Below are 66,214 nucleotides of genomic sequence, written 5' to 3' on the forward strand. Positions count from 1 at the left end.
CTGCAGTAGGCAGGGAGCTACTACAAGGAGCTGGAGGGCACTGTTGGAGGCTAGGTAACACTGTGGGGAGTTGGAGAACACTGTGTGAGTTTTGGGGGCACAATTGGGGCTGAAGGGCACTGCAGTCCATTATGGAAAGTTGGGGGACACTAGGGCAGCTGGGAAGAACTGTGAGAGATTATAGGATCTGCAGCTGGCTGGAGACCCAGTGGAACGGAAGCCTCAGCCCAGTCACTGGCCATGGCCCAGTTTTTCAGAATCAATGTAGATTAAACAGATATATTTCTAGACAAGATGACTAGAAACAAATAAAAAACCAAGGTATTTTTGTACTTGATCGAAGTACTCACTCTTGGAATATCTGGTTTGGGTTCTATTTCAATGTCATCATCTACTGACACAGATAAGTAAGTCAACTTTCATCCATGTAATATATTTCAATTGATTATGATATAAATTACTATCATAGTTAATGTTTTAATTGACTTTTAATTCAGTTGTTTTGAAAGGCAATCCATTTCTGCACTGTCATCTCCTCTAAATTGCATAGTGAGAGTTTTTACTTGTTTAAAACCTCACCTGTGAAACTATATGTTTTTAAGAGACTGTCACTATCTATTAAGGTTTTTGCTAGCTGACCTCCCAATCACTTATATTCACTATGCACTGCTGTACCCTGATAATTTATTCTTCTGGAAGTCCAAGCCTGTGTGAGCATCATGTCACATGGGGGGTTATTTACTAAAGTGGAGAGTGCAAAATCTAGTTCAAGTCTGTAGAGAAACCAATCATCTTCCAGGTTTTATTGCCAAAGCTTTATCGAGAAAGCTGAAGCCAGAAGCTGATTGGCTACCATTAGCAGCTGCACCAGATTCTGAGTGCTCCAGTTTTAGTAAATCTCCCCCATGGTATCATTGCTTACATGGGTTTTAGAATTTAGCCCCCTCCGTCATATTACTGTATTTGGGCCTTGTGAATGTGCACCGGGAACGTAAGTAGAAATGTGTTGGGGAGTAGTAAGACATGATGCTACTATATTGTATCTGTTTAATATTTGCGTTTATATCCATTTTAAAGATAAAGTCTACAAAAACAAAGATGAAATACATATATGGGGACTATTTTACTTCCCAAAGATTTTGTATTTTCTGTTTATGCTGACCTAAAGGCTGACTCCACCTTTCTCGTTTCACCCATATTTAGGTTCCGTGAAGAGCCACTGGGACATGTTGGATATATTCAATAAGCACCCCCTGTAAGAGGGTGCTGTTAGCATCTGCCATTGCCCAGATGAGCATGGTTACTGCCTGAGAAGTGTCAGAGCAAAATGTGAGGCAGCTCACTGCAGATCGCCCACCCATTTTCTGTTAGCTGCCAGAAGTAAATACAGCAATTACATGATTGCTGCCTAACTTTGGCGCAAACGTGAATCTGCAAACCCTTTGGCTAAGAAAAACATAGGGAAAGGTTCCTGTGAAGGAGGATCAGCTTAGCTTTCTTGTAACCCCTGGGAACTACCTAGTTTGGGGAAGAACCCTTGCATCATCCTGCATTCTTTGCATTATGGATTTGCACATACTATGTTGCCACCACCCTATCCAGAAGGTCCTCTGAAAGGTTAGGGCTATCAGGCTAGAACACTGACTATTTGAGGATTTTAAATGTAGGATTAGCATCCTAATTAAGTGTAATGCTTTCAGGACATACTTGTTAGTTCCTCTACCCCTGCTGCAACTACCCTTGCTATAATTATTGACAATTACAGCCTGTCAAAATGACAGCCAAGAATTGCTATGTATTACATAGCAAAATGCATCTACTCCTGTGTAAAATTACACTTGCTGCAAGTGTCATTGTGCAATGTAGTGTAACAATGTGTTTTTACATTGTATTTACTATTTCATTCATATGTTGACCTTTAATCTGTACATGACATTAGTTGAAGAAACCTTTAAAGAAAAAAAATATTTAAAAAAAAATGTACTACTTTTGATTTCCTTATTAACCCTTAGTTAACCCTACTGAGCATTAATTAACTCATCCCTCGCCTTCTACCTTTAGTAATATTATTTTTGGTGATCATTTTTTATCGCTATTCTTTTAACCATAATAGTTTAATTTTTTTAGCATTTTCAATTGTTTTGCTTGTTTTATGTTTCAATATCACATAATAAAAAAGTGCAAAATTATTGTTGCCATTTGCACATTTTCATTTTCAAATTTGTTCCACAAGAAACAATATATGTATTAATTATTCTCACGTAATGACAAAACAAATAAACAGGCCCATAGTATAATGACATCATCATTTATTACTTTTACATTTATGTATCCACAATTGTTAAATATGGATTTGGGTATTCCCACATCCCCCTCTAAAGCTGCTTTGAGCTCCACTGTGCATGGCAGCAGAATAGAGGGGGTTATTTACTAATACTGCAAGGTGCAAAATCTGGTGCAGCTCTGCATAGAAACCAATCAGCTCCCAGGTTTTATTGCCAAAACTTAATTGAACAAGCTGAAGTTAGAAGTTGACTGGTTACCATGCACAGCTGCACCATATTCTGAGTGCTCCAATTTTAGTAAATCCCCCCCCCCCCCTCCCCCACTGTCAGGCTAGATCTGAGCATGCATAGGGTTTTTTGTGTACAGCTCACCCATAGCATAAGAGTAAGAGAAAACATATACACATGAGAAAATGAAGAACGCACCACAAAATCTAAATTAATGATGTGTGGTTTAACATTTACATGTAGCTATACTGTAATACTTCTATTCATAAAATTAACTAATATGTTTTTTAGCATAGGTGCAACAAAATGAAACAAAAACTGCAATATGCTTTGTTTTGTTATTCTAATAGATATTAAATGTATTCCAAAATATATACTGTACACATGTGATGTGATACACTATGTAGCCAAAAGCTTGTGTAAACCTAACCATCACACCTATAGAAGCTTGTTGGACACCCCATTTCAAAGCCGTCGCTATTAATATGGAGTGTGCTGTCTTAGTAGGTATAATAGCCTTCAATTTTTGGGAATTTTGAAGTGTGTTGGTAGGAATTTGTGGTTAAGTGGATTAGTGAGGGCAGGTACTAAAGTTCTTCACAATTAGGATTCCAATTCATCCGAAAGGTGTTCAACAGGGTCGAGGCTCATACACACCAAGCTCATCAATTTACCATGTCTTTATGGAAGTGGCTTTGTGCACAGGGGCAAGGTCAGCAAATGGATTTCTCCAAGTTTTGCTACAAATTTTGAAAATTGTGCCAAATGTATGCTGTAGCATTAACAGAACCCTTCACTGGAAGCATCTGAACTCAATAATTTGAAAGGGTGTCCACATGCTTTTGGCCATATAGTGTATGCCTTAGTTCTCCTTGATGGAATCTTTTCTCCAGCAGTTATCAGCGCCTTCTACCATACAAGGACTGTATTCCATTGATGTCATCTTGAGCCAGGCGGAAATTGTCCGTGTTCACATAGCGATACGTTGGAAACATCAAAGCTCTGGGATCATCAGAGTGATCAAGACCCAAAGAATGACCAAATTCATGTGCAGCGACCAGAAATAAATTGAAATCTACAAGGAAAGGTCATTTTCTTGGTTAAATATACTTTACATTTATTAAAAGCTATAGAAAAGTGTTTTTTAGAAAGTCTCAAATACTGCAAATAAAAAAACTGCATTACTTTTCTGTGAAAATATAAAGGCAAATAGGCCGTTTACTTTGCAAGGGAATATGCACTTTGCAAGGGAATTTTTCCACAGAGCTTAGTGAATGTGGTGAAGTTTCATTTTACAATGAATACCAAATCATGTGCAAGGAAAATAAAAAAACAGAATTTGTGATTGGATGATGGAAGTTAACAGAACTTCACCTCATTCGCTAAGCTCAGTTCCCTTGCAAAATAAACATGTTGCCTATTTGCCTTTAGTAAATCAATCGCTGAAGTAGGCCATAGATGATGCGATTTTCTTTTCTGCAATTCCCCCATCTACACTTAATCCTTCCTGCAGAGCTTTTGTGTTCTAACAGTGTGGGGCGCGGGGAGCCATCCCTGCCAAAAGAACACAGTGATTATTGTTAGCAGCTGTAGCCGCTGGCAATAATCGCATGTTAAAATCCAATATGTTGGTTGCACCCAAGTTGATCGATGGAACGACTTGGGTACAATCAGCCTGCCCGTAGAGGGTTCAAATCTCTGCCTGTCTCTGATAAATCGGCCAGATTCAAACCATCAATGGTTGGCTTTAGTATTCATTTATCAAGGTGTGTGAGAACCTTTTATTCTCAAAACTTATTATCACGCACGGGGTTGACTTACTAAAAGGGTAGAGCATATTCACTTTGCAAGGAAATTTTGACTTCACGTGCATGGAAAGGAAAAAAAAAAACAGTACTTTTGCTTGCATGTAATTGGATAATGGAAGTCAGCAAAGCTTCATGTCATTCACTGAGCTAAGGAAAAACTCCCTTGCAAAGGAAAAGTCACATTTGCTAAACAGTCTGTTTGGCCTTAGAAAATCAATCACATTGTGACTTGTACTATACATTATTTTGATCATCTGTATACATATATGACATTGGCTAATTAACCAAAGGGATCACATCTCATCATCAATGATAATGCAAATGTTTAACATTAGGGCTGTGTATGGAGTTTAAATCAGAACAATTTAGGTTGACGTTAGGTCCACTTTAAAGCAATGCTTCCAGAAATTGCCTGAAAAATTAATCCTCACAAAAAAAGTGGAATTAAGGGAAAATACAATTTTTGCCATGACAAGCGCTAAATCTAAATGCCATAAACAAACCAGAAGAGGGACTGATTTTTGTACAATCTGATCTGAGAATGTGTGGATACCAGGCAGTAGACATTACATTAGATAGCTCCTTATGAAGGCTAATGCAGTGACTTAATGTGCTCCATGAAGTGTAGCATAACATGCACTAAAATAATGGATCTGAATAACTACAAATAAACGGCAGGTGACTATAATATCACCATTGCTGGTAGATATATATATATATATATATATATATATATATACAGTGAGGAACAGAAGTATTTGAACACCCTGCGATTTTGCAAGTTCTCCCACTTAGAAATCATGGAGGGGTCTGACATTCACATTGTAGGTGCATTCCCACTCTGAGAGACAGAATTAAAAAAAAAATCAGGAAATCACATTGTATGATTTTTAAAGAATTTATTTGTCTTGCACTGCTGAACATAAGTATTTGAACACCTAAGAAACAGCAAGAATTCTGGCTCTCAAAGACCTGTTACTATGCCTTTAAAAAGTCCACCTCTACTCCACTCATTAATCTAACTTAGTAGCACCTGTCTGAGCTCTTTAAAGACACCTGTCCACCCCATAGTCAGTCAGACACCAACTACTACCATGGGCAAGACCAAAGAGCTGTCAAAAGACACCAGAGACAAAATTGTGGACCTCCACAAGGCTGGAAAGGGCTACGGGGCAATTGCCAAGCAGCTTGGTAAAAATAGATCAACTGTTGAAGCAATTGTTAGAAAATGGAAGAGGCTAAAGACGACTGTCAGTCTTCCTCGAACTGGGGCTCCATGCAAGATCTCACCTCGTGGGTATCACTGATGATAAGAAAGGTGAGGAATCAGCCCAGAACTACAAGGGAGGAGCTGGTCAATGACATGAAGAGAGCTGGGACCACAGTTTCAAAGGTCACTGTCGGTAGAACACTACGCCGTCATGGTTTCAAATCATGCATTGCACGGAAGGTTCCCCTGCTCAAGTCATCACATGTCCAGGCCCGTCTGAAGTTTGCCAATGACCATCTGGATGATCCAGAGGAGGCATGGGAGAAAGTCATGTGGTCAGATGAGACCAAAGTAGAACTTTTTTTTTTGGTCTAAACTTCACTCGTTGTGTTTGGAGGAAAAAGAAGGATGAGTTGCATCCCAAGAACACCATCCCTACTGTGAAGCATGGGGGTGGTAACATCATGCTTTGGGGGTGCTTTTCTGCGAAGGGGACAGGGCGACTGCACTGTATTAAGGAGAGGATGAATGGGGCCATTTATTGTGAGATTTTGAGCAACAACCTCCTTCCCTCAGTCAGAGCATTGAAGATGGGTCGTGGCTAGGTCTTCCAACATGACAATGACCCAAAGCACACAGCCAGGATAACCAAGGAGTGGCTCCGTAAGAAGCATATCAAGGTTCTGAAGTGGGCTAGCCAGTCTCCAGACCTAAATCCAATAGAACATCTTTGGAGGGAGCTGAAACTCCATGTTGCTCAGCGACAGCCCCGAAACCTGACAGATCTAGAGGAGATATGTGTGGAGGAGGGGCCAAAATCCCTGTTGCAGTGTGTGCAAACCTGGTCAAGAACTACAGGAAATGTTTGACCTCTGTAATTGCAAACAAAGGCTTCTGTACCAAATATTAACACTGATTTTCTCAGGTGTTCAAATACTTATGTTCAGCAGTGCAAGACAAATAAATTCTTTACAAATCATACAATGTGATTTCCTGAATTTTTTTTTTAAATTTTGTCTCTCAGAGTGGGAATGCACCTACAATGTGAATTTCAGACCTCTCCATGATTTCTAAGTGGGAGAACTTGCAAACTCGCAGGGTGTTCAAATACTTCTGTTCCTCACTATATATTATGGCTTGAACCTCATGCAGATTTCATTCAGAATGCAGGCTACACAGTAATAATGGAATGTTCCATTCCATTATACTATTCACAGTAAACAAAACTGATTGACCTGGGGAAAAACATTGTCCCTGGTGAGTGGTTACTATAATCGAAAAATTTTAAAGTAATAATTAGAAATATTTTCAAATCCATACAAAAGGGATGCAACAACACAAAGGAAAATACCTGCTCTGGTATTTGTCCATCTTTCATCTTCATCAAAATGGGCATCACCACCTATTCCTTCTGCTGGAGCGTAGGCATGAGCCAGTACCCCATTAGGACCATCAAAAGGAGACTGATCGCCGTGCGCTGCAAAACAGGTAAGATTATTACATCAAAGTGGAACTTTAGCCATAACAACTTGATAAAAAATAATGTTCTTTAGCAAGGAACAAACATTCCACATTAATAATTATGCTACCAAAATTAGTGTGTTCTCTAAATTGCCTTCGGCATTATTCCTCCTTCTTCCTACTGGAGGCCGCCATTTTGCTGATGACCAGAGTACCCCCAGCAGTAAATCTTTTGGCTGTTAGCAGATCGAGCTCTACATTTTAGGCATGGTGTCAAAAAATAGAGAGCAACTGAGCATGTGCAGAGCAGGGTGAGATAGTACACTATAGTATAGGCAGTTATTTTGTAATATTTCACATACCTGCATAAGAAGCCGCCTGAAGTGATCTAGCAGGCATTAATCTTCTGACTAATGTTCACTTTAATACTGGAGTAACTGTATAACTGCAAGTCATAAATCAGTATTTCCATGGATTTTTAGAAGTTAGTAGAAGTTTATGAAGTTTTTTTTAGAAGTTAATAGAAGTTAGATTTGTATTCCTTGTGCAATTGCCATAATAATAATAATAATAATGAAAATGAAATATTTAGCAATGGATGTTGCAAGAGATTGACTGTACTGTGGGGCTGTGCCCAAACTGCATGGGTTAACTGCCTGTTTCCTCTAGGGAAGGGCACCTATAGTCACCTAATCCTTCAATCCTCCTCAAAATTGCGTTCCCCCATATCCAGTGGTGGACTGTTCCTGACATCCTCATGTCCAGTGCTGGTCTTTGAGTGTGATGACGTCATGAAAGGACCGCTGGTCTGTCGGGGGGTTGGGGGGGGGGGGGCTGGAGCCAAAGGGATCAGTCTTGCACTGGTAGGATCGGAGGATTAGGTGAGTTAACCTATGCAGTGTGGGCACAGCCCCACTGCATGCTTAAAGAAATTGCCCGGACTTCTGCTTTAAGAGCTATAAAAAAAAGTAGGTGGTGTATTCTGCCTGAATCCTTCTGAAACTGATACATCCATTTGAATTAGGCTGACCCTTTAAACCTAGAGGTACTATTCATACCTTTAAAATTAAAATTTATGGTATCACCTTCACTGACTATGTACAAAAACCCTTATCACATATGATAACACTTTCACCCCAGAAGTGTAATAACCTGTGAATAATAATATGCTAACTATAAATATATTCTCAATAATATATTAATCAAATAGTGCAAGAAAAGTGTCAAAAGTACAAAATAAATAATGTCCTTCAAAAATTATAGTCACTCAGTAAAAAATTATAGTCACTCAGTTAAAAATATTCAAAGAAAAATCTTCATGTTGAAAACTTCCAAATGACTCCTGAGGCCAATAGAATACCTCAAAAGAAAAGAAAATTTACATAGTGCATTATCCTTATCAACTTGAGTATTACACACTGAATAAACAGATGTGATTTAAATGCAAAAAACCACCCGTGATCACTGATAGTGAAAAAGTGAATAATGTTAAAACGTGACAGTGAATCAATCCAGTGAAAAATCGATACAGCAACAGGTGAAAAAACTGTGTCCACTTCTATTGCGTAAAGAGTGAATACCCTTACCAAATAAAATAAATAACACGCCTTACAATCATCCAGGCAGGGTAATTACACACAATATGCTCCACCAAGGAGATCCTCACAGCCTTATAGATGCGCTCCTGATGTCATCCAAGTACAGCAATCTGCATTCATCTTTGTAGCATCAATCTCCACGCTCCAACGATGCCCACCATATATAAAATAAAGTATAGTGTAAACCCGTAATATACCATTCAAATATACTTTATTTATCTGCTTACATGTAATTCCATCTTTAAAAACGCCATATAAATGATAAATGTGATAGCCAGACCTCTGAGATCCTCTGGTGTTCTCCTCATACAATACAGAGAGGAACTGCCAGTGTCCAAGATGGCCGCTCGATCTCTTCTAGTTTCGCGGTGCGTCTTACATCACTTCCCTTGATGCGTTTTGTCATCGGACTTAATCATAAGGGTATTCACTCTTTACGCAATAGAAGTGGACACAGTTTTTTCACCTGTTGCTGTATTGATTTTTCACTGGATTGATTCACTGTCACGTTTTAACACAGTTATTCGCTTTTTCACTATCAGTAATAACGCGTGGTTTTTGCGTTTAAATCACATCTGTTTATTCAGTGTGTAATAGTCAAGTTGATAAGGATAATGCACTATGTGAATTTTCTTTTCTTTTGAGGTTTTCTATTGGCCTCCGGAGTCATTTGGAAGTTTTCAACACAAAGATTTTTCTTTGAATATTTTTTACTGAGTGACTATAATTTTTTACTGAGTGACTATAATTTTTGAAGGACATTTTTTATTTATTTTGTATTATGGACACTTTTATTGCACTATTTAATTTATATATTATTGAGAATATATTTATAGTTAGCATATTATTATTCACATATTCATGCCTTTAGTGAAGCTCAGATCCTGATTCCTTCCCTGCAAAGTCACCAGTAGTTGTTGACAATACTTAGGATTTTCAACAATTTCACACTCAATGGCATTGGGTTATCACATTGAACATTAATTTGCTTTTCAGATAATTGGATAATTGTAGTTAATATTTACTCAATTATTTGAGTGAACACTTAGAGCCACTTTAGTAAATAAATCTTGAATGTCTGTATAAAAACGTATAAAAATAAGGCATGTTGAACATGAGTTATTTAACTTACATCGTCTTGAAAATTGAATGAGTATATCTGCTGATCCTCTTGTGACCTTTGTGAACCTCAGAGGAGTCACTTGGCTCCAGACATTGAAGGCCTTCTGTATTGACTCATCAACCACACGCCTGGGTAGGTCAGGAGTGTAATTCTGTATTCTGTTTAAAGAAACCAGAGGAAAGAAAGTAAGTGAGCTGTGCAACTCACTATAACATGTACAGAGGGTTGGTCAGTTGTGCCAAGTACAAGATATTGCATTGCCCCCCATTCTATGAACAATACTTACTGTAAATAATGCTCTGAGTGTTTATATGTATGCCTACTTTGGGTATGCCTACCCTTATTTGCTTGAAAAACCTTTGTGGGCTGACCTTTTATTTTGTTCTGCTTATTTGTTTCACTGATACTGTAGCCTGGTTTACCTTGAACTTATAGCTAAAGTCTACCAACTGCATTTCCCATGTCCAATGAGTGTCTTACTGGCCACTAAAGCAGAATTTGTGGACAGTGAAATGGTAATTGATAGGGCTTAGTTAGACCCCAATAACAAAATGAATATAAATCAGAGAGGACCATAGATTTGCCTAGCTAAAAGTAATATTAGGTATTTTTGATGTATGCTCTTAGGCAGGACATTTACTTTTAAAACACTGAAATGGAATATGGATTTACAAGTAGCTACAGTACAGTATTACAGTATTATTGTACTCAAGCAGCTTTATTCTGAAGGTTAATTTATTGGCTAATGGCAGTCAATCAAAATTTACTCTGAAGACAGACCAGTTCTAGATGGATTCTGATTTGCAAGGGTTGTTGTTGTAGCACCCTCCTAGGTAGCTAGGGAAAGCTAGATGATTATTTTTAGTTAAAGGCTGAACAGTAGCCTGGTGGAATAGGAGGAGAAGGTCCAATTTTGGTCAGAGGATCTTCAGACCAGCTCTCTGGAATTTCCCCCTGATCTAGAGACTTGGAGAAGTCTCTAGAAATCAGTGGGTGGGAGTGAGGAGTGGCTGGTCTGCACTCTTAGGGGATCCTGACCAATCCCCAAGCAGGAGGCTTGGCATGGGGTCAGGACAGCCCTTAAAAGTGGCTGAGCCTGTTTAGCAGCAGGAAAGTTAGGGTGGAAGATGGGGTGAGCAGGATGGTGTGTGGAGCCTGGAAGGGGCTATAGGAGAGTGGCCTACTTATAGGCAGAAGAGCCGGAAGGGAGGATCTCTCAGCCTCATCCTACCCTGAGAAAGGACAGCTTGGGAAGCAGGGAAGGAGTCAGCGCAGCATAAGGCCACACCAACCCACAAGCTCACAGGTGAGACTGAGTGAGTAACCCCATAAGATAAGGGGAAAGGACATTCGGGTGGGAAACCTGACTAGCTCCCTTCTGGGGCTGCTGATCTTAAGAGGCAGATTCTGGGTCCTCTTGCCTAGAGATTCCCTCAGGCAGCTGGGTAAAGAGGAGATTTCATCTGGGGTCTGACGTGGTACACCAGGAGAGGCTGAATAGCTCTCCAAAAAGAGAAAATTCTTCTGAGCACTTGTACATAATTTCAGGAAGTTGCAACAGTTGCAACAGTTCCTTGGGCATTCCATGTATCCCTCATCCCCATCCAAGTTTCAATCCACTAATAAAATCCAACATAACAAGTTCAAGGACTGTTTACTGTCTCTTGTGTGCAAGGTCTGAAAAAATGTGTGTTGCCCAGCTGTGTAGGACTATAGGGGGACCCAAAACTTCAGCAACTCCTGAGGGGGTAGTGCTACATTGTATTTAAGGTTAAGACGTCTTCTAAATAAAAATAATTTCACATTATGTGTAATAAATCAATATTACAATGCCTGGCATTAAGAGATCTGAGCAATAAGGCATGTTGAAGCCACTTCCACTAATCGAGATGTGACAAGAAATGTTTTAATTATTTTGCTCCTGACTCTGCTTTTAAAGGAAAGTTATAAAATTAGGATCCCCTCATTCTTTAAACAGATTACATTTTTTGGCTGGAGAATACACATCTTTTGGTCTTGTGAACTTGAGTATCAGGCAGTCTTAACTCTGATCCTTTCCTTAAAGTAGAAATATAGCCAAAACTTTTTTTTTTCATTTTGGACAGAGTAAGGCAGGAATATAACCACTGCAAGGTTTATTTTTGCCCTTTTTGTCCTAATGAGGAGATTTATCTTCAATTCCTGTCCCATGGCCAAAGCAGGAAGTGAGTGGAAATCCCTGCAAATGAAGGGAATCTTTTGGGGAGCTCCAGGTAACTAGAACTAGTGGCCTCATTGGAAGATTTCCCCTCTAATACTTTTCTGGGGACAACACAAAATTCAGGATTTTTTTACTTTAGCTTTCAATGATAATGAAAAACAGGACATATAGAGAGTGTGAGTCTCCTCAATGAGGACACGGACAGCAGTAAAAACTGACAGCGGTTCTAATCCCTTTCCCCTGTTTACAAAACAAAAAAAACTGTTTTGCCTTTAGTTACACTTTAAATAGAGATTATGTGAAAAGGCAGTAGCTACAAATTTGTATGCTACCGTTTTTCTTACCTATGTATCATCACATCATATCACATTGCCAGAACTTTTTTTCAGCAGGAACGAGAGGAATGTAGTTCCAGCACCTCCAGTACTGAATGTGTGTGATGGCAAAGGGTGCTGTGGTGTGCTGGAGGGCCTATCGGTGCTGGCTGCTGGGAATCTATTGTTGCTGGTGGTGGTGGTGGGGAGGATTGTTGCTGAAATGGATCTATTGTTACTGTTGGATGGTCTATGGTTTCTGGGGATCTTTTGTTGCTGGTGTAGTCGATTGTTGTTGGAGTTGATTTATTGTTTCTGGGGGATCTGTTGTTGCTGGGAAGGATCTATTTTCTGCTTTTCTAGGTCTCATTAACAAATTTCATACAAAACTACTTAGCACCACAAAATTATTCTATAATGGTTCTATATTCTCTAAATGGGGTGGTACTGGGAGGTGGGTAGGGGACTGAGACGGTGCTCAGAGGTGGGAAAAAAGCCCTGATAAGAACTGACTGTATTTCTTCTTTCTCTTACTTTTTTTGCTTTTATATTTTTAGAGGCAGGTTTGTGAATACTCAGCTACTGAATGTTTAAAGCAATCACTCCAAGCCAGATCTTAACTGGGTCACCATGTTAAACACCGCAAGAATGGCTTTTTGGGGGTGTAGTGCCAACAGGGAGCGCTTTAAGGTGACCCTCCCATAAAAACCCAATTAAGTATAAATTTGAAGACAAATCTGAAATGCATGCAAAGTATAATGAAGGACATAATTTTTTCTTGACTGTTACATCAGGCTTCGCCCTGCTCTGTCTGTTACAAGACAACATACACCCCACCGAGGAAAAACTTAACTCCCAATTCGGGTGACATGCCACCTTCTGCAATATCCAGGGCTGTTAGCAAGTCTCTTAAATATACCTGTAGGTTAGGGAGGTCCGTGGCCATCTTGGTCTTCCAGGGAAAGTTCTGAATTCTGCCATATCAGGCATGCCACATCTGGGGGTTTTCATCATATTCATTGTGCTGGTGTCCAGCCTTCCTGTTATTTTGATTCCAAAAAACTTTTGCATTTCTTTGATCCTATCTTCAAATGTTTTTGTTGATTTGTTGGTTATTATATAAAATTTGTTTAGGTAGTCCTTGGAAAAAAAAAGAAAACAATCACCTTTGTAAAATCTGAAGTTTATTCTGCTTATATTTTGCCTTTGGTTCATCCCTCCCATATCATCAACATGCTAATGAACAAAAAAACCCTTTCATTTTGATTACCTTCCTTAGTTTAGACCCAGGAAAGTCATCATTGGATTTCTGTGCTTCTCTTTGCAATGCAGGCAGATCATGGCTGGTGGGAGGGGCTGGAAGGGTTCTGTACATAGCTGAAAATATCACAGCACCCTGCCTCAATAATCCTGACATTCCCAAAGGATAGGGCAAAATGGGTGAAAGCAGGTGGTGACATAAGTGAAAATATTCTTTACTGAATTTAATTTTCTACATTTTAAATTGTATAGCTTTATACCAGCTTGACTTTTGAAGTGCAAAAAGGGTTGCTATCTTTTCCAAGTGCACACATCACAAAGGGTCCCCTTTACAACAGGGTGTCCCTTTTACATTTATTTTTCATATGCCCCTCCTATATTCACCTTTGTGAACATCTTTTACTTGGCTAATAAAGCTGGCCATAGATGGGTCAGTTTTTTTTTTTGTTCAATCAGTGGGTTAAATGAAAAAAAACGTATCCGGTTTCTGAATCCACACATTTGAGGTGGATGGAAGAATCCTCCCCATTGTGTCATTGTATTCTGACAACAGGGAAACATGCCTTCCATCAGAATACACTGTTCAGTGCTCCAGTCTATAGCCGACAGCTCTGATCAAGAGGAAATTTTCCAGAAGGGTGGTTGTACAGAAGTAAATCGGTAGTTCGACATGTGTACAACCACAGTGCACACACATGGATTGAAATGTGATCCATCTATGGGCAGCTTTAGTTCTTAACTTCCTGACCATTGGTGTTATGCTCCACCTGCCACCTTCTGTCCACTGTCTGCCACAGTGCCCGGTAAGGGTGCCCACACAGGGCAATTAGATGTTGGTGGGTGGATCTTAGTCATGAAGTTCGGAAAGATAAGCCTTTAGTAATGAAATGAAACTAGGACAAGACTGAAGAGGGTTCATTGACTAATAAATATAAAGCAGACACCTTGTGCAACATTTTTACTCTTAAAAGTAAAAAAATGTAAATGTAATAAATTAGATTTAATACAAAAAAGTTTAAGTTAGGTTGCCTCTATGATAGACGTTATATATTTTAAATTACTACAGTTATTGCTTTTATCTGTTGCTTTTTGCTGTCCGATTAATTGTAAGATGTATTTTGCATACACACCAGTCTTTGGCATCTGAGGACACATGTCCTGAAAGCAGTTTATATTTAGCCCCCGTAGATGTACATAAACTTGGAATGAAATAATGAACTGAAAGTAAACCTATCAAGTTATATTTGATGGGAGTTGCTGTTCTGACTTACTTGTGAATTGCAGGCTCCAGGATTACTACCTTGATTCCTACTTCATTAAGTATTTAGTGACTTTCTAGAAACACAAACACAGCTAGTGAAGTCTGAACACTGGAAGATTTCTCATCACGTACTGTTAGGCTCCATTCACAGGAAACTTTTTTGGGCTTTGCACTACCCACAAATCTGTTTCTGCGATCGTGGCATGTTTACTGCACAGAAAAATTAACTGTGTTTTCAGGTGCCATTGAAATGAATGGCACCTGAAAATGCAATCACACGTTTTCACACTTTTACAGAGCGTTTTTGAAATGCGGCGGAATCGGCACGATTCCGCCCGCAATTTGAAAAAACCTAGTGTGCATGGAGCTTCAAGGTGGCAATGATAAAATGTATGGATTTCTTACTTTTTTTCACAGTGTAGCACCCCTCTAGATAGCCAGGGGGAGCTAGTTATCAATTTTTAGATACACTATATTGCCAAAAGTATTGTGACACCCCTCCAAATCATTGGATTCAGGTGTTCCAATCACCTCCATTGCCACAGGTATATAAAATCAAGCACCTAGGCATGCAGACTGCTTCTACAAACATTTGTGAAAGAATAGGTCGCTCTCAGAAGCTCAGTAAATTCAAGCGTGGTACTGTTATAGGTTGCCACCAGTGCAAAAAAGCCATCCGTGAAATTTCCTTGCTAAAAAATATTCCACGGTCAACTGTTAGTGGTGTTATAACAAAGTAGAAGCAACTGGGAACAACAGTGGGGTTAGTGCATGCTGAAGAGCACAATGTGCAGAAGTTGCCAACTGTCTATAGAGTTAATAGTTAAATGCCTCCAAACTTTATGTGGCCTTTGGATTAGCACAACAACATAGAGCTTCATGGAATGGGTTTCCATGGACGAGCAGCTGCATCCAAGCCCTACATCACCAAGTGCAATGCAAAGCGTTGGATGCTAGAGCAGTGGATTCTAGAGCAGTGGAGACGTGTTCTCTGGAGTAACGAATCACGCTTCTCTGTCTGGCAATCCGATGGATGTGTCTGGGTTTGGGGGTTGCCAGGAGAACAGTACTTGCCTGACTGCATTGTGCCAAGTGTAAAGTTTGGTGGAGGGGGGATTATGGTGTGGGGTTGTTTTTCAGGGGTTGGGCTTGGCCCCTTAGTTCCAGTGAAGGGAACTGTTAAGGTGTCAGCATACCAAGACATTTTGCACAATTTTATGCTCCCAACTTTGTGGGAACAGTTTGTGGATGGCCGTTTCCTTTTCCAACATGACTGGGAACCAATGCACAAAGCAAGGTCCATAAAGACATGGATGAGTTTGGGGTGGATGAACTTGACTGGCCTGTTAGAGTCCTGACCTCAACTCAATAGACCTCAACCCAATAGAACATCTTTGAGATGAATTAGAGCAGAGACTGTGAGCCAGGCTTTCTCGTCTGACATCAGTGCCTGACCTCACAAATGCACTTATGGAAGAATGGTCAAACATTCCCATAAACACACTCCTAAACCTTGTGGACAGCCTTCCCAGAAGAGTTGAAGCTGTTATAGCTGCAAAGGGTGTGCCAACTCAATATTGAACCCTACAGACTAAGACTGGAATGCCATTAAACTTCATGTGCATTTAAAGGCAGGCGTCCCAATATTTTTGGCAATATAGTGAAGAAAGGCTGAGTAGCAGCCTGGGCATGAGACACTGGGTCAAATTTAGATCAGGGCTGAGGGCCGTGCAGGTTAGTTTCTTGATAACTCCCCTGTTCTGGATACTTGAAGAAGATTCTAGAAGCAGTGGGCGGGTGTGAGGAGGGGTTGGCCTGCACACTTAGATGACTCTGGCCAATCCCCATGCAGGAGGCTTGGCATGGGGCAAGGGCACCCTTTAGGTGTGACTGAGCATGCTCAGCAGCAGGAGAGTTAGGGTGAAAGATGAAGTGAGAGGCTGAGATATAGGAGCCTGGGAGGTGGCCCACTGGGAAGAGGCCTACCTACAGGCAGTGTTGCTGGAAAGGAGGATAGCTCAATATCAGGAGTCCCCTGAGAGAGGACCACCTGTGCAGCAGGGAAGGAACCAGCCTAGCAGAAGGCCTGAAGGCAGGCACCAACCCAACAAGCTCAAAGGAGAGGAAGAATAAGTACTCTTACACCCCCTGGGCCAGATAAGGGGAGAGGGCATTCGGGTGGGAAACCAAGCTCAAGCACTGTTTACTGTCTCTAGAATGCAAGTCTGTGAAAAATGCATGTTGTCTAGGGATGGGCAGGACTATAGGGGGACCCAAAACTTCAGCAACTCCTAACGGGGTAGTGCTACAACAGTAACAATGGCTATCAGGACAAAAAGAGAGGTTAATCTCCTTAGAAGATACACTAACTATAAAGACCCATTAGAGCAACATTCTCAATTAGGTTTCCTTCAGAGATTTCTAGGTGTTCCATTAGATGTAGCAGTTTGACCTCTCATTTCTGGGTTCGATGTCACTTTGCAGAGCCACATGCATGGAGCTAATACATTTTTTTTTCAGCTGTCTGTAAAATTCCATTCTGACCACCAATATACGGGGGATATTCTTCTTACTGATCACCATTGTAAAGGGGGCATTCTTCCCACTGACAACCAATGTAAGGGGGACATTTTTCCCACTAACCACCAGCGTAAGGGGCATTTTGCTCGCTGCCCACCAATGAATTGGTTTTATCAGAGCTTCACTGAGATCTGAAAATCATTTCAAGGGTATCCCTGGGGTAAAAACCTTAAGAAAGTCTGCAATAGAAGTTGAAACCATTCCTACATATATTCAAACCCTTTGAAAGGTGAAAGGTTCCTCTATGGAACCAAAATTCAGTGATATACAAACTACAAACCTTCTAAAACAGGAAAGTGAGACACATTGCAACCAATTATTTAGCCAAAATACATGACATGCTTCCTATTATGAAAAAAGAAGAGGCAATACCCTGTACAGATCTATACATAAAACCAAATGAGTAGCAGGAAAAAAGTTAGGAACAATGATAATTGCTGTAGAAAATAGGAAACTTGAGAGTGCTACAAACTTTGTAAACTTAAGATAAAAAAGTAACCCTACCAGAGCAAATTTCCGATCCCTTGGACTGTCATCTGCATCATTTTGTGGATTCGGCATTGCAAATGCTCCATAGCACAGTGACAGAAGAATGAGATTTTGCACTTGGACCATTGTAGCAGTCCAAACACACAACCTGCACTGTATTGTACCCTTTGAGGCACCATCTTTTATAGTGGAGGGTACATGTTGCAATATAGTGACTCATTTTGCAGTTCACAAAAGTCACCTGACCCTTTTCTAAGTTATTGTTAGCAACCCACGCATTTGATTTGAAGTAATCTATGTCTGCTGGAAAGCCACAGCATTAAAATAGACGAACACTTCCTTATTTTTATTGCAAAATTCTATTGCTCAGAAGTTGTTTTTGTGGAGTATTTCTGAGGGTTACTGTTTGTAAAGATAAAATGTTTCTTTGCTGAACTTCAATTTTATGTTTTCCATATTTGGACTTTTTTTCTAGTATTATTTACACTTCCTTCCAAGGACTGATACTCTAAATCAGGGGTATTGAATTAAAATTCACAGGGGGTCCAATCAGTAAAATTTTCTCACCTGGGACCTCTTAATTGCTAGACCTTGGAATCCCTTGCCCAGGGATACCCTCAGTGCAGCTGGGTGAAGATGAAGGATTCATCTGGGGTCTGAGGAGGTACATCAAGGGGACTTCAATGCTCCTTAAAGAGACAATGCTATATTTTTCTGGATCCATATTTTTTTCGTACAGTGTACAGGCTGCTAAGAAGTTTGTCCTCAAGTTTTCAGTTCATTGGGCATCCCATATACCCCTAGACCCCATCCAAGTTGTTGACCCCTTATTAAAAACAACTATAAACCAGCTCAAGGACTGTATTACTAACTCAGAGTGTGCAAGTGTGGAAAATGCATGTTGCCTGGCTGTGCAGAGCTTAGGGGGACCCAAGTCAAATCCAACGGCCCTCAAAGGGGTAGCGCTACATTTAAATGGCATTTGATACCAAATTTTAAACTGTATTCACAATTTTAAAGAGACACTATCACCTTGCCTATACAGGGCAAATTGACAGAGGCTCTACAAATGGTCCCAACCCCATTTTACCTCCCTGTCTGCATTCCCTTGGCGATTCTTTCTTAGTTGCATCAGACAACACTACCCAGTGCTTCTGTTATTTAGAAGGCTTGTGGCCTGCTCCTTTTTAACAGTGTTCAGGCCCATCAGCCAATCAAAAGGCTCAAGCGCTGTCATGTGATGGAGGGTGTGATATCACTGCTACCCCAGGTCACTAACATTGCTGATTGTAGTTCCAACTGTAATGTGTGGAAGTGCAGGCGCAGTGATTTAGGAAGGCCAAGATGTGCTCTTTTCAGAGACACTTGCTTTCCCTGCATAGGCAAGATGGCAGCATCTGCTTAAGCTTGCCTGAGTTAAATAAGAAAAATATCAGCATCTTGTATATTGACTTGTACAACCATTCCCAAAACTGCTTGAATTGGTTGTAAAGGCTGAAGGTTTTTTACCTTCATGCATTCTATGATCCAGTGATATGCATGAGAGCTGAAGCTCTCCCAGGTCTCTCTCTCCTCACTGGCTGAAACACAGCAGTAGGAGCCATTGGCTCCAGCTGCTGTCAATCACAGCCAATGAGGAGGGAGTGGGGGGTGTAGCTAAGCCAGAGTCTGTGTGTCTCATAGACACATAGAGGTGGTTTTGGAGCGAGCATGGACAATTGCCCCAGCCAAACAGCAAAGCGCTGCCTGGGGACCCAAGAAGAGGGGATTGGGGCTGTTCTGTGCAAACCAATGCACAGAGCAGGTAAGTATGACATATTTGTTATTTATTTATTTATTGTAAAGCTGAACCTTTATAATCACTTTAAAAAATATCTAAACTCAAAAAGAACAATTTAATATAATGCAGCTTACCACTTCTAAAATGTGGTGTCTGCATCAGTTTTCTTTGTTTAAGCTTTTTTTTTCCCCTTTTTTTTTCTGACTTTCTTTAACAGACCAACTTGTAATGCAAAAGGATTGAGGCAAACTATTTACCACTAACAGCAGTGCTTACAATGGTAAAATAGAAAACCTTTATCCCAAAAGAGGAAACATTTGTTGGTGTAGCTGTATAAAGTGATATTAGACATACAATGTTTATCCCTTCTATGTATGTATAAAGGTCATGCCACTGTATGTAATTTAATATACAAAAGCGTCTGAATACGTTATTTAACCACTTGCCCTCCTGAGGATTTACCCCCCTTCATGACCAGCCATTTTTTGCATTACGGTGCTGTGGTACTTTTGACAATTGTGTGGTCATGCAACTCTGCATCCAAATTAAATTTACATTCTTTTTTTTACCACAAATTGAGCTTTCTTTCGGTGGTATTTGATTGCCTGTGTGTTTTTTATTTTTTGCTCTGTAAGCAAAAAAAGACCAACAATTTTGAGAAAAAAAATACTTTGGACTTTTTGCTATTAAACATGTCCAGTAAAAAAATTTAAAAAATCAAATTTCATTATAAATTTAGGCCAAAATGTATTCTGCTCCATATCTTTGCTAAAAAAAATCCCAATACGTGTAAATTAATTGGTTTACGTGAAAGTTATAGTATTTACAAATGGCGGTATATTTTTTTTCTACTAGTAATGGCGGTGATCAGTGACTTTTAGGGGGACTGCGGGACTGCGGCAGACATTCTGACACTGGGGGGAACTAACTTGGTGTCACTAACATCTCCAGTGACACCAATACAGTGATCAGTGCTAAAAAAAAGCACTGACACTGTACTAATGGCACTGGGCAGGAAGGGGTTAATGTGAGGGGCGATCAAAGGATTAACTGTGTGCTGTGTGTGTTTTATTAGGGGATGGGGGGTGTGTTCTTCACTGTAAGCACACTAATCGGGATGGCTGTACTATGCACAGGGAGGAAGATTGTTTGTAAACAAAATAATCTTCCTCCCCATCGGAGATGCTCGGTAATCACCTGTGGGTATATACCGGCTGGGACCCGGTAATTGACATCTGCGAATGGTGGTGTGGGTAGGGCGCGTGCACGGCTCTCGTGCGCCCCCTACCGGGAAATGCTAAATTATGTATATACGTGATTTTGCGCACAGGTGCCGCCCTGTAGCAGTATATCTGCTATAGGGCGGTCTTTAACCTCCGTGGCGGTATTCCTGAGTGTAGCTCGGGGCAAAGTTTCAGCACCACGAGCGGTAACACCGAGCTACACTCGGGAATACCCTGCAGTGTTGCTCCGGGATCTCTTCTTCACTTACCTTGTCCTGCGCTCCCGCGATGTCCCTCCTGCAGTGTTCCCTGCAATGTCCTCCGGCGGATGCCGGCATCTGTCTTCTGGGTTCTGTGCCCTGTGATGTCGGGACGTATGGGGACGGAACTGGCGGGAAATTTGAAAGTTGCAAAAGTGACATTCACTAAATGCACTAAAATCACATAGTATTACATTACTGTATCAAACTATTTCACATACATTTTGTCCCGAGTGCTTTGTCCTGTGCCCTGCCTGCATTTTTACTGTTCTTACTGCCTGGAAGGTCAAAAGCGGTTTTAGACCAGCTAGAGAACAGTGATAGTAAATTAGAACCACTTGCAGAATTGAGTGATAATGATTCGTGGGGAAATTCGTCATCAGACACTGAAAACGATTTTGCGACTTTGCTCAGTGATGTGCGAACTTGGCGCTATATTTCACATTTCAGTGTTTTTGGTTTGATTATATTATTGAATTAAATGTATTATTATTATATTATTATTTTTTATGATTATTTATTAAATTATAATTTATGATTTCGTGTTTCAAATTTTAACATACCCGGGATGTTTACTAGACTTTTGTTCGGACAGATTTCAGTGAGTTATTCCTAAAAATTACAGGCCTACAAGAAAAAAAAATACATATTTCCATGCAAAAAAAAGTACCGCTTTGAGCACAGAAATATGGACATAATCAGACCGCTAGGGAGGTTAAGCTGTTAAACATTGCTGTTCAGCAGTCACATGACATTTCCCATGTCCTTTCCATGCTCAGGAAAAATTCTGAGGGAAGAGTTTCTACTACTCTGCTGATCTATGAAACTGTGTCGGCACAGTGCTGATTGGTGCTGTGCATGTCACATGACATAAAAATGGCTTTCGAGCAATGAAACAAAATAAACAATTAATAGCAACAAAGTGTTTTAAAGCTTATTACAAATCTATATTTCAAAGCAAATGTTTATTGTTTATTTTTTACAATACATTGGTGTTTTACATTGGAGTTTAAGTTTATTGATAATTGCTTTGTTTTTGTTCACACTCTAAAGATATTTGGAGGAGGTTTTGCCAATCACAGGCTGTTTTGCGCCCCTCCACCCTGTGTCTATGGTGCATATGTGCTGGAATTTACAGAGAGGTGAAGCCTTCAGCAGTCAGCATCTTATATCCTGCCTCCATAGTGTTTAGCAACATGGGGATATGGAGGAGGAGAGAGGGAGGGGACTGTCATTCACCACTGTTAATACACCCACGTGTGGCTCTATAGTCATGTGGGCAGCACAAGTATGAAGCAGGAGGAAAGGAACAACCTAGAAGAAAACTAAAACTGGAGCATGCTCAGTAGATGTGGCAACAGCTGGTCTACACAATATCAGACTGCAGTGGCGAAAAAGACAAGGAGAGAGGCACAGTGAACTGCAGGATCAACCAGCAATCTACAGAAAATGAATACGCTAGTGGCAAAGTGAAGATGAACACCATGTAATATAGCATATATTGGCAGTTTAGAATGATTTGGGTTTAATTATAGTGTTAGCTGGAGTTCAGCTTTACTTTTTGCAGTCAAGTCCTTCTAAATCTTGTCATTCATCCAACATTACCCTTTCCCCAGATTGTCAACACTGCTGTCCAAGGGCATCTTTGTTGCTGCTTCATAGAGTGGAAACACCCTAATGCAGGAAGCGTGTTAAAGCCCTGATCACCAGGTGAAGATAAAGGAAAAAGCCTTATAATGTTCTTCTATAGTTCATTGATGTAATAAATTTTACTCTTGGCTACTTCTAGATTTATCTATTGATATTGTTTTATAATATTCTATACTTCATCCCGGATGGAGGGGGATTTGAGAAACCCAAAAACCCGTTGGCTGTACCTTCTAACTTTTTACATTTTTACTGGACCATTTATAGCCTCCCATCCTTGATATTTTTGTTGGATCATTCTGGGGCCCATAGGTCTAACGTGTTTTTTTTAGAGAACTGCTTCTCATAACTAGTAATTGCACAAGTTATATTTGGGTCCAGTGCTGTTTCATGTATTTTATACTACTGAGGTAACAGACTGTAATACAGATTGATTAATTTATCATTTTTAATAGATTGCATTTTTAATCAATACCGTATACATTACATTGCCAATACTTTAATTGATGATGAGTGGTTTGTTTGTGATTGCTTATAATTAGATTGACCACAAATCCATATGTGTAGCCCCCTTGTCTTAAACAGAGGCTACCAGTAGATTTAGCTGTGCTAGGTTGTAGTTAGCCTGGCTGATTTGTAGTCATTTCGTCATTTGGGTTCACTTCACCCCTAAGTCCAGCCTATCTGTGGTTCCTCCCTTTTTGCCATAAGATGTCACTGGTACCTTTGGCATTAGTATAACAAGCCACAGTAAAGCTGGAATATGCATATTTCTTTCTACCAACCAGCAGGGGTTTCTTAGTCACCAAGGCATGCTGGACGAGAGTATATACAGTATATATATCTGAGGAGGTCAAGCGATCCAGGTCCTCCTACCCAGACCTTGGTCTGGTGTGCATGTGTGAGGAACAGTTGCGTTGGGGTAGGTCTGAAGCCTAAGGTCTAGTCATGTGCTCTAGACTGTGCAAAAGAGAGCCTGTTTGTTGCCTGGAGGCATGAGGAAAGGGATTGAGTTCTGAGATGAGGTACCAGAGGTTACTCTTCCATGAGCCGGGGACTGTGGAGTGTATGGGAAATCATCAAGACAAACTCATCTAAAGGATCCCTGCACTGTGCTGTGATTTTTTGATGCTATAGGAGACAGCTGTTGCTAAGTAGGTACATAACACTGCACGCAGATCTAAGATCCTTGTTCTGTTTTGCTGTCTACCTGGCTGCTTTTGTCTTTGAAGTCCGGTGATCTGTCTGCCTACTATGCTAGGGTGTCCTGTGCCCTAACCCTCTCTCCCTACATTTTGTCATTGTGAGCAATAAACTCACTTTTGTTCAGCCATAAAGTGACTAGCGCCCAATTTTTCTGCAATCGTCCACACCCATCATGCCTAGGAACCAACACCCTGAGGTGAAATGTGAACCCTTCCTGATGCTGGGGGTCTGGGGACTGCTATATGTGTAAGGCCACCTTACATCTCAGCCATGTCCTTTCTCTGTACACTATTACAAACTGATCCCTACACTAGAGTACAGAACCTTCTAAAGGTGTTCTATGAGATACAAAAACTGTATCTAAGTTCACACTAGGGCTCTGTATTATTTGTTCTTTTACATCAGCATGTCTGGAGTCTGTCTAGAGCAGGCAATCTATATTAGATGACATCAGGCTGGGATGATAAATAAAATGAAGCTGTATGTGAAACCAAGTATGTGACAAGATGACTAAGATTTATAAATGTGCTGTGCAGAAGCAGATTATGCAATGGGATCTCTGCCAGTTCATGGGTGTTTGATTTCAGAAAGGTTAGTTTCCACTTAAAGTTTTTGTAAACCTAAATACTAAATTCTAGTATATGTTTTAACATATTAAGGTAATTCCAAAAGTAAAAAGAAAAAGCTCACCTGCTCTATCTGCACTGGTGCTCAGAATAGACTATTGTCTACATTCACTTTCAAACTATGCACTTTGTAAAATCCTGCACACAGCAATGAGTCCCAATATCTATTCAGAAAACAAATGCTTACATCAAATGGTCCTTGTTTTGCTTTGTATCTATCAAAGGTTCTTGCATTATAAGCAAGGAAGCGTAGACTTCTGTAGTGTATTAATGTGCTTTTACTAAACAAAACTGCAGGTGATTGGGCAAAAAGCATCTTCAGGTGAAGTTTCTTTTTTCTTCTGTCAGATACCTTCTTTGGTGTTAAATCATCTTAGAGTTTCTTCTTCCAAGTCTCCAGAACCACTGCTTCTTCTTCAAAGTCCCCAGAGCAACTATGTCCTTCTCTGTCTCCAGAACAACTCTTGCTTCCTTTGGCTTCAGAACAAGTCTGGCTTTTGACCAGATGACCTTTTCAAAGTCATATTCCTCTCCCTATTTCCTGCTAAATCATGTCCTGTAGCTTGATTTCCTTTGCTGAGCTCATAAACTAGTCCACCGGGTTCATTTGCATATCAATAGGGGGAGCCTAGCTTTAAACGCAACACATGAAACTTAAAAATCACATATCTAAGCTATGGAAAATCACCAGCTAATCCATAACAGCACATTCCTCTAATGCATTTTGGCCAGATATGGCATTAGTCATAGATTTCAGCCACATCTTGCTGAAATACGTTAGAGACCTTTTGATCTAAAACTTTTTGTATTAAATATTTTGTAATAAATATTGGGGCTCAATGCTGTGTGCACAATTTTATACATTGCAATTTAAATTTAATTTTCAATACTTTAAAATCTGCAGCTTTCAACAAATACCTAATGATCCTGCCATGTAGGTCCTATTGAAGCACTTGCTGTTAAAGGGTAACAACACTCTATCTCTGTCTTTAAGCTGTGCTCTTGTGTTGTCACCATATGATGGAGACTACAAGTGGTCGTTTCAACACACATTTCACAAGCATGGGTCCCTGTTGTCACCATCAGGAAACTCATCAAAAGAATTGTAAAAATGAACAGCTATATCTGCGCTGGTTCAAAGTATAAGAGCTGCTAGCACCATATTCTGATACAAAGAATATAATATAGGTGGATATAAAAGTGCAGCGCTTAACAGCGTGAATACTAATTCTAAGTGCATGAGTGAAACATAAACTTAAATATTAAAATACAAGTGTAATAAAAACATGGTGAACTGTCCTTAAATTCTTCAGTCACAAGAAGTGTTATTTTGTATTCAAGTGCAGCCTTGTTCACCCCACTCAGTGTAAATTGTCCTTAGGTACAGTCGTGGGTGATCGTATACGTAAACGTGTCCAAATACAATATTGTGCAGTGGATATCACCCCACTCAGTGCTCAAGGCCTCTGTGGGGAACACGCTGCGCAGTCTTGGGCTGGACTCTCCTGGCTGGTATTGGCCATTGCTGCTCAGACAGCTTTTTTGTCTTATACACATGTTCAATACACCTTGGATGTCCTTAACTCATGTGAAGTTTGGGAATGTTTACTTTTATTGATTTGGAGGCTGTGGAGGATGTTGGAGTGATTGCCACTGGATCATTTACATGCTGTATTTGGCCATTCTATAACATGATGGTCAAATGCTTCTGGTAAGCCTCCCTTGAGCACTGAGTGGGGTGATATGCACTGCATGATATTGTATTTGGACACGTTTACGTATACGATCACCCACGACTGTACCTAAGGACAATTTACACTGAGTGGGGTGAACAAGGCTGCACTTGAATACACAAGAACACTTCTTGTGACTGAAGAATTTAAGGACAGTACACCATGTTTTTATTACACTCATATTTTAATATTTAACCATTTCAATACCGTGCAATTTTACACCTTCCTGCCCAGGCCATTTTTCATGTTTCAGCGCTCTCACACTTTGAATGACAATTGTGCGGTCATACAACATTGTACCCAAACTAAAATTTTATCATTTTCTTCACACAACTAGAGCTTTCTTTTGGTGGTATTTATTCACCGCTGGGATTTTTATTTTTTGCTAAATTAACAAAAAAAGACCAAAAGTTTTGAAAAAAAACAAGTTTTTCTTTGTTTCTGTTATAAAAGTTTACAAATAAATAATTGTTCTTCATAAATTTAGGCCGAGATGTATTCTGCTACATGTCTTTGGTGAAAATAACCCAAATTAGGATGTATTATTTAGTCTGTAGGAAAGTTATAGAGTTCGCAAACTATGGTATAGATCTGAATATTGATCAATCCTGAAGTACTGACAGCCAATCTAATTTCTTGAGGTCCAAGAATGTAAGAACAGTACAGATATCCCCAAATGACCCCTTTTTGCAGAGTAGACAGTCCGACGTACTTCATAAGAGGAATGGCGAGTTTTTTGAAGTTGTATTTTTTTTCTCATAATTTTTCGGAAAATTAAAAAATTTAACAAATTATTTTCACTATTTTTTTTTTTTACATACTGTCACCAGTGCAGTACAGCGTCATCATATAACTGGCATGGCGGTGAACAGGGACACTGACTGGTGACAGTATGAAAAAAAAAAATATATATATTTTTTATTTTTTTATTATTTTTAATTTTTTATTACATTTTTTTAATTTTTTTTAAAGATTTTTTTTCATATTTTACTATGACCAAAGTAGTACAATGTTACCATAGTAACATTGTACTACTTTGGGGAAGTGATCAGTATTTTTTTTTTTACACAATTTGCTTATAGCAAAGAATTACTTTGCTATAAGCAAGCATTTACCTGAATGAAATCGATTCATTCAGGTTTTTTTTTTTTTCTATGCTTAGCTGTGATTTGGTCACAGCTATTCACATGACATGTGCATGTGATTAGCTGTGACCATTCACAGCTAGGCAGTAGTATACAATGGATGGCCTGAATGAAGCCATCCATTGTATACAACTGTCATGTGACCTGCTGTGATTGGTCACAGCAGGTCACATGGTACCAGCAACGGGGGCCGGTACTCAGATCTGTCATCGGCCGTGTCCGAGGTACACGGCCGGTGACAGATCGCGGCGCTGCGAGGCTCTGCATTAGCGCAAACTGCGCATGTGCGGGTGCACGCCATTTGGCCTGGAATGCCGAAGCACTTTTGAAGCCTCCAAACGGCCATTGGCCGGGCGGCTAATGGTTAAGTTTATGTTTTACTCATGCACATGGAGTTAGTATTCACGCTGTTAACCGCTGCACTTTTATATTCATCAAGAGAAATGGCACGAGGCCTTCACAGTGCATGTAGCCAGGATGCGGGTTAAAGAAGCTGCAAGAGAAAAGCAGCATTGATATGCAAAAAAATAGTAAATGAAAGGGAAAACCAGTATGTAAAAAAAAAAAACATCCCCCCAAAAAACACTGTTGTTTCTGATTCAAAGTGCTTAAAGAGCTTCACCCCTCCCCCCCTTCTACAGATGTCATAATGTGTATGTGCAGTGTGCCTGAGATTGTCTGGGGCACGCAGTACACATTGTCCCGAAGCCTCCTGTGATACGTCATCCATCCCAGAAGGCTTCAGGACAATGCAGTGCATGGTCCAGCTGATTTTGGGAACATGGCACATGTGCAACAAGGGGGAGACCATCATTCTAACCTAGATGTGAAAACAGGAAGTGTGGTGTCAGAACCCACTGAAATAGTATTACAGGAGAAAAAAAATCATCTGAGATTGTGCAACAAGAGGGGGAAGTAAATATAGAGTGCCTAATCAAGGTGACAGTATGCTTTTGGCAAACTAAACGTCATTCACTTTTGGCTTACAGGTACTTTAAACCACCTACCTCAGGGTAGATAAGGGTAAAACGTTCTAAGTTTGATTTGAGAAAGATTGATTTTAAAGCAGTGTTGAAGCAGATATCAGGTGACATCTGGGTATTAAGGGCCATGGCCACCCTGGGTGAAGAAGGGAAAGCCAAGTCTTCTGTGTGAGTGTCAAACACAAACAGGATGCTACCTAGAACGAGGGCAAAGGTGGACCGCCTGTAGCTTGTAGTTTGTGGATCCTGCAATTTTAGCTGCTGTCAATGATGCAGCAGAGATGGGTGACAGGCATTTGCCTGCTGAGCCAATTTGTTGGGCTGAAGGGGAAATACTTCAGACATCAGAGCTTGATCTATGGTCAGATCTGCTCCCTGTTTATTTTACAGCACCGACTTGCAGCTCAGTGATGTCATGAGATCTGATACCAAGAGCCACAAGGGAAGCTGATGTTGGAAGATGTGAAAAGGTAAGTTGCAATAAACCATGTCCTTTAGGAACATCCACCTTTCACCAGTCCCACGAATCACTGTGGTACCAAGCTGTCAAGGTCCTACCTTTTCCCTGAGGTTATGTTACTCCATGTGCTGGCGTCCATTTTGGATTCTGCTGTGCATGGTGGGAATCCTTTTATCCCTTCAGGTCTCTGAGGTCCACCCCCCAGAGGGGCGTGGCTGATGACATATAAGCCTGTGGCCCGCACATGCTCTTTGCACTTGTGTCTTATGTCTTTGTGTTGCTATTACTCTGTTTTGACTCTCGTGACTCTCCTGGTATCTGATTCGGCTTGTGACTTGACTATTCTTTGTATTCTCCTTTGATCTGACCCTCTGTTGCTGAACCCGGCTCGTGACCTGTGATTCTCGTCTGCTGTCCTGTACTGTTTTGTCCTGTTGTTGTTGACCCCGGCCTGTCTGACTACTCTTTTGTCTCTTCCACCAGCTACACGCCATTGGCGGCGGCCATTACCGCAGCTGAGGTGTCTCGGGGGCCGCGGCCTGGTTCCTGGCTGCGTCAAGTCCATCCCCACCATCAGGGGCCCTGGTGAAGGGCAGCCTGGGACTTAGACTCCGCACCCTGAGGGACTTCGGTCTGTGGGTGGTGGTTGTCGTCAGCCAGTGCGTTACATTGTTAGTCCTGCCTGTCTGTTCCTCGGCTCCTGCCCTGACACAAGCACAATTTGCATGGTAAATTTTTATTTTTTTTTCCTTTTCAATAGTTTTTATGGTTTTTCAGCAAGAGAAAACACAAGCTGATATACAGTGCTGTGAAAAGTATTTGCCCCCTTCCTGATTTTTTTTTTTTGCATATTTGTCACACTTAAAGGATTCAGATCATCAAAACAAATTTAATATTACACACAGATAGCCCAAGTAAATAAAAATGCAGTTTTCAAGTGATGATTTTATTTATTAAGGGAAAAGAGCTTTCCTTTTCAATAGTTTTTATGGTTTTCCAACAAGAGAAAACACAAGCTGATATACAGTGCTGTGAAAAAGTATTTGCCCTCTTCCTGATTTTTTTTTTTTTGCATATTTGTCACACTTAAAGGATTCAGATAATCAAAACAAATTTATTATTACACACAGATAGCTCAAGTAAATACAAAATGCAGTTTTCAAGTGATGATTTTATTTATTAAGGGAAAAAAGCTGTCCAAACCTGTCTGGCCCTATGTGAAAAAGTTAAACCCCCTGCTGCATAATCCAAGTGCGCTTGAACTTGAGGTCACAAACTGATTGCCAGACATTCTCCTTCATGATTTTCTTGTAGAGCGCAGTATTCATGGTTCCATCAGTTATAGCAAATTTTCCAGGTCTTGAAGCTGCAAAGCAGCCCCAGACCATCACACCACCACCATGTTTGTTGGTATGATGTTCTTTTTATGAAATGCTGTGTTACTTTTACAACATATGTAACGGGACGCACATCTTCCAAAAAGTTCAACTTTTCTTTAATCAGTCCACACAATATTTGCCCAAAAGTCTTGGGGAGAATCAAGATGTGTTTTTGGCAAATGTGAGACAAGTCTTTGTGTTCTTTTTTGTCAGCAGTGGATTTCGCCTTGGAACTCTCCCATGGATGCCATTTCTTAACTGAGGCAAGTGAGGCCTGCACTTCTTTAGATGTTGTCTAGGGTTCTTTTAAGACATTCTGGATGAATGGTCCCTATTAAGCTTCCAGAGATATACTTTAAAGTAATGAAAAGATTGATAACGATACATATGGGGAAATAAAAAGCCTAGAGTAGCATATGAAGTGTTAAGTAGAAATAAAGAGAAAGGGGGATTGGGAGTGCCAGATATTAGGAGATTCTATAGAGCGGTAATTTTGGCAAGAATATTTGATTGGACGCATAACCCAAATGGGAAAAGTTGGGTTACAATTGAAAATACACTTAGTGGAAATAATTTAAGTAAAAGCATATGGGTGCCTTCACAATATAGAAATTTAGAAGAGAGCACGAGTTTGTACACGTTAAATGTTTTTAGAGTATGGGATAAAATGCATAAGCAGTTGAAATGGGATTTTAATTCACTTTTAATGCCTTTGAGAAATTCAGAGTATTTTCTCCCAGGTAGAGAGGAGTTTACAAGAAGGTGGTTTAAGAAGGAAGAGGCACAATTGGGTAACATAATGGAAGGAGTAGAACTGAAATCATATGGGGTTTTGGTGAAGGAAGAGGGAGGGATATTTATTAAACTAGATGTGTGGAAATATAATTAGTTGAAACATTTTGTTGGGACCCTTCCAAAACCTTTGAGAGCGAGGGAAAATTGGAATGCGTTCGAAAGGTTGTTGGAATCACGAGGAGATGGGAAGCATGGCACAGCTAAAGTATATAAAATTCTCACTGAATTAGATATGGATACTATAAATAAGGAGTGCAGTGCTAAAAGAAAATCACAATAAATATTCAAATATGCAGACACCAATAGTTGTACAGTGCATTAGGTGACTTGAAGTGACTTAAGGTATTCTTGCGTAACTATATCCTCCTGCAGGTGAAGTGCTGTGATATTACGTGCGGAAAGAATGCGCACTCACCAGAACGCACAATTTAATTATTTATTAAACTAGATGTGTGGAAATATAATTAGTTGAAACATTTTGTTGGGACCCTTCCAAAACCTTTGAGAGCGAGGGAAAATTGGAATGCGTTCGAAAGGTTGTTGGAATCACGAGGAGATGGGAAGCATGGCACAGCTAAAGTATATAAAATTCTCACTGAATTAGATATGGATACTATAAATAAGGAGTGCAGTGCTAAAAGAAAATCACAATAAATATTCAAATATGCAGACACCAATAGTTGTACAATGCATTAGGTGACTTGAAGTGACTTAAGGTATTCTTGCGTAACTATATCCTCCTGCAGGTGAAGTGCTGTGATATTACGTGCGGAAAGAATGCGCACTCACCAGAACGCACAATTTAATGAGCGTTTAAAGTATATATCCTGATGTCATCTGCCGGTCCACAGAGTGATTAGAATCCAGTGAGTTTCCTCCTATGGTCCTAGATATGAATAATAGGACATCAGGGTGGTCTGGGGCTTCCCTTAGATGGTAGCTCGGGGTACTGCCCCCTGCCTGTTATAGATGATCCCTCTCCGGTGGTCAAGTGGATGGCTGCAAATTAATACTGCATGGAATTTTTTCCGTAGAGTGCCCCTGTACTCCAAAAACCTGGGTTACACTATAATGCAGCCATTCACCTGACCACCGGAGAGAGATATGGATACTAAATTAATGTATATAGAAAAATGGGAAACAGACTTGGGGGTGGAGATTGGGGACGATAAATAGAAAAAAATATATAGATTGATTCACGAAAATATAAGCATGTTATATAAGTGTTTGATAAGATGGCATATCACACCAAGGGTGGAACACAGGATGAGTGTGGAGAGATCTTCAGGGTGTTGGCGAGAGTGTGGAGAGATAGGCATGACATGTCACATTTGGTGGGAGTGTCCAAAAATACAGATATTCTGGAAGAAAATAATACATCAAATTAGGCTGATAACGGAAGTAGAGCTGAGACTGGATCCAGAAATATGTCTTTTTCATACAACAGACTTGTCAGTTAAGAAATATAAAGAAACAGGAATATGGCACTACTTGAATGCTGCAAAGGGACTGATACCTAAGTTTTGGAGTAAGGTTGAGGCGCCGAGGGAGGAGGACTGGATGGATAGAGTAAAATAGATTAGTAGAATGGAAAAATTGTATTACACTCAAAAGGATAGATTAGGAGCATATTATGTGAAATGGAACAAATGGGAAGAATATAGACTGAAGGTTAAATGTATGAAGTAATAATGATTATTTCTGAGAATATTTTCCTTGCTTTAAGAATTGAAGTGTTTATGTTATGATAAGGTAGAGAACGTAGGATAAAAGGGGGGGGGGGGGCGAGGAGGGGGGGAGGGAAGGATAAGGATTTTGATAGGAAGGGAGAAGGGATGTTATTAAATGAATGGAATTGGAAGTGGAATATGTATTTTTGTGGAAAAATAAATAAATACTAAATTTAAAAAAAAAGACATTCTGGATGAGTCCTTGTTGTGCTCTTGGAGTAATTTTGGTGGGCCAGCCACTCCTGGGAAGGTTCACCACTGTTCCAAGTTTTCTCCATGGATAATGGCTCTCATTGTGGTTCTCTAGAGTCCCAAAGCCTTAGAAATGGCTTTGTAATCCTTTCAAGACATATACATGTCAATTACCTTGTTTCTCATCTGTTCTTGAATTTGTTTAGATCGCGGCATGATGTGTTGCTTTTTGAGGTTTTTTTTACTGTGCTTCACTTTATCAGACAGCTTCTATTTAAGTAATTTCTTGATTCAACAGGTCTGGCAGTAATCAGGCCCGGGTGTGGCAAGTGAAATTTAATCAGCTTTCCAAAAAATGTGATTAATCACAGTTCATTCAGGATTTAGCAAGGGGAAGAGGGCAATTACTTTTTCACAAAAGGACAGGCAAGTTTGGACAGCTTTTTTCACTTGAAATATAAAATCATCACTTGTAAACTGCATTTTTAATTTACTCAGGTTATCTTTAAGTACTATTAAAATTTATTTGATGATCTGAATCATTTAAGTTTGACAAATATGAAAAAAAAAGGAAGCTAATACTTTTTTTTACAGCACCGTACAAGTCTTTTCCCTATCATTACACAAGTTTAACACCATAAGCACTGTCCTGACTTTAGTTTATAGAAGTATATCTGTAAGTCATTGCATGATATGGTAAGATAGATATGGTGGGGGCCATCTATACGTGAGGATGAAGAGATTTAGGGACGGCTTTTTCCTTAAGGCTATTTATGCAATAAATGTGAAATCTAAAATTAGTTAGCCAGTGGGTTAGCCAGTGATGGTTATATAATTATAAGTGTATCCTTGAGACTAAAAGTAATCAAACTATCACCATATACAAACCTGTTTGGTGAGATGGAAGTGCCACATGCCCATTTAAAGCAGTAAAGGTACACATACTGTAACTCTCAAGAGCTGTACATAGTATTTATGGTGGGGGTCATTCAAATGTGTTTTTCTTTGTGTTTTAAAATTTTGTTACAAAAAAGTTCTGTGTATACTCACAGGAGAGATTGCTGGGTTTCACCTGATCGGTCTGCCGGCGGTTGGTATATCAGATGGCCTGATCGATCAGGTGACCCAACAGGTTATGAGTAAGCGCACTATGTAGTATGAAATGCATCATCTCTGTCTGCTGTCTATCCCTGTGTTTTTTTTATATTTTTAGAGTATTTACAATAAAGATGGCTGATGATTAAAGGTGTACAGTCATCTGAATCTTGTTTAACTGCAACAGTGGCGAAGTTACATAGTTAGTCACATAGATACATAGTTAGTCTGGCTGAAAAAAGACAAAGGTCCATCCAGTTTAACCATAGAAAAAATGGCTTGAACCAACTCTTGAGGGAGTCTATTCCACATTTTCACAGCTCTCACTGTGAAGAAACCTTTCCGTGTTTGGAGATTACATTTTTTTTCCTCCAGACGTAAAGAGTGCCCCCCTGTCCTCTGTGATGACCTCAGGGTGAATAACTCTACACTGAGTTCACTATATGACCACTGATGTATTTATACATGTTGATCATATCCCCCCTTAATCTCCTCTTCTCAAGAGAGAATAAATTCAGTTCCTCTAATCTTTCCTCATAGCTGAGCTCCTCCATGCCTCGTATCAGTTTAGTTGCCCTTCTCTGTACTTTCTCTAGTTCCCCAATGTCCTTTTTGTGAATTGGTACCCAAAACTGCACTGCATATTCCTGAGGAGGTCTTACTAATGATTTGTACAGGGGTAATATGATATCTCTCTCTCTGGAGTCTATACCTCTTTTAATACAAGAGAGGGTTTTGCTCGCTTTAGAAACCGGCATTATTAAGCTTGTGTTTTACCAGAACTCCCAGATCCTTCTCAATCATTGAATTCCCCCAGTTGGAAGTTGGGCTTGCACCATGAGGATGCTGAGACAGTGTTACACTACCTGGTTCAGTGGCTCTGCACTGTCTACCTTTATTGACTAACCTGTGTAAGAAAGATGTATATACTTACCTATTTTCAGGCCGCTCTGGTTTGGTCACATGACCTCTCCTGTGTCAGCCAGCAGTGGCTGCAGGGATAGGAGAGCTTTCAACAATGGCTGGAATGCCTGGGAGCTGTGATGTCACCCATAGGCTCCTATAGCCCATCCATTTTTGGCAGTCCCTACTCTTCCCTGCAGGCGCTGCTCACTGACACAGGTGAGCCAGATAACATGACCGGGCTTGAGTGGCCTCAAAATAGGTAAGTATATACCATACATCTTTCTTACACAGGTTAGTCAGCATAGGTGTTAGGAGAGGGGAGGGAGGATTTTCAGGGTGTAGCAAGGAATTCCACTGAAAGCAAGGTTTCACCTCCTGCAAAATTCCCTTTGCTTTATTTCCTGTTAATAATACATAACCTTGTTGACATGGTCAATATATAATTGGGTAATTGGTTACATATTACATTCAAAATCTGCCAGGCATTACTGGAAAAAGCAACACTGTAATAAATAACTATTGATGGAATCATTGCCATTTCATCATAAGCAATAGCCAGACTTTTACAAAGGCCTTGACAGTGAGAATTATTATAGCTATGTATGCAAAATAGTTTAGGTGCAATGGACAAAGGATTTAACAGTTGTTTAAAGTAAATTCAACCAAAACTTTGTCTTTAGATTAGAATACAGCAGCCAGCGAATAAAACTCTTTAAGTTTTCTTGCTTTCTCTGTATAATTGGGGTGATTTTTCCTAACTTTTAAATTTTTTATTGTGTCTCAAGACACAATAGGAAGTTATAGACAATCTCTCCAAAGTATAGGTTCAATTAATAAAACACTGGGCCACACTAGTGCAACATCTTTATAGTATTAAATATCAAAATTACAAATATAAAGAATTGCTTCCCTCTGTCCATAAGGGACTTAAAGCTCTTAAAACTAAGTGGATGGCTGATTTTCCAGACCTGGACGATGAAGATTGGGAAGATGCGTGGGGATGTTCTCTTCAACATCTGGTGTCTGGTAACCACTTCCTGCCCGGCCTATAGTAAAATGACGGCCCGCGGACTCTCATTGATCCGGGAGGGTGTCATGTGACGTCCTTCCCGGATCGTGCCTTGCGCATGCCCGCAGGACCGTGCTGTGGCCAGATCTGTCACCGGCTGTGTACCTTGGACGCAGCCGAAGACAGATCTGTGTACTGGCCCCGTTGCCAGTAGCATGTGACCTGCTGTGACCAATCACAGCAGGTCACATGACAGTTGTAAACAATGGATGGCTTCCTTTCATGCCATCCATTACATACAAGTGTGTCTAGCTTGAATGGTCACAGTGATCACATGCACAGGCTGGGCCAATCACAGCCCATCTGTGTTATGTGATTAGCTGTGGCCAATCACAGCTAATCAAAACAAAAAACCCTGAATAAATCGAGTTCATTCAGTTAAATGCTTGCTTTTAGCAAAGACATTCTTTGCTATAAGCAATCAAATTGTGTAAAAAAAAAAATGCTGATAACTTCCCCAAAGTAGTACAATGTTACTATGGTAACATTATACTACTTTGGTCATAGTGTAATATGAAAAACAATCCTAAAAGAAGAGAAAAAAATGTAATAAAAAATAAAAAAATTATAAAAAAAGTAAAAAATGTAAAACAAATGATCAATTTTCTTTTTTCTCGTACTGTCACCAGTCAGTTTTCCTGATCACCGCCACACCAGTTATATGATGACGCTGTACTGCACTGGTGACAGTATGTTAAAAAAAATTTGTGAAAATAATTTTTTTAATTTCTTCATTTTCCAAAAAATTATGACAAAAAAATTACAACTTCAAAAAACTCGCCATGCCTCTTATGAAATACGTCGGACTGTTTACTTTGGAAAAAGGGGTAATTTGGTTGATATCTGTACTGTTCTGACCCTTTTGGGCCTCAAGAAATTAGATTGGCTGTCAGTACTTCAGGATTGATCAATTTTCAGATATATCCCATAGTTTGTGAACTATATAACTTTCCTACAGACTAAATAATAAATACTGATTTGGATTATTTTCACCAAGAAATGTAGCAGAATACATCTTGGCCTAAATTTATGAAGAACAATTATTTATTTGCAAACGTTTATAACAGAAACAAAGAAAAACATGTTTTTTTTTTTAATTTCTGTATTTTTCCTGTTAATTTAGCAAAAAATAAAACCCCCAGTGGTGATTAAATACCACCTAAAGAAAGCTCTAGTTGTGTGAACAAAATGATAAAAATGTAGTTTGGATACAGTGTTGCATGACCTCACAATTGTCATTCAAAGTGTAAGAGAGCAGAAACATGAAAAGTGGCCTGGGCAGGAAGGGGGTAAAAGTGCCCAGTATTGAAGTGGTTAAGGTCAGACTGATACAGTTTACAATTCTGCACCATATTTATCTCACCCCTATTTGACTCCATAGAATATATTCTTCAGTTCCTGCTGATTGTTGGAGATGTGGGGCAACTTCAGCTGGCTTCATTCATATTTTGTGGCAATGTCCACATTCTGAATTCAGCTTTTCTGGAGATCAGTGGTCACCTGTATCCTCTCGGTTACCACCATTCAAGTACCATTATCAGTGGATGTATGTCTGTTGGGGCTGGTCGACTCTCTGGCACAGAGCAGGGCCTCCAGAACCTTATTAGGAATTTTATTTTTTATGCTAGGAAAGCTATAGTATAGTGAGTGAAAATCTCCATATGCCCCCACCTCTAATTGCTGGAAGAGGTTAATCAATTCTATGATCTCACTGTATAAGGCTACTTACCTATCACGGGGATGTCCTCATAAATTCAATAAGGTCTGGGATATTTGGGTAGATTCTCTATCCACAAACGCGGAGCAAGATTCTTCTATTTAGCTTGAGAAGGTTTAAGTGATATTCCTTAATGATCTCATAGAGATCTACGAGGTTATGTTGGCAACACAATTTTAAGAATCCAGGAGTTGTCATTTCTGCTGGACTCCTGGAAGGCATATTAATACAGAATTTTTAGCGCCTATGTAATGTTCCAGACTCCTACACAGTCCATGAGCTTACAGTTAGTTTGCTAATTGTTGGTTTTCTTTGTTCTGTTCTAAGTACTGGTTTGTAACCTTATTAAAGTGTAGTACCGAGCCTGGATATGCCCTATAGGCTCTGTTTTGTATATCTTCAAACATTTTAAATCAAATAAAAAGAATCCCCCCCCCAAAAAAAAAATAGCAAATAAAGTAATCAGACTTTACTGGCACAAACTAGAGTACAAGTTGTCCAAGAACATTGTTCTCTCCCTTTTATTCACTATGTGATGCCTGTTTATGTGTCCTTGCTTCATAAGCCAGTTATAGACTTGGGCAGGTGGCCATTTTTATTTGCATGTTGGAGTTTTGGTACGTGGGTGCACTAGGACCCTGGCTGCCATTGTGCTACATGCTGGGGTCCTGTGCATTCCTTTGCCTTTAAGAGGGGTGGGTTAACCTGCCCTTGATCTCTCCATTTAATGCATGTGCCTCCACTATGGGGACTCTCAAATTGTAGAGTTAGGACCACAGATTATCAGGGTGCCGTGACGTGGCTCTGTGGCTTACGTATGTATTTGCAAATGTGTGCTAACTAAACCCCTGTTATAAAAGTATACTGTTGGACAGGTTAATTTGGTTGTTAGCAAGCTGGCTAACAAGTTGTCCAAGAACATTGTTCTCTCCCTTTTATTCGCAAACTAGAGTACACCTAGCATAGTATAACATTTTTCAAACATTTATTACAAATATAAATAAAAGAGTATGAGACCAATATTATGTCATAAAAACATCTCTGTACATATCAAATATGTCATCACTGCCTTCATCTACTACAGCATACATTTAGATGGTATATCAATTTACTATCCACCATAATAGGAATGTTATCTCATGTAGATAAGTTCTCATTAGTTAACGTGTTTCTCTATAGCTTCCTCAGGACATTTACAGGAGAAGTGAAGTAATAACTATGGTCGCAGAAGTATAGATAAATGTAAAGAAGATCCCCTGGGTGGACACCAAGGCATCAAGGTATGGCAGGAACAAGAACAACAGACGGGACCACACTATCCCATTCCATATGGCCTCCGCTTAAGGGACCCAGGGCATTGATGGAACCAAATAGAAGTCTCCATTATATTGTCAAACAACATAAATCCCATAGACGTAGGAGTTACTCAAACGTCCTGATATAGCCAATAAATGAGGCCCTCTGGAGAAGGTGTTTTCTAGATGGCACAATATGCTCTTGAATCTATGGCTAAGATTCCCCAAGTGGATATTTTTCGGCAACAATATAGGTGGGTGCTAATATACTGTATATTTCCTCCAGACTTCAACCCTATCCCATACATGGGGTCTAGATACCATTGCACAGCTCCGCAATCCTAACAAACCCATCCACCTAGAGTACCAGATAGTGTGGTCTACACATATCTAGGTTTGCTCATCTAAACCTCATAAACTTGCCTGATGTCTCAGGCTCAATTCAAAAAGCTAACACACCAGGGATAAGGATGTTTACTTAAAAAAGTGACAACTTTTTCAGTTAGTAGTCAATAGATTTTAAAATGATGAATTAAGTAAAGATCCTTATCTTTGTTGCAAAAGTTTGTGAACTGAGCTTGTTGAATTATGGATCAGCTAAATTTACCACAAGGACATTTCATTCACAATTACTTCTTTGATTAGAATAATTTAAAAAGCTAATATCTAACACACTCAACACTCTATCCAATAGAGAATTGTTGGAGTGTATCCACCGAGTGGTACCGTGGTACAATAATTATAATAGGTGCCACGTCCTAACTCAGAACAGAATTATAGGTTGTAGATAATGGACTTTATAGGCACATAGACAATTCCATATTGTGATGTAAAAAAAATATATAATTTATTAACATAATTATAAAACCAGTTGGTACATAATAAAAGTTCAGATACTCAATTTGTGGAAAATGATGTGATACCCCCGAATAATAATCACCCGATGTGATAATGTTGTCCTGGGTACCCAAACTGGATATACGGGTGCTCCAGTTATGGGGCTTCCACCTTCCACAGATATGTTTTGCACTACATGTTTCATGATTAGAATTCCTTCTCCAGGAGCTAATACATAGTATCTAAATAGAAGAAAAATACATATGGTAGCATACATGCATTATAATCCCTTTCATAGCATCACTATGGATGATAAACAGAGGTACACTTACTAAAAACAATTACTGAATCATACAGTATAGCATATAAACTCCTGGGGTAGGAGATGGCTCCACAGGCTGCATGGGACCCTGGGACCACATGGCTGCTTAGAATGCATTGTTGTTGAATTATGATAAAGGGGACCCATGTAGGTATTGTCTTACCAACCAGGTTAATACATATGTAAGCCTTTGAAAAACTCTTCAAGTACATTGGGGTATATGGTTCCTCTGTGTTGTCTTTATTGTGACAAATGAGGTTTAATGTTGATAAATGTAAGGTGATGCACTTGAGGGCTAAGAATATGCATGCGTCATAAATACTAGGGGGGGGGGGTACAATTGGGGCAATCAATGGTGGAGAAGTATCTGGGAGTTCTGGTAGATCACAAGCTTAATAATGGCATGCAATGCCAAGCTGCGGTTTCTAAAGCGAGCAAAATCCTCTCTTGTATATGAGAGGTATAGACTCCAGAGAGAGAGATATCATATTACCCCGGTACAAATCATTAGTAAGACCTCATCTGGAATATGCAGTACAGTTTTGAGCACCAATTCACAAAAAGAACATTGGGGAACTGGAGAAAGTACAGAGATGGGAAACCAAACTGATAAGAGGCATGGAGGAGATCAGCTATGAGGAAAGATTAGAGGAACTGAATTTATTTTCTCTTGAGAAGAGGAGATTAAGGTGGGATATGATCAACATGTATAAATACATCAGTGGTTCATATAGTGAACTCAGTGTAGAGTTATTCACCCTGAGGTCATCACAGAGGACAAGGGGGCACTCTGTACGTCTGGAGGAAAAGAAATTTAATCTCCAAACATGGAACGGTTTCTTCACAGTAAGAGCTGTGAAAATGTGGTATATAGACTCCCTCAAAAGTTGGTTCTGGCCAGCTCCGTGGATTGCTTTAAAAAAGGCCTGGATTCTTTCTTAGATACACAGAATATAACTGGTTACTAACATTTATAGGTAAAGTTGATCCAGGGAATATCCAATTGCCTCTTGGGGGATCAGGAGGAAATTTTTCCCCATGCTGGAGCAAATTGGATCATGCTTTGGTAGGTTTTTTTGCCTTCCTCTGGATCAACTGTGAGTGTAGGATAATAATTTTTTTTTTTTTTAATAGTGGAACTGGATGGACCTTTGTCTTATTTCAGCCGGACTAACTATGTAACTATATCTTCTCTCGGTTCGTTGTATACCCCCACCTTGTTGACCGACCCTGTATGCAGCCGGTGGAGCCATCTCCTACCCCAGGAGTGTGTATGCTATATTGTATGATTCACTAATTGTTTTTAGTACGTATACCTTCTTTTTATCATCCATAGTGATGCTATATGCTATGAAAGGGATTATAATACATATACTGTATGTTACCATATGTATTTTTCTTCTATATAGATACTATATAATAGCTCCTGAAGAAGTGATTCTAATTGCGAAAACATGTAGAGCAAAACATATCTGTGGAAGGTATAACTGGAGCACCCGGATATCAAGTTTGGGTACCCACAACAACATTATCACATTGTTATTATTTGGCAGTATCACATCATATTCCACAAATTGAGTATCTGAACTTCTATTATGTACAGGGACGGACTGACAACTCATGGGACCCCCAGGCAATAGGGGATCATGGGGCCCCTGTGTCCTTGCCCAAACTCAAAAGAGCCTATGAAAAAGGTACCAGGGGCATCTCATGTGGTCCCCTACTGACCCCGGGCCCTCGGGCAGTGCCCGAGTTTCCAAATGGTCAGTCCGCCCCTGATTATGTATCAACTGTTTTTATAATTATGTTAATCAATTATGTTGTTTTAACATTACAACATGGAGTTGTCTACATGCCTATAAAATCCATTATCTACAACCTATAACATTCTATCCAAATTTAAAAATTAAAAAAATGTCTTTAGTTTTACTCTAAAGCTGAATTCGGGACAAACAGCTAAATACACAAGAAATACCAATACGGGAACCGATCTACCTGCCAATGAATTTGTATACTTATCCATCCGTTTTGGGATTTTACACAGCACAGCCCTATCTGGCAGGGAAAGAGATCTGACTTTTCTCTGCTTCATTTAAGTAAGACACCCAGGTCCAGGGGTGGACTGACCATTTGGAAACTCGGGCACTGCCCGAGGGCCCGGGGTCAGTAGGGGGCCCCATGAGATGCCCCTGGTACCTTTTCCATAGGCTTTTTTGAGATTGGGCAAGGACACAGGGGCCCCATGATCCCCTATTGCCCTGGGGCCCCATGAGTTGTCAGTCCGCCCCTGCCTAGGTCTTCACCCTGCCCCCTGCCTAAACCTAGACAGAGAAGAGGAAGTAATAGATGATGAAGTCATCTCTCTACTTTCTCTTCTGTAAACATGCTACTTGTCAGCAGATATGAATGCAGGAAACCTGATTGGCTGAGAGTGCTTACCCTCACTTCTCAAGTCTGAGCTCTGCTGTACAGAGGACAATAGTCAAATGCAGGCATTTATGCTACTTGTCTTTAAAAAAATGATTTTTTACTAAATATATAACTGCATTTATTCATTTTGTTATAGAATAGAAACATAAAGAGAGTGGCAACAGAAAAAAAGACCAAGTGGTCCATTGAGTCTGCTTTTTTTTTTTTAATTTATACATTTTTTTTTTACTTTTTTGTCTGAGTATAGATCTATGTTTGTCCCGAACATGTTTGAATCCACTCACTGCTGACTAACTCTCTGCCTCTGCTGGAAGTCTATTCCAACCCTCAACTACCCTTTTGGTAAAATAATGCTTTCTAAGGTTAATTTTGAACTTTCCTCCTGCTAATTTGAAGTCCTTGTGTTCTTGAATGTCCTTGTGTTCTTGATCTTGTACTCATATTTAACTGCTTGCTCACTGCCTCCCATAGGAGTGAGGTGGCAGAGTGTCTCTCCTTTGCCGATTCACGTATCTATTACATGATCCGGCCCTTCTGGGTAGGGCGCGCGCTGCTGGCGCTGTCTGTGCTGTGATTAGTCACAGCACAAGCCAATCAGCGGGTGCTAGCCAATGATTGATTGTCAGCACCTGCTGATCGGAGGAGGAAGACAGGGCAGAGTTCTATTATTATTATTATAGAGGATTTATATAGCGCCAACAGTTTGCTCAGTTTGCAATATAAAGGGAGACAATACAGCAACAATACATTTCAATACAGGAGGGTTAGGAGGACCCTGCTCCTTGGAGCTTACAATCTAAGAGGGAAGGGCTAGTGGTACAAAAGGTAATAATTGTGGGGGGATGAACTGATAGGAGGAATAGAAGATTCGGTAATTAGCTGAAGGCAGGATAGGCTTCCCTGAAGAGATAGGTTTTCAGAGATTGCCTAAAATGGTAAACAGTGTAAACAATAGCTCTGTCCTGTCAGTGGGGATGTGCCAGTTTTTGTTTCCCTGCAAAGCAGGGGATAAAAAATGGCTCATTCCCTAGTAAGAGTACCACATTGCACACAAAAGCACTGTTAGGCATACACTTAACCCTTTGGTCACCCCTAGATGTTTAATCCCTTCCCAGCCAGTGTCATTAGTACAGTGACAGTGTATATTTTTATCACCAATCACTGTATTAGTATCACTGATTCCAACAAAGTGTCAAAGTACCAGTTAGTGTCAAATTGCCTGCCAAACTATCGCAGTCCTGCTATAACTCGCTGTTCACTGCCATTAGTAGTATAAAATAAATAAATAAAAATTCCAGTATATATACCATAGAATAAATAGTAATAAAGTGCAGCGCTAGAAAATCGATGAGATAGTAGTTCCAAAATAAGTTCGATATAAAGCAATATTGTGAATCGTGCCAGTGAGCGTATCCTTATCTAGTGATGATCCGTGTGAATAATATAGTTATGCGCTTACCAGAAGCGCATAGATAATGCGCATTGATAACTCAAATTGGTGAGATATGCGTCTGGGACATCCGTCTCCCATAGGGCAGCTTCGGTGGTTTAAAACACAGCGTGCTGACTCCTAGGGCCTTTCGTGCGAGTGCACTTCTTCAGAGGAAATGTCAACATTTGGAAAGGCCTTAGGAATCAGCGCGCTGTGTTTTAAACCACCGGAACCTTATTCAGGTCCGGTGGTCATTCACATTACTGGTCAGTGTACCTGTTTTTTACCTTTTCATCATTTTATTGTGAAACTTGTTTTTGAATAAATTCAACTTCTTGGCAATATTACGCTATGAGCATTTTTTATGGCTCCTCACACGGAGTCTTTTGAGTATGCAGAACCTGGGAAGCTCTTCAACATCCAGAGAGGGGAATTCCTGTAACCAGATGGCCTGACCCATAAAGGAGACCTCTGGAGCAGATACCAACCACTGCGGTGCTGCCCTATGGGAGACGGATGTCCCAGACGCATATCTCACCAATTTGAATTATCAATGCGCATTATCTATGCGCTTCTGGTAAGCGCATAACTATATTATTCACACGGATCATCACTAGATAAGGATACGCTCACTGGCAGGATTCACAATATTGCTTTATATCGAACTTCTTTTGGGACTACTATCTCATCGATTTTTTAGCGCTGCACTTTATTACTATTTATGCTATATGTAAGGTTTTATGTGGTTACCTGAGTGCATCAGCTGCTATTGGAGAGCGCTCACTATTATTGCATTATACTCAGTATATATACCATAAATTGTAGACGCTATAACGTTCACTGAACCAATCAATAAACGCTTATTGCCATTTTGTTTGCCAAAAATATGTAGCAGAATACATTTTGGCCAAAATTTATGAAGAAATTAGGTTTTTAAGTTTTTTTTATTGCATATGTTTTATAGCAGAGAGTAAAAAATACAGTTTTTTTTTATTTCAGTATTTTTTCATTTATATAACAAAAAATTAAAAACCCAGTGGAGATCAAATACCACCAAAAGAAAACTCTGTGTGTGAAAAAAATTATATAAATTTCAGTCATGTACAGCGTTGCATGACCGCGCAATTGTCAGTTAAAGTAACATAGAGCCAAAAAGCAAAACATGGCCTGGTCATGAAGGGGGTAAATCTTCCGGAGGTCAAGTGCTTAAAATACTGCCCTCCTGAACCTTATTCATTCCCTTTATGTATTTAAAAAGTTCATTCATATATCCCCTTTGCTCCAGACTGTACATATTAAGTTCATAAAGTCTCTCCTGATATGTTTTATCCCCCAGACTTTTCACCAATTTTGTTGCCTGTATCTGGACTTGTTCTATCTTATCAATATCTTTTTTTAAAGTGAGATCTACAGAACTGGACACAATATTCTAAATGAGGTCAAACTAAAGATCTATACAGGGTAATCAGGACCTCCTTCCTCCTGCTGCTGACCTCCTCCAGTAATGCAGACTAGAAGTCTGCTTTGTCACAATTAGAGATGAGTGAAGTATTCAAAAATTCGATTCGGCTGATTCGGCGAATTCGCGGAATAAATTTGATTCGAGTCGAATATATTCGCTGCAAATTTAACTTATAAAAAGGGTGTTTCTAGGCTTCAGAGAGCCTTTATATTAGTGCAGAACACTGTACCTTTAATTTAAATGCCCTTGGAGTCTGCTGGGGAAGAGAAATAATACTGTCAGTCAGTATGACATGCAGATGAGTGCCGTCGATCTTAGAATCACCGCACACTTCACTCATTTGGGCAGTCACGGGGCCAAAACCAGAGTGTGGAGCCACAGTGTGGCGGTGGAGGCAGCAGCAATGGGAGGCGATACAGCACCCTATGACAAAATGGAACCCACCAGCAGTGTGAGGAGACCTGAAAGTGGCACATGGCAGAGTATGGCGATGGAGACAGCAGCAATGGGAGGCCGTACAGGGACCCATGAGACACTCTGGACCTGGCAGCAGCATGAGGAGGCGGTACGGGGGCCCATGGCAGATTACGGGCCTGGCAGCAGCAATGGGAGGCCCGTAATCTGCCAGCACACTATGACAAAATGGAACCCACCAGCAGTGTGAGGAGACCTGAAAGTGGCACATGGCAGAGTGTGGCGATGGAGACAGCAGCAATGGGAGGCGGTACAGGGACCCATGACACACTCTGGACCTGGCAGCAGCATGAGGAGGCGGTACGGGGGCCCATGGCAGATTACGGGCCTGGCAGCAGCAATGGGAGGCCCGTAATCTGCCAGCACCCTATGACAAAATGGAACCCACCAGCAGTGTGAGGAGACCTGAAAGTGGCACATGGCAGAGTATGGCGATGGAGACAGCAGCAATGGGAGGCCGTACAGGGACCCATGACAGATTACGGGCCTGGCAGCAGCATGAGGAGGCGGTACAGGGGCCCATGGCAGATTACGGGCCTGGCAGCAGCAATGGGAGGCCCGTAATCTGCCAGCACCCTATGACAAAATGGAACCCACCAGCAGTGTGAGGAGACCTGAAAGTGGCACATGGCAGAGTGTGGCGATGGAGACAGCAGCAATGGGAGGCCGTACAGGGACCCATGACAGATTACGGGCCTGGCAGCAGCATGAGGAGGCGGTACAGGGGCCCATGACAGATTACGGGCCTGGCAGCAGCAATGGGAGGCCCGTAATCTGCCAGCACCCTATGACAAAATGGAACCCACCAGCAGTGTGAGGAGACCTGAAAGTGGCACATGGCAGAGTGTGGCGATGGAGACAGCAGCAATGGGAGGCCGTACAGGGACCCATGACACACTCTGGACCTGGCAGCAGCATGAGGAGGCGGTACAGGGGCCCATGACAGATTACGGGCCTGGCAGCAGCATGAGGAGTCGGTACGGGGGCCCATGGCAGATTAGGGGCCTGGCAGCAGCAATGGGAGGCCCGTAATCTGCCAGCACCCTATGACAAAATGGAACCCACCAGCAGTGTGAGGAGACCTGAAAGTGGCACATGGCAGAGTGTGGCGATGGAGACAGCAGCAATGGGAGGCCGTACAGGGACCCATGAGACACTCTGGACCTGGCAGCAGCATGAGGAGGCGGTACGGGGGCCCATGGCAGATTACGGGCCTGGCAGCAGCAATGGGAGGCCCGTAATCTGCCAGCACCCTATGACAAAATGGAACCCACCAGCAGTGTGAGGAGACCTGAAAGTGGCACATGGCAGAGTGTGGCGATGGAGACAGCAGCAATGGGAGGCCGTACAGGGACCCATGAGACACTCTGGACCTGGCAGCAGCATGAGGAGGCGGTACGGGGGCCCATGGCAGATTACGGGCCTGGCAGCAGCAATGGGAGGCCCATAATCTGCCAGCACCCTATGACAAAATGGAACCCACCAGCAGTGTGAGGAGACCTGAAAGTGGCACATGGCAGAGTGTGGCGATGGAGACAGCAGCAATGGGAGACCGTACAGGGACCCATGAGACACTCTGGACCTGGCTGCAGCATGAGGAGGCGGTACAGGGGCCCATGACAGATTACGGGCCTGGCAGCAGCATGAGGAGTCGGTACGGGGGCCCATGACAGATTACGGGCCTGGCAGCAGCAATGGGAGGCCCGTAATCTGCCAGCACCCTATGACAAAATGGAACCCACCAGCAGTGTGAGGAGACCTGAAAGTGGCACATGGCAGAGTGTGGCGATGGAGACAGCAGCAATGGGAGGCCGTACAGGGACCCATGAGACACTCTGGACCTGGCAGCAGCAAGAGGAGGCGGTACAGGGGCCCATGGCAGAGTGGCGAAGCGTAAGCAGCTTAAATTGAAGGCCATACAGAGGCTTATGTTAAAAATAATAACATGTTTGGGGCATGATTCATGGCGGATTTAGTCAGTTGTGTCAGGAACTGGTGGTTTGAAATCCAGACTAATCCACGCCTGATTCATTTTCACAAACGTGAGTCTCTCCACACTTTGGGTGGACAGTCGTGTCCTCCGCGGAGTTACAATACCTCCTGCCGCACTAAACACGCACTCCGATGCCACGCTACTGGCCGGGCATGACAGCCTTTCAAGGGCAAATTCAGCTAGTTGGGGCCAAAGGTCAAGTTTCGTTGCCCAGTAGTCAAGGGGATTGTCTACCTCGGTTGGCAGGGTGCTGTCCAAGTAGGCCCAAGCCTGTTGTTTGAGGTCCTGCTCCAGGTCCACCTGATGCTGCTGCGGCTGGTTAGTAGTTTCCTCACTGCGCTGGTGAAGAAAGCTACTCATCATCGACTGCAGACTGAGGCAGCCGCTGCTGGTGGAGCTGCCACTGCTCCTACCACCCCACCCCTCCCCTGCTGCCATGGCAGCAGAACGCGAGCGCACAGGGCCCACAGTGTCTGAGGATGGACGTTGGCGCAGAAAGGCAGAGACCAACTGACTACATAGGTGGTTTTTATAGTACGTTATTTTGGCCTCCCTCTCAGCAGGTGTGAAAAAGGCCACCATTTTTGAACGGTAGCGAGGGTCCAACAAGGTGGACAGCCAAAAGTCATCCCTCTGTCTGATGGTTATTATTCGGCTGTCGCTACGCAAGCAACCGAGCATGCTATGGGCCATTTGTGCCAAGGAATGCGAGGGACTCCCTGCCTCCATCTCCACAGCATACTGCCACGGTGCGTCTGGGTCCTCTGTCTCCTCCTCCTCCTCCTCTACCAGATGCTCCTGCTCCTCCACTCCTGTCCGCTGAGTGGAAAAACCACCCATTTCACTCAATAATTCCTGAGCACCAATGTCCTCCTCTACCTCCTCCTCTTCTTCCTGTCCTGCCCCCACAGGGGTCATGTGGCGTTGAGATCTGTGCGCCACGTCTACCGCACCCTGACCAGCCATTGTTAACAGCATTTGTTCCAGGACGTGCAACAGAGGAATGACGTCGTTCATCCCATAGTCCTGCCGACTCACGAATAGCGTGGCCTCCTCAAAGGGCCTGAGCAAGCGGCAGGTGTCACGCATGAGCTGCCAATGGCTGACATCTAAGTTACACAGGGGAGTACCTTTATCCGCTTGTAACATCAGGAAATCTGTGATGGCCTTTCGCTGTTCGTAAAGGCGGTCTAACATATCTAGGGTTGAATTCCACCTTGTTGCAACGTCACAGCATGAGGAGTCGGTACGGGGGCCCATGGCAGATTACGGGCTTGGCAGCAGCAATGGGAGGCCCGTAATCTGCCAGCACCCTATGACAAAATGGAACCCACCAGCAGTGTGAGGAGACCTGAAAGTGGCACATGGCAGAGTGTGGCGATGGAGACAGCAGCAATGGGAGGCCGTACAGGGACCCATGACACACTCTGGACCTGGCAGCAGCATGAGGAGGCGGTACAGGGGCCCATGACAGATTACGGGCCTGGCAGCAGCAATGGGAGGCCCGTAATCTGCCAGCACCCTATGACAAAATGGAACCCACCAGCAGTGTGAGGAGACCTGAAAGTGGCACATGGCAGAGTGTGGCGATGGAGACAGCAGCAATGGGAGGCCGTACAGGGACCCATGACACACTCTGGACCTGGCAGCAGCATGAGGAGGCGGTACGGGGGCCCATGGCAGATTACGGGCCTGGCAGCAGCAATGGGAGGCCCGTAATCTGCCAGCACCCTATGACAAAATGGAACCCACCAGCAGTGTGAGGAGACCTGAAAGTGGCACATGGCAGAGTGTGGCGATGGAGACAGCAGCAATGGGAGGCCGTACAGGGACCCATGAGACACTCTGGACCTGGCAGCAGCATGAGAAGGCGGTACAGGGACCCATGACACACTCTGGACCTGGCAGCAGCATGAGGAGGCGGTACAGGGGCCCATGACAGATTACGGGCCTGGCAGCAGCAATGGGAGGCCCGTAATCTGCCAGCACCCTATGACAAAATGGAACCCACCAGCAGTGTGAGGAGACCTGAAAGTGGCACATGGCAGAGTGTGGCGATGGAGACAGCAGCAATGGGAGGCCATACAGGGACCCATGACACACTCTGGACCTGGCAGCAGCATGAGGAGGCGGTACAGGGGCCCATGACAGATTACGGGCCTGGCAGCAGCAATGGGAGGCCCGTAATCTGCCAGCACCCTATGACAAAATGGAACCCACCAGCAGTGTGAGGAGACCTGAAAGTGGCACATGGCAGAGTGTGGCGATGGAGACAGCAGCAATGGGAGGCCGTACAGGGACCCATGAGACACTCTGGACCTGGCAGCAGCATGAGGAGGCGGTACAGGGGCCCATGACAGATTACGGGCCTGGCAGCAGCAATGGGAGGCCCGTAATCTGCCAGCACCCTATGACAAAATGGAACCCACCAGCAGTGTGAGGAGACCTGAAAGTGGCACATGGCAGAGTGTGGCGATGGAGACAGCAGCAATGGGAGGCCGTACAGGGACCCATGAGACACTCTGGACCTGGCAGCAGCATGAGGAGGCGGTACGGGGGCCCATGGCAGATTACGGGCCTGGCAGCAGCAATGGGAGGCCCGTAATCTGCCAGCACCCTATGACAAAATGGAACCCACCAGCAGTGTGAGGAGACCTGAAAGTGGCACATGGCAGAGTGTGGCGATGGAGACAGCAGCAATGGGAGGCGGTACAGGGACCCATGACACACTCTGGACCTGGCAGCAGCATGAGGAGGCGGTACGGGGGCCCATGGCAGATTACGGGCCTGGCAGCAGCAATGGGAGGCCCGTAATCTGCCAGCACCCTATGATAAAATGGAACTCACCAGCGGTGTGAGGAGACCTGAAAGTGGCACATGGCAGAGTGTGGCGATGGAGACAGCAGCAATGGGAGGCGGTACAGGGACCCATGAGACACTCTGGACCTGGCAGCAGCATGAGGAGGCGGTACAGGGACCCATGACACACTCTGGACCTGGCAGCAGCATGAGGAGGCGGTACAGGGGCCCATGACAGATTACGGGCCTGGCAGCAGCAATGGGAGGCCCGTAATCTGCCAGCACCCTATGACAAAATGGAACCCACCAGCAGTGTGAGGAGACCTGAAAGTGGCACATGGCAGAGTGTGGCGATGGAGACAGCAGCAATGGGAGGCGGTACAGGGACCCATGACACACTCTGGACCTGGCAGCAGCATGAGGAGGCGGTACGGGGGCCCATGGCAGATTACGGGCCTGGCAGCAGCAATGGGAGGCCCGTAATCTGCCAGCACCCTATGACAAAATGGAACTCACCAGCGGTGTGAGGAGACCTGAAAGTGGCACATGGCAGAGTGTGGCGATGGAGACAGCAGCAATGGGAGGCGGTACAGGGACCCATGAGACACTCTGGACCTGGCAGCAGCATGAGGAGGCGGTACAGGGACCCATGACACACTCTGGACCTGGCAGCAGCATGAGGAGGCGGTACAGGGGCCCATGACAGATTACGGGCCTGGCAGCAGCAATGGGAGGCCCATAATCTGCCAGCACCCTATGACAAAATGGAACCCACCAGCAGTGTGAGGAGACCTGAAAGTGGCACATGGCAGAGTGTGGCGATGGAGACAGCAGCAATGGGAGGCCGTACAGGGACCCATGACACACTCTGGACCTGGCAGCAGCATGAGGAGGCATTACAGGGGCCCATGACAGATTACGGGCCTGGCAGCAGCAATGGGAGGCCCGTAATCTGCCAGCACCCTATGACAAAATGGAACCCACCAGCAGTGTGAGGAAACCTGAAAGTGGCACATGGCAGAGTGTGGCGATGGAGACAGCAGCAATGGGAGGCCGTACAGGGACCCATGAGACACTCTGGACCTGGCAGCAGCATGAGGAGGCGGTACGGGGGCCCATGGCAGATTACGGGCCTGGCAGCAGCAATGGGAGGCCCGTAATCTGCCAGCACCCTATGACAAAATGGAACCCACCAGCAGTGTGAGGAGACCTGAAAGTGGCACATGGCAGAGTGTGGCGATGGAGACAGCAGCAATGGGAGGCGGTACAGGGACCCATGACACACTCTGGACCTGGCAGCAGCATGAGGAGGCGGTACAGGGGCCCATGACAGATTACGGGCCTGGCAGCAGCAATGGGAGGCCCGTAATCTGCCAGCACCCTATGACAAAATGGAACCCACCAGCAGTGTGAGGAGACCTGAAAGTGGCACATGGCAGAGTGTGGCGATGGAGACAGCAGCAATGGGAGGCGGTACAGGGACCCATGACACACTCTGGACCTGGCAGCAGCATGAGGAGGCGGTACAGGGGCCCATGACAGATTACGGGCCTGGCAGCAGCAATGGGAGGCCCGTAATCTGCCAGCACCCTATGACAAAATGGAACCCACCAGCAGTGTGAGGAGACCTGAAAGTGGCACATGGCAGAGTGTGGCGATGGAGACAGCAGCAATGGGAGGCCGTACAGGGACCCATGACACACTCTGGACCTGGCAGCAGCATGAGGAGGCGGTACAGGGGCCCATGACAGATTACGGGCCTGGCAGATGACGACGAGGCTGCCAAGTGCGATCAGCCTCATCATCATCAATTAGGGTCTCCGCCTCACTACTAGCCCCCTCGGCTGCGTGTGGGTCAGGAGACAGACCTGTCTCTAGACCGGCTACCGAGCCACTCTCCTCGCCAGTACTTCTTCGCCTGGCTGCTGAAGAGGCGGATGTCTCCCCCCGTTCCTGACCGCCCTCTGTTAGCTCTTCCTCACTGTACAGTGGTGCTGAGCCCACAGCATGCGATACTGCGCTTGGTGAGGGAACACCAAAGGACAGGGGCAGGTAGAGGACACGTGATTTCAGTGGGCTTGCTCCCGGGCCATGCCAACTAACGGTTGTGTCTGACGTACCCACCGACCGTTGGCTGTAGGTGTCAGAGGTGACCTGGGAAGAGGAAGACGACTGAGCCAGCCAATCGATGACGGCAGGGTTGTCGGTGGAGACACGACCGCTGGATGACACCGGGAGCACTGGCCTCTGGCTGCGACTAGTGCTGCCTCGACCCCTTCCTCTGCTGCCACGTCTGCTTGCTCCTGAAACATTGCCTCCTCTGCCACTCCTCTGCGTGTTGTCTGACATACTCTTTAATTCAACGATTCTGTGTCCCTGAGTAACGATTCTGTGTCCCTGAGTAACAATTCTGTGTCCCTGAGTAACAATTCTGTGTCCCTGAGTAACAATTCTGTGTCCCTCAGTAACGATTCTGTGTCCCTCAGTAACGATTCTGTGTCCCTGAGTAACAATTCTGTGTCCCTGAGTAACAATTCTGTGTCCCTCAGTAACAATTCTGTGTCCCTGAGTAACAATTCTGTGTCTGTCCCTGAGTAACAATTCTGTGTCTGTCCCTGAGTAACAATTCTGTGTCTGTCCCTGAGTAACAATTCTGTGTCCCTGAGTAACAATTCTGTGTCCCTCAGTAACAATTCTGTGTCCCTGAGTAACAATTCTGTGTCCCTGAGTAACAATTCTGTGTCTGTCCCTGAGTAACAATTCTGTGTCCCTCAGTAACAATTCTGTGTCCCTGAGTAACAATTCTGTGTCCCTGAGTAACAATTCTGTGTCTGTCCCTGAGTAACAATTCTGAGTCCCTGAGTAACAATTCTGTGTCCTTGAGTAACAATTCTGTGTCCCTGAGTAACAATTCTGTGTCCCTGAGTAACAATTCTGTGTCCCTCAGTAACAATTCTGTGTCCCTCAGTAACAATTCTGTGTCTGTCCCTGAGTAACAATTCTGTGTCCCTGAGTAACAATTCTGTGTCCCTCAGTAACAATTCTGTGTCCCTCAGTAACAATTCTGTGTCTGTCCCTGAGTAACAATTCTGTGTCCCTGAGTAACAATTCTGTGTCCCTGAGTAACAATTCTGTGTCCCTCAGTAACAATTCTGTGTCCCTCAGTAACAATTCTGTGTCCCTCAGTAACAATTCTGTGTCTGTCCCTGAGTAACAATTCTGTTTCCCTGAGTAAAAATTCTGTGTCCCTGAGTAACAATTCTGTGTCCCTGAGTAACAATTCTGTGTCCCTCAGTAACAATTCTGTGTCCCTCAGTAACAATTCTGTGTCTGTCCCTGAGTAACAATTCTGTGTCCCTGATTAACAATTCTGTGTCCCTGAGTAACGATTCTGTGTCCCTAAGTAACGATTCTGTGTCCCTAAGTAACGATTCTGTGGCCCTAAAGTCTCTCTGGCCCTAACTCTGTCCCTAATACAGACAGGTCTGTCTCTCTTGAATGACCGCAGGCTAATGGAGAATTGTAAGATGGCCGCAATTTATAGCTCCACCATTACACAGTGCTGGCTGGCTGGCTGCTGATTGGCTAATGCGATCACATGTCATGAATGAATGCATTATGGGTCAGCGCGCCTTGTCTGCGCGCCTTCCCAGAGATCCCCGCTCCGTCGCCACACATGTCGCCGCCATTTTTGGGAAAATTCGATTCGTGCATCCGAAGTTGGCTAATTTTCGGATTCGGCGCGAATCGAATATTTCCCAATATTCGAAACGAATTCCACTTCGCCATGTTCGATTCGCTCATCTCTAGTCACAATGTTTGCTCATTTGCAATCATCTGAAATAAGTTCCTCTGAATCTTTTTCTTCTGTATTGCTGGTCCACAGTGTACTAATATTGTATTCTTTCAATTGATTTTTTTCCCTAGGTGCATTATTTTGCATTTTAAAACACTGAACTGCAGTTTCCACTGCTTTGACTAATCTTTCAGCAAAGCCAAATCATGTCCCATGTTACAGACACCTGCAGGAATATTAACCCTATTGCACACATCTGTGCCATCAGCAAACAGACATACCTTACCCAACAAACCTTTAGCTACAGTATATCATTTACATCAAATATAACAGGACCTAGTGCAGAGCCTTCTGGTATACTACTGGTCTCTATATTCCGAATTAACCCCATTTACAACCACACTCTGGTATTTATCCTTTATCCAACTGCTTATCCACTGAACCACCCGAGGGTTAAGTCCTAGCTAGTACAACTTTTTTTTTATTAGATCATTATGTGGAACTGTATCAAATGCTTTGCTGAAATAAAGATAGGCTATGTCCACAGCACCACCCTGGTCCAAAATATTAGTTATATAGTCGAAAAATTCAATCAGTCTGACATGATCTTCCCTCAGTAAAGCCATGCTGCTTTGGGTCCAGCAAGTTAATTTGTGTTTTTTTTAAGAGATCAGTGTTCCTTCTTCTTAGGACTGATTCCATTAACTTGACTACGACAGCTGTTAAACTCACTGGCCTGAAACTGCCAGCTTCTACCTTTCTAGCCTTCTTGTGGATAGGTACAATATTAGCCGTCCGCAAGTCATTGGGAACTTCTACTGTTAGAAGTGATCGATTGAAAAGATTTGTAAATGGTCCAACAACTATACCACAAAGTTCTCTTAGAACTCTAGGATGAATACCATCAGGGCCCTTTTTTTTGTAACATCCGGTTTTGTGTACGCACAAAAGTGAAAACTCAAAAAAGTGCAGAGGGTATACACATGGTCCTCCCAGAGAAAGGACCCTTACAATGATCCTCTGGGGCTCGTGACAGAGACTGAGGTACTCACTGGTCCATCTGGCTGAAACAAGGTGAGCCCCTTTCTTCGGGAGGCCTACCGAAACAGGCCAACCTCAAGTACTAGGTGAGGCTCTCCCACGTGCCCTCCCCCCAAGACTTTCAGAGCAGGCCTAAGGACCTACACCCTACTATTTGGCAAGTGATCAAGTGCATACTGTGCTGTGCAAAAAGTGCAGTGACATACATACATAACTTTGAATGAGTGACGCATCTGTATTGAGCAGAGCCCTGCACATCAATGTTCTTTTAAATTTGACAGCTAGCGAGGGGGGAGAAGATTACCTGCTAGCTGTCAAAGCGGGGATCGGGGGGGAGCAGGGGAAAGTCTGATCGTAACATGTTACATGATACACCCTGAATATGGGTGTAACATGTTACGAAAGGTGAACTTATCCTTTAATGTCAGGCATGTTGAAGTCATCCATAATTAAAACCTCTCCCTTCATTTCTGTTTCAGTTATCTCAAGTTATCTTAATCTTCAGTCTGTATACTAAGTCTGTATACTAAAACAATTCTAAGGGTAGGTCCCTCTCTGATTGGAAGGCAGACCCAGAAGGTGCAAAAGTATTTCATTTGTGTTTTTAATTAATGTTTGCCTTATGCTATTTTTGACATATAGGCCAACTCCACCTCTCCTCTTCCCTACTCTGTCTTTCCTATATAGTGTGTACCCTGGTATAGTTATTTCCCAGTAATTTGAATCCTTGGACCATGTCTTTGTAGTTGCAACAGGATCCAAGTTGTTCCTAGACATAAGAGCTGTCAGAGCACAAAGCTTGTTGCCTAAACTATGAGCATTAGTGCACATGGCATGACAAATACTACAATCTACTGCTTTATTTTTAGCACCAGAAATTTTAACTGACATAACGATCCCATCAGCCCAGTCCTCAGCACCACAAACTCTCACATTTGTTTTAACCTGCTTGGGACAGAAATTAAATCTCTGCTCCCGTTTCTCAGTTTAAACAAATGTCCAAAATAACTCCTGAATTCCATACTAAGAAGCTCAGGGCCCTTGTGTGAGGGATGCAGACCATCTCTTTTGTACAGCTCAATATTAGACCACCTGCTGGCACCATAACAACCATAATCAAAACCTTTAGCGTTGCACCAAATCTTTTACCCAGTTATTGAACTCTTCTATATGAAGTACTTTCCTTTGTTGTGCTTTATGGACAGGTAAGACCTCTTACAATATAAGAGTACACCCTAACCAGTGAAGATCCTGGCCCAAATTCTGAAATTCATCTTGTACAGAACACATCATTCTTGGACAAATTATTTGTGCCAAGGTACACAACATCGACATTGCACTCTTCAGTTGCTTTTTGATAATAACATCTAAATGGATTTCAGCTTTGAAAATTCTATTTGTGGAATTGGTGCAACAAGAAATGTGTAAGACTTCCCCATACACCTACCAATATTTCCCTCCTTACTTTCCATCTCTCTCTCCCTCTCCTTTATTCTCTTATCTTTGTAAGCATATCCGGCCAATGGGCCATTATTAATCTTCCCACTTCCCACTCTTCCCACTCTTTCTCGTAACTGCCTTGAATACTTCCCAGCATGGGAATTGAAAGCTCAATGATGATAAAACCAAATCCTAGATTTTTCTTCCTCTCTAAACCTACTCCTCCTCCTCCCTTTTTTCCTCCCTGCCTTCCTTCTCCCCCAACTGAACCTGGGAATACTGGGTACTACGGTGTCACAATCTCTTCACCTCAACTACTAAACCTCTGAATGTTTTTATACAACCATAAGACACTTTATTTTACTTGTATTATCCTGTTTATTGGCTCATTGCATTTTTTGAGATTAATTGTTAAAGCTTCAGTAACTGAATAAATGCATGTATTTTTTGTTAAAACTTAATAACAAATTATTGTTAAAAAATGTAGTAAGACTTGTATTAATTTGCAGCTGGTCCATGCTCACAATTATACTGTGAAATGGTAAAACTGAACATGTCTTTCTCCTCAGGTTCTTCATTACGCCTTATAGTGTATTTTGGTGTAACTAGAAGGATCTGGGCAGTGCTGGGACAAGGTCATCCAGGACCCAAGGCAATGATGCCAAACCAATGCCTGCAATGCAGACTTCTTGCGTTCTGGCTGTCCTTCCCTGGGTGCATAATGCCCTAATTGTTAGTAGCACTCAGTGCAGCATCCAACCCTGTCCTGTCGCAGCAACTGTCAGCCTCTTATAGACTTTTAAAGGCTGCTGGCAGTGGGGCTGGTTGGTGCTCCAGTGCCCTATGCTCACAACCAAATATGTGGCTTGGTGTACATGAGGCCTTAGTGAATTTAGTTAAGCTGTATTTACTTAAATTATCCAATTATGCACATGCATAATACCTACATTGTACTATTCTCTTGCACATCATTTGATATTTGGTAGTGGCCATAATGTCATCTTATTCAATGAGCTATGAGAAATTTCAATGTCAAATGTGAACATGCTATATTGCTTTAATAAATGCAGATACTACTGGAAGACATCAAAGAAAAAATATAATAGACTGGAATATTTTGGTCAATGGATCTACTGTTCCCTGATATTAGTGGCACATTGGAGGTGGGTGATACATATATATACAGTACATATAGTCATGTATATTACATTTCTATCATCCAAGATGGTGATTTTTCTATAGCCAGATAGTCAGTGTCTGACCACCATACTCATAAAAAATTGCCATGCAAACCAAGCATTAACTATACAATTACAAAAAAGCAGAAAAATACTGTGCTAGATTTTCTACTTATGTTGTAAAAATAACAGTAAAATATATGGCAAAAGTAGTACACATATCAGCATTCCTGAAAGTAGGCTCAGTTATGTTGGTCTTCTTCCATACAGTGCCTGGATCCGAGCGACGTCATCTTGTGGCAAGCGGTAACCTTCCGTGTTCACATAGCGATAGGTTGGGAACATCAAAGCTGAAGGATTGTTGGAGTGTTCTAGACCCAAGGAATGACCAAACTCATGTGCAGCAACTAGAAACAAGTTGAATGCTGCAAAAAAAAAAAAAAATCCAATTTTTTTTTATCCAGGACATACTTAAAACATAACTGTAGGTTTATTATAGTTTATGATTAATGGCTAGGTAGACGGGTTGACTTTAGAACATTAGGACTGCAATTAACTCTTGCAGTGGTGTGTGCAGATCTGTGGTAAGGGAGAATTTTCAAATTTCAACTATGACAACTGAATGGATCTTCATTAATTGGAGAACCATTATTGAAACAGTGGTGCCTGGACCCAAGGTAAAAATACTGGAGAGTTTCTCCACACTACCAAGTATAGCAAACAGGCCAAAAATTGGATATGACAACTACTTATGGCTGTAGCAATATATTTGATTTATTCATATACAAAAATATGAATGATATTTAAAATACATACATAGTATTCCACCCCCCCCCCCACTAATGATCCCCCTCCTCCAGAATTCCTCCTCCAATTTAAAAACTATTCACCTGGCCCTGTACCCCCTGAACAAATGCCCCAGCAAATAGTAGGACCTTATACCCGCTGGCAAAGTGTTGGCCACAATGGGCTAGCTGATAATAGGGTCCAAATATAAATCCAATATAGGCTGTACTGCGGAATATTAATCACCACTGATAATAATGCCTGTAAGAAACGAATGATTCCTCTCCAATCAATGTCCAAATGCAATCACTGATACTGTAATTGTCCACTATATGATGTTTGATTATTATTTTGTGTGCCAGTGGAGTGCATCATGTCAGAAGTAGCAGAGATTTTCCTAGAAATTTTGTTCTAGTCCTCCAATAAGCTTGTAGCACAAGAAAAAAATCTAATCCTAAATTGCTGGAAATGAAGGAAACCTGTTCAGCCTGAACTAGTGATGGCATGGGAAGCGCTTGAGCACATATCCACAGATACAGCTTCCCTGTTTGTACTACAGTATATTGTCGATGCATGTAAATAAAAGTGCAGCTGATATGACCCTGAGCAGTTAGGAGTGGAGTTCCTTGCATGCAATGGAGATGTATTCAATGAGCTGCCAAAAAGGCTGTATGGTATGCTGGAATCTCCCCGACTCCTCACCACCACAGCTTGTATCCAAGTCTGCAGGATGACAATGTATTATAAATTTTATTATAATAAAGGATGTATGCAGACATTGGCATCGGCACAAGTGAACTTAGGTGAATAGGACAGACAAGTGCATTAAGCCGGTCCAGGCTGGCATGCACTCCAGCCTATACCAGGGGGAGATGAGAGAATGGGGGGCATGCCCCATGACATCAATGTGTTTCACCCAGCCCACTCCAGAGCTTCATCAAGACATAGCTGTCATATCCAATTTTGGCTTGTTTGGTAGAATTTGCAGATTTCAAGGTAGGTGGGGGAACCCATACAGGATTTTTCATTATACCTGTACTTTTAAAGGTTGATGTCTCAGTGCTGCTACAGCACCAGTTTTGTAGGGGAGATCTTCTGGGGCCACTTTATTTGCACTGAGCTTTTTTTACTTTCTTTTATTTTGCATTAAAACAATAATGACAAAAATCTCAGTCAACAGGATGTAGCTTGTTGAATCAGTAGTTAGATTGTGTCAATGAATGATGAAATATCATATAAATACAGAACAAGTTTTCCATATATGGACAAACTGCATCGAAAAGAGGAACAGTAAATGCAAAAACAAAGCTCATTGACAGGGATAGACGTGGAATATGACATTTGCTTAATGCCATTTAAGTTCAGCTTCCAAAATTATTACATAACCGAGTCAGCACCTTTGTGACCCAGTGTCAGCAAAAACTACATGTGAAGATCTTTAAACACACCACTCCTTATTAGGTGCTTGATATTAATATAATGTGAGGTGTTTCTGTTATTTTGTAAGGATGGTGTGAGTCATCCTAGAAACAATTTAAAAACAAAATTCTGACTTTTACAGTCAGAATTCTGAGATTAAAGGTCAGTATTCTGAGTTTCAAAGTCAGAATCCTGAGATTCAAGGACAGAATTCTGAAATTAAGTCAGAATTCAGAAATTAAAAGTCAGAATTCTGAGATTAAAGGTCAGTATTCTGAGTTTCAAAGTCAGAATCCTGAGATTCAAGGACAGAATTCTGAAATTAAGTCAGAATTCAGAAATTAAAAGCCAGAATTCTGAGATTTTAAAGTGATTGTAAAGGTTTGTTTTAAAAAATAACAAACATGTTATACTTACCTGCTCTGTGCAATGGTTTTGCACACAGCGGCACAATCCTCCTCTTTTCCATGTGCCACCATAGGAAGCTGGTTCCTATGGTGGCACACGTGTGGACTTGATCCCAAGCCGCACTGTGTGTGTCTCTATTGATACACAGTGCAACTTGGCCCCTGCTCTCTCTCCCTTGTCACTGGATTTGATTGACAGCAGCAGGAGCCAATGGTTTCCACTGCTCTCACTGAGTCAAGTGACAAGGGAGAGAGCTACTCTCGGGCACAGCACTGAATTAAGATTGGGCTCTGGTAATTATTTAGGGAGTGCTCGGGATGGGGGAGGGGCAGCTGCACATACAAGATTTTATATCTTGCTCCAGAGCATGCATTAAAGTAAATAAAAAACTGAAGCCTTTACAACAACTTTAGGCAGAATTTTGAGATGAAAAGATCATGCGATTATTTGATTGTTAGTACACAGCAATCGTCTGAAAAGAATAGAAGGGACAAGCACAAAAATTTTTATCGTGTGATACCGGATCGTACGATTTTCATTTAACCGGTACAGTAGTCTCCTGAATAGACAATACAAATACATTCCATTCTTCAGATTTCTTATTCCGTCATTAAAGAATTATCGTAACTTTAGTAACCTCTTCACTTTTGATATGAGACTAGCTTGCAGAAAAAAATGATCATTTGTCCAATATTCGAAACGTGTATATTGGTCATTAGCTGACACTTTAGGCTTAGGGCCCATTCACACTGTAACACAGGTGCCTTGACAGAATGTTGTGCATTGATCCATTACTATGAATGGCTTGTTAACGTACTTCAGTGAATAAAAAATTACCTGTGCTATTTTTGGTAATGCAGTGCACCACAAATCACATTCCCATTTGGACATCGGGGTGCCCTATAGCGCAGAGACATTTTCACTTACTATATATGTGTGTTGGGGAGCCATTCAGAATAAGTGGCACTGCACTGCAACACACGTGTGCACATGCATGACCACGCATTGCATTAACACATGGTAAAACCTTTTTTTATAAAACTGCTCGGCAGATGTTCGCCAATAATATACTGGTTTCTTTTTCAATATAATGAGTTCTAATAATTTTCTAAAATCTGTAAATAATTGTTATATAAGAAAAAACAGATTCTACAATTTTTTGGTTTATTAAAAAAAATTGTTAGTTGGCTGGATGTCATGATGCTCAAAGGGCAGGATAGGTGTAATTTGAAGTATGTAATGCTGCCAGTTTATAAACATCACTTTTAAAGTTTAAAGTATCAGCAGAAACCCTTATCTTCTTAAGTGGCTCATGAGGCCCATTCGAATATGCAAATGTACACTTCCAGATCTAAATTTTGGCAGATACACCTGGCATTGTGCAGAAAGCATGACAGTAAGGGAAGGAGGAAATGAGGCAGGTGAAAGCTCTCAATCTCAGATGTGTCTGGGGGTCAGGGCTTTCCTGGGCATTCAGTATAGTATATAAGTGAAAAATGTCAGATTTACCAGTTGGCATAAAAAGTACGAGTGATGCCATTCCCATTCTTTGTCTAAATGTTTACATTCTCTTTTCTGTGAAACAATGTGCTGGCACCACCACAAGTACTATAGAGATCAATGGGAGAGCCAAATTTTCCTCTCCGATCCTTAACTATCGGAGTTAGTTAATAGAAACTTATAGAATGCAGACTAAATAGAATGCAGAAACTTAACAGTAAAGCTACCCAATGCAGCAGAGAGCGGGGTGTGGAAGAGTGTAAAGAAAAACTGCACTGCATCTGAGGTCTGATTTTTTTATTATATTTTTTAATTTTGTATAAATTTTACAGGATGTTAGGGATAAGTCCTGTACTGGAGATATATTTTCCCACTATTTGGGCTGTGGTCCCTTTAAGAGAGAGCTCTGGAAACATTTTTAGTGTTCAGGGGTTCTCACACATGTGGCTGAGAACTTGCAGGGTAGTCTGGTTGGAGAAGAGAGGACTGATTTACAGTGTGCTCTGAATTGGGAAGGACTAATTTCAGACCTTGAATTCAGAAGTTCAGAGAGACTTTGGGTGGGAAAGAGCCTCCAAACCCTGAATACAGGGACTTTGATCCCAAAAAGGTTAAAGGGTTAATCCACCTGCAAGAGAGGTTTTAAAAGCAGCAGGAAGGAGTCAGCACCTGTCTATGAGGTGGAGTGGAGTAGTCCACAGTTGTGAGAAAATGTTGGCTGTCTTGTGACTCAGATTCTATTTTGCTGAGCTCCTGTGGCTTGTCTTCTACACCAAAACAGATAAGAATCATAAATCCGAGTGTGGGAAGAAGAAACTGGTGGTGAGCCTTGCTGTGGTCTTAATTATACCAGGACTATGGACTGTTTGCCTTTGTTTTTGCTAAAGGAAACTATTTGTGTTTGCTTGTTTTGGGAGACCACTATTGGCTTTTACAAGTGGCTGGCTGGTGATCTTGAGCTCTCCATATTACAACATTTGTTTTTGGTATGGAGGTGGGGGGACCACTACAAGGTAAAAAGGTACAGCTGTATTTCAAAGGTTTGTATCTCATTAGTGAACATACATTTTCTATAACATACATTTCTCCTTATTGCAGAGGAAGTGTAAAGAGGCCACTTTGGTTGTGCTGAAAATGTTTTTTTCTTGTTTTCCAATGATGACAAAATTCTTAGTCAACAGGATGTGGCCTGGTGAATTAATAGTCACTTACTGATGAAATGTCAAAATACAGGACAAATTCTCTGAATCTGCCTAATTGTAAATCTACAGTCAGGTCCATAAATATTGGGACATCGACACAATTCTAACATTTTTGGCTCTATACACCACCACAATGGATTTGAAATGAAACGAACAAGATGTGCTTTAACTGAAGACTGTCAGCTTTAATTTGAGGGTATTTACATCCAAATCAGGTGAACGGTGTAGGAATTACAACAGTTTGCATATGTGCCTCCCACTTGTTAAGGGACCAAAAGTAATGGGACAATTGGCTTCTCAGCTGTTCCATGGCCAGGTGTGTGTTATTCCCTCATTATCCCAATTACAATGAGGAGATAAAAGGTCCAGAGTTCATTTCAAGTGTGCTATTTGCATTTGGAATCTGTTGCGGTCAACTCTCAAGATGAGATCCAAAGAGCTGTCACTATCAGTGAAGCAAGCCATCATTAGGCTGAAAAAACAAAACAAACCCATCAGAGAGATAGCAAAAACATTAGGCGTGGCCAAAACAACTGTTTGGAACATTCTTAAAAAGAAGGAACGCACCGGTGAGCTCAGCAACACCAAAAGACCCGGAAGACCATGGAAAACAACTGTGGTGGATGACCGAAGAATTCTTTCCCTGGTGAAGAAAACACCCTTCACAACAGTTGGCCAGATCAAGAACACTCTCCAGGAGGTAGGTGTATGTGTGTCAAAGTCAACAATCAAGAGAAGACTTCACCAGAGTGAATACAGAGGGTTCACCACAAGATGTAAACCATTGGTGAGCCTCAAAAACAAGAAGGGCAGATTAGAGTTTGCCAAATGACATCTAAAAAAGCCTTCACAGTTCTGGAACAACATCCTATGGACAGATGAGACCAAGATCAACTTGTACCAGAGTGATGGGAAGAGAAGAGTATGGAGAAGGAAAGGAACTGCTCATGATCCTAAGCATACCACCTCATCAGTGAAGCATGGTGGTGGTAGTGTCATGGCGTGGGCATGTATGGCTGCCAATGGAACTGGTTCTCTTGTATTTATTGATGATGTGACTGCTGACAAAAGCAGCAGGATGAATTCTGAAGTGTTTCGGGAATATTATCTGCTCATATTCAGCCAAATGCTTCACAACTCATTGGACGCCGCTTCACAGTGCAGATGGACAATGACCCAAAGCATACTGCAAAAGCAACCAAAGAGTTTTTTAAGGGAAAGAAGTGGAATGTTATGCAATGGCCAAGTCAATCACCTGACCTGAATCCGATTGAGCATGCATTTCACTTGCTGAAGACAAAACTGAAGGGAAAATGACCCAAGAACAAGCAGGAACTGAAGACAGTTGCAGTAGATGCCTGGCAGAGCATCACCAGGGACGAAACCCAGTTTCTGGTGATGTCCATGCATTCCAGACTTCAGGCTGTAATTGACTGCAAAGGATTTGCAACCAAGTATTAAAAAGTGAAAGTTTGATTTAAGATTATTATTCTGTTCCATTACTTTTGGTCCCTTAACAAGTGGGAGGCACATATGCAAACTGTTGTAATTCCTACACCGTTCACCTGATTTGGATGTAAATACCCTCAAATTAAAGCTGACAGTCTGCAGTTAAAGCACATCTTGTTCGTTTCATTTCAAATCCATTGTGGTGGTGTATAGAGCCAAAAATGTTAGAATTGTGTCTTTGTCCCAATATTTATGGACCTGACTGTATGTTCGTTTTAAAGATTTATGGACATACAATTAACTCTTATGACTACTTCATATCTTTCAGTGCAGGAAAGGTAGTCTCCCCTGCAGAGGGCTCCGATGCAAGGCAGGTGAGTATAAAAGCAAATGGGTTAAATTATATTTAAAGGCAAAACTCTTTTTTTCCATTTTGAATACAGTAGAGAAGGTAAAAAAAAAAAACCCTTTCATTTTTGTTTGCCATCCGTGTCCCTATACAAAGCTTTTATTTTCTACCCTTTAGACACAACAGTAAAAAAAAGGTGTTGACAGTTATGATATGGAGGTCAGCAGGAGGAGCCAGGGAATACTGCGGAGGACACCAGACTTCAGGGAAAGATATCTATTGAATGGAATTGTGTTTGATGGCACAGGTGGAAAGCCAGATAAGTATGCCACAAAGAGTTGCTATAAAATAAAACTTTACCTTTGGTACAAGCTGTCTTTTAAGTTATGCCTCCACCCTTCCTGATTACCGCCTCTGTTCTAATAATCTGCATTCTGCAGCTCTGCCCAGAGCTGCATAGGATTTCTTCCAAAAAGTAACCTTTTTTTTTCATCCTACCAATGTATGCTGCGGTCCCATTAATTTCTATTAGGAGAACCATACTTTACCAATCAAACAGATGGTCATTATGAGTATGTGTCTCTGTGAGAATGAATGTGGCCAGGGTGCACAGGAAGTGGAGGCACTTTCAAAAGAGAGGCTGTGCAACTTTAAACATGGTTGCACAGTGGATGTACTGTAGCTGGGGCAGGAAGAGAGGAAAGTATTGGACAAGGTGGGCTGCACCTAGGGGAGTTGGAGAATACCTTGAAGGTCAAGTGTTACCCATGGTACAGTTGGGTAATGTATGCTGTGGCACCATTAATTTCTATTAGGAGAGCCATACTCTACAGGTCAAA

The 66,214-nt window shown here is 42.0% G+C and overlaps 2 protein-coding genes across 2 annotated transcripts in view; both read right to left on the minus strand.

Moving 5' to 3' along the window:
- Positions 1 to 2,292: 2,292 nt before the first annotated feature.
- On the minus strand, positions 2,293 to 17,965 carry LOC149454616 (neutrophil collagenase-like). The gene is made up of 5 exons (XM_089687268.1): positions 17,833 to 17,965; positions 13,147 to 13,367; positions 9,723 to 9,871; positions 6,883 to 7,008; positions 2,293 to 3,588 (listed from the first exon to the last, which is right to left on the minus strand). Exons 1-5 carry the CDS (start codon positions 17,941 to 17,943, stop codon positions 3,413 to 3,415), a joined length of 783 nt encoding a protein of 260 aa, XP_089543394.1. The 5' UTR covers positions 17,944 to 17,965; the 3' UTR covers positions 2,293 to 3,412.
- A 40,158-nt stretch (positions 17,966 to 58,123) lies between these two features.
- Positions 58,124 to 66,214, minus strand: part of LOC149454617 (neutrophil collagenase-like) — a 17,434-nt gene continuing 9,343 nt past the window's right edge. The window contains exon 5 of the mRNA XM_089687269.1: positions 58,124 to 58,687. Coding sequence (XP_089543395.1) covers positions 58,509 to 58,687 — 179 coding nt within the window. The 3' untranslated portion in view covers positions 58,124 to 58,508. The remainder of the gene's footprint in view (positions 58,688 to 66,214) is intronic.

This window comes from Staurois parvus, unplaced genomic scaffold (assembly GCF_062004578.1).
Source record: "Staurois parvus isolate SC_StPar_1 unplaced genomic scaffold, SC_StPar_1.0 ptg000422l, whole genome shotgun sequence".
NCBI classification, from domain to species: domain Eukaryota; kingdom Metazoa; phylum Chordata; class Amphibia; order Anura; family Ranidae; genus Staurois; species Staurois parvus.

What these genes read in the sequence shown, in the direction of transcription:
- LOC149454616 (XM_089687268.1), bottom strand. Translation starts at nt 17,943, where the DNA reads ATGGTCCAAGTGCAAAATCTCATTCTTCTGTCACTGTGCTATGGAGCA. An exon ending in CGGACCTCCCTAACCTACAG is followed by an intron (nt 9,872 to 13,146) that starts GTATATTTAAGA and finishes TTCTTTAAACAG; the next exon opens with AATACAGAATTACACTCCTG. An exon ending in CATTCAATTTTCAAGACGAT is followed by an intron (nt 7,009 to 9,722) that starts GTAAGTTAAATA and finishes CCTGTTTTGCAG; the next exon opens with CGCACGGCGATCAGTCTCCT.